The sequence below is a fragment of the Cuculus canorus genome, chromosome 4 (genome assembly GCF_017976375.1).
Source record: "Cuculus canorus isolate bCucCan1 chromosome 4, bCucCan1.pri, whole genome shotgun sequence".
Lineage (NCBI taxonomy): Eukaryota > Metazoa > Chordata > Aves > Cuculiformes > Cuculidae > Cuculus > Cuculus canorus.
The window spans coordinates 54,021,579-54,093,667 of record NC_071404.1 but is presented as its reverse complement, the minus strand read 5'-3'; the positions used below and the strand labels follow the sequence as shown (position 1 = coordinate 54,093,667).

The 72,089-nt window shown below is 36.7% G+C and overlaps 1 protein-coding gene across 2 annotated transcripts; it reads left to right on the top strand.

The window, feature by feature from the left end:
* Window positions 1-32,005: 32,005 nt before the first annotated feature.
* Window positions 32,006-71,794, top strand: TACR3 (tachykinin receptor 3). 2 transcript variants are annotated; one of them, XM_054065414.1, is made up of 6 exons: window positions 32,020-32,113; window positions 32,349-32,805; window positions 48,905-49,093; window positions 50,510-50,660; window positions 66,803-66,999; window positions 69,914-71,794. In XM_054065414.1, the coding sequence occupies exons 1-6, from the start codon at window positions 32,020-32,022 to the stop codon at window positions 70,227-70,229; spliced, it is 1,404 nt and encodes a 467-aa protein (XP_053921389.1). In that variant the 3' UTR covers window positions 70,230-71,794. The 2 variants fall into 2 exon arrangements, with proteins under 2 accessions (XP_009569946.2, XP_053921389.1); XM_009571651.2 differs by having other exon boundaries at window positions 32,006-32,805.
* Window positions 71,795-72,089: the final 295 nt, after the last annotated feature.

Here is a 72,089-nt window from a genome sequence, read left to right as displayed (position 1 = left end):
ATTCTGGGATCGGCAGTTTGGTTTGAGGAATGAGGGGAATCACAGCAGGAAATAAGAATAAATCAGGAAAAATAAAAACTTCCTAAAGAACCAGACAAGACATTTCCAGGGACTACTGATTCCAGCAGATGGATCCATAAGAGACTGGTGAGTTTGGCCTAATGCATCTTGGCCTGCCTAGTCTTTTGAGGAAAAAAGCTGTCTTAAATAAGTGACTGTGATATTGGTTGTGCAAAAAATCATCAGTCTAGGTCTTTTTGCAGGCTTTTCTACTGTGGTTAAGATTAAAGCTCTACTCTGTTGGAAGAAACTTCTGTGTCACTGCAGTCTCAGTTCTTGAAGGAAAGATCTGCTGATGACAAAGTGCAGGATTAAAATCATTGTTATTTAGTGTACTGCACAGTTTCTATGTTGGAGTAGAGGAGAATAACAGCATTCCTGAAAGCACATAAACCCAAAAAACCACAGTACCTGAAAATTGTACATGCAGGAAGATCTAGAAAGGTGAAGGAACATTTGACTCTGTAACAGTGAGAAAACTAAGTTTTAAATTTATCTATCAATCTCTGAACTCAGAGTCTTTGAAACTCCTCAGCTTTGTTACTTTTCTGAAAATAAATTGCTCTGAGGTGTCACATCAATACCATACAAAGAAGAGTTTGCTTTCTTTTGCATGGCAAGTCGACTTTGAATGGGTTCTCTTTGAGGACATACCACAAGCACATCATTTTCTACTGTATTTTGGCTACTCTAGATCTCCTTAATTATAAACACTTTTCATGTGAATCTCTTCCTATTAACATGAGTTTTTATAAAGCATTGCTGATATCCTCCTCAGCTATATAATTTATCTTTTCTCTTTTTTTTTTGCCATTGTTGCTGCCATTATTTACCTTGTTATTTTCTCAGACTGTAACTTTATACTTTCTTAGAATTACCATTGTATTATCTTCTTCAACTAGTGTGAGCATATCTCTCATTACGGTACCATCCTCAGATTTCATTAAATTCTTATAAATACCCTCTCTGAGTGCTCAAACAAGGAAACATTTAATAAAACTACTCCTAATACCAATGTCCAGACAGATTTTTGCTCTTTATTGCCTCTCATATTCACTGTTCTTGGCTAGCTTAAGGTGTATTACTGTAATCCTATTCAAGCTAGTTCACTTTCAACTAAAATTTTATAGGAAATTCAAATTCCAAGCAGTTTATATTTTTGTGTTACAACCTTCTCTCCCCCTTTTGTATTTCTATGAAGAAACAATCAAACTTTGTTTGCCAAGATGTGATTCTATTTATAAAAAGAAGATGCATAGCAGTATTAATTTTCTAGTTCACAGAGGAACTATTAGACATATTCATTAATATTTTTCACATGCTCAAATGCAGTGAAAATCTGTACCACTGAAGTCTTTCAGAATGTGACACATCAATGCTGTCTAGCTTCTGAAAGGTTTTGCCTGACCCTGAAGGTTAGATCAACTTAAATAAAATCAGCCTTAAAGTTGACTTAGTTAAATCAATATATATTAATGACAAGCAGTCTGAAGTATCAACTACAAATAAATCCCAATTTCACATTCATCTTCTAACAAGTAAACTGATACAGAACAGATATGAACCACAGTAGATGTCTCGTATGTCTTTGAACCCATTTCATTGCAACACTTTAAAATCCATTTGGAGTTATAAATAAATTTATCAGCTATTCTTTATTCTTCCGTACTTCTGTGGTACATAACTAAATATCTAGGCCTTCCCTTCCTCATATGCCAGATGTCTTTCTCTTCCAAAACATCTTTTCTTCATTTGTACATCATCATATAAAATCCTCCCCTACCCTCAGAATGGATTTTCCCACAGAGGAATATTATGTACAAGGAATTTTGTAAAAAAGCTACCATTCATTTGTTTCAATACTATAGTAATCAATGGATTGTAGTAATTGCCTGGGTAGCAGTTACTACACTGTGAAATATTTTAATCATTCAGTAGATGAACAACAACCTTTCTTTGTTATTTAATTCCTGTTGTTTTCAACAGATGTGGGACTGGATCACCTTCAGGTATCATTCCAATTGTCATTTCTGTGACTCAGACAAGATGACCTTGGAAACAAAGCACGGAAAATGAAAATACACAATTGAGAAAGATTCATCACAATGATTACCGTGACGCAGGCCTAACCATCCAGCATCACCTTCCTCTTTCCTCTTAAAGAGCAGGTGAAAGAAAGACCTTTCTTCTATGAAAATTTACAACAAATAAATTCAGTATGAGTAACCAGGGTACCGATACAGCTGTCTTTAGGTCAGCATTGCTCAGGTCCCTTCAAAGCAACAAGGTGAGGATTCAGTGTCTGAAAAAAAAGTCATGGGAATTTGAGTCATCACAGTGATGGTGTTGGGACATATTGCAGAAGCTTCGGTTAGGCTTCAACCCTTATCTCCAACCCTTATCTCCAACCTTACACCCTACATTTTACCCTAGTACCTTACTCCAATTCTTTTCACTAGTCCCTAAAGCAAGCCTCTACCTTGAAAACCTCTAAAGCCTTTCTCCTTGTACTAACCTTCTAGCCCTCCCTCCATCCCATAACTCTAACCATAACCTGTTTAGCTGTAGAGAGGCAGAAGTAATGCATGAATTTTGAGGTCACTGTGCAAAGGAGAAATCCCTGCTGCACAAATTAATTCCTAGAAACAGAACATACCATTTTTAAGCAAAATTGCCTCTTTTACTTCGGATGTGTGAAAAAAAAGATGTTGTAGGGTTCAGGCCACATTTTCCCAGTATCAGTGAAAGATCTTTCTTTCATTAGAGTTAAGAGTAGGCTCCCAGCATTTCATTTGTCAAAATGAAGTGAATATGTCCGGTTCCCTTAGCTTTCAATCTGTCGTATGTGATTAAATTATCTCTATTTATTCAACGTCTATGGAAAAGAAGGAATGACTGAGTTCAGTGTTGCTTTAGTGATTACACTGCAGAAAATATGAAAATATTGGGAAATAGCTGCTAATCCCATGGTTATATATGCAGCTTGCAATTACAAATTAATGTGGATGTTGGTAAAGTGATCTGTACAGTAGTTTTATCCATTAAATCTATACAGATTTTTTTAAAATCTGTATTTAGGGTCTATATGATATGACTTTTGATACAAAATGGTTATAAAGCACTAGTTGTTCTTTCCAAACCCACACAACTAGTTCATTGCTGATAATATTCCTTTCCCATTCACAGGGACTGGAACCTCAAGACATTATTTCAAAATACAAATAAATTAATGGTCAATGGTCTTAACGTGGTGAGCTACCTAATTGGAGAAATATCCCAGTCATGAGAGGCCTGCCACCAGAACAGGTCATCAAGAGTTGTTCTAGTGGGACACTGATATTCTTTTAACTTAAAGTACTATGCAAGCTTTTCTTTACTTTGTCTTTAAAAAAGGCTTTGGATCATTAATTCAAGCAAAATTCCTAATACAGCTTTTGTAACTCTAAGCATCTGTTTTTTTTCAGTAGCTGCAACTCTAAAAGTCTGAAGGGACATCTAGGAGGTAGAAGTTTGAGTTGCAAAGAGGCTTAGGGAGGATTTAATTTTTATGAGACCAAGGTAGAAAATCCTGGCTAAAGCTGTAGATTTACTCTCTGACTTCGGATAAGTCAGTAAACAATCAGGTATATGGAAGATCATTTGCAAATGAGAGCTAGCTCATAGAAGTAGTGCAAAAATAACTGTTGTGTAGATAGAATGCTATATAGCACCATAGTCATCAAAATTAAAATTTTTTAAAACACGTACAATTTAGCTGAAAATATGCTTTGTCTCAAGACACAACGGCACAATACAATCGAAAAAGTGACTTGGTCTGTCTAATCAAAAGACTTAGTGCTTTGACATATTGAATTGATAAGTCTTTCTGAAATGTAAAAGACAGCTGATATTCAATAACCACACAGTTTCTATGTATGCTTCAGAAACTGTGTCTTCCTCAGAGTTCGGAAGAATAAGAATAGGAAATTTTACTTAAACTGCAAGAAATCTAATAGAGTGGATATCGTCAGTGTCTGTCTTCTAAAGAAATATCAGACACAGTTATGATAACGACCAAGCTGCTTAATGAATGCAAATTCTACTTTCTATTGACATTCAGTTAGTAAACATAAAGAGAGAACAGCTAGAGAGGATGGAAAGAGAGGAAGAAATTATTTAAGTAATAAATTCAGAAAGAAATCTTGGAATTCTAGGTGAGGCACTATTTATAGATGCAGACCAGATGTAAATTACAAACATGTCATTGATTGTAGTGGACACGCTTTAAGTTAAAAACTTGAGGATCTCATTAAAAAAAAAAAAAGTCACTGATTTCTACATTTCTCCCAGCCACGTCTTACAAAATTCCTTTTTTACTGCGAAGATTAGTCTCAAATTAGGAAAATACTTATGTTAAAGGAGTAATAAGTACAGAGATAAATAAGTCAAATTGAGTCTAAGAAATACTCAAGACACTCTATTCGTGCTGCAAATGCCAAGGGTAAAATTAATAAATAGGGCTGTACAACAAGCGGATGGAGAAAAACTAATCTTTGTAATCTCTAGAGGACTAAGACACCAAATAATTACTTCAATGCATTAGTTAAACTAATGATTCGTAAATGTGCCCTCCTCTCCTATCCTCTGCAGACATTTTTGATATGTACACCATTTCAACCCTACTCAGAAATGCCGCCAAATCCTCCAGATTATAAGGAAAGAGTGCTAAAGAAGAAACTGCAGCAGCACAGCACCATTTCTGCCATAATAACATTTCTATTTCCTACACTCAGTCCCATTCAAAGACTTACACCCCTCCAGAAATACCTTGTATTTTGAATAATTCTCATATTCTAAATTCTAAACTTTGGGACTAATCCCACATTCAGCTATATGTGTCTCCTGTAGCTTCAGTGAGACATGAATAAAAATAGATAATGTATATGCGTATTCACAGAATCATGTCCCCACTATTGAAATTAAGTTATTGCCATTGTATATTGTGATTAGTCCCAACTCCGGATCTTTTGAGAGATTCGGGAGAAGTTTCAGATGTTTCACAGAAGGTGGCTTGAGAAAACATGTTATTTTATCTAAGTTGTTTACAGAAATCTCTAGCATCTCATGTTGCAGAACAAAGTCTTGACTTTTGGCGGCGCTTGTGGCTTGCTACAGTTCTTTAGGGTCCCAGTTCCCAGATAGCCACTAAATACTGGATAGAATTTGACAGCAAATATATCCAAAGATTGTACCACAACCTCAGATAGTACTGGCTGCATCAAGTTACCAAGAGTAATAACAAGGTATGAGAAGAAAGCTCTCATAGAAAACAACCTAATGTAAATGCAGTGGAAATGAGATGTATAAGTATGTTCTCAGTATAAGAAGGATATGGAGCTGCTGGAACGGGTGCAGAGGAGGGCTACAAAGATGATTGAAGGGCTGGAGCACCTCCCATACGAGGACAGGCTGAGATAATTGGGGTTGTTCAGCCTGAAGAAGAGAAGGCTCTGAGGAGACCCTATAGTGACCTTCCAATACATGAAGGGGTCCTACAAGAAAGTTGGGAGGGACTTCTTACAAAGGCTTGTAGTGATAGGATGAAGGGCAATGGGTATAAACTGGAGAGGGGCAGATTTAGACTAGAAATGAGGACCAATTTCTTCACCATGAGAGTGGTGAGGCACTGGCACAAGTTGCCCAGGGAAGCTGTGGCTGCCCCATCCCTGGAGGTGTTCAGTGCCAGGGTGGATGGGGCCTTGGGCAACTTGATTTAGTGGAATATCCCTGCCCATGTCAGGGGGGTTGGAACTAGTTCTTTAAGGTCCCTTCCAACCCAAACTATTCTATGATTCTATGATTCTAAGAGGCGAATGTACAGATGGAAATGAGGCTACAAGTCAGAGAAGAATCCAAGATTTCAGCTTAAACTGGTTTCAAAGGACTAGAAGTCACTAAAACATCATAGAAACTGTGCATAGGCTTGGAGAATAGTAATGAAGGAGATTTGATCAGGCAGGGAACAAAACCAAGGACAGAAGGAGGGACTTTAAGAGAGGTGGTGTGAATTTAACTATCCCACAGCTGGCTATTAGTAGGGAATAATACAGTTTTATGTAATTGCAGCCCCCATTGGAAAACAGGAACAGACATTTTGAAAAGGCACACCTAGGTAACACCAACAGAAATGGTCAAGGGAATAAATATTTGGAGAAAGTTACCAGAGGATGTAGTTGAACTTAGAGTTTTGAACTGAAATGGAGTATTTTTCAAAAAAAAAAAAAGGTGGTTCTATCAATTTTGGAGGGTATTTATCTACTCTTCTGGAGGAATTCCTGGGTAGAACTCAGTGGCTTGAGATACTCAAAGGAAGGACAAACAAACCAATGAGAATTTATCCTTCTCACCTCCCATTTTTTCATAAAAATAAAAAAGATCAATCAGTGCCAGTAAGAACTTAGTTTATTTTCAGAACATTGCCAGGAGCATCAGAAGGTTGAAGCATATTTAGAATGCAAAAAATGTAAATCGCTCATTAGGAAATATCAGTTAATACTACCTTTGAATATGCTTTTGGTTGTATTTATAAAAGCACCATCAATTAGGTAGATTTTAACAGCAATGTGGAGTATTACTGAAACATTAAAATCTAATAAATACTGATCACAGCAGGAAATTTCAATTGCCATAATTACTCAACTAAAGTCCATTAGTGCTAGTTCCTCCCAGCTAAAACATCAAAACATATTTTACTTGATTTCATTTGCTTCAGACAGTAAATATCTGTATCTTAATTCATTTTAATGCATTTATCCTTATCTTTGTCCAATTTTAAATTATTTATTTCCACAAATTAATGCCATATTATCATTACTGCATTTGTTGCTGTTGTTAAATCTCTGAACAGCAATGCATGCAGCTATAGTGTGCTAAAGACAGAAATGTGGGGGAATATTCAAAGAAAGAACAGACATTGAAATTTTATTCATTCACCATATCTCTGGGCCTCCTGCCAGCTACTCTCTGTCATTTCCCCCGCCCCCCTATATCAGGTCAGTTTTAGATCCAAAACAGTTTTTAAATGAAGGTGATCAGAGGGCTGGAGCACATCCCAAATGAGGACAGGCTGAGAGAGTTGGGATTGTTCAGCTTAGTACAGAGAAGGCTCCAAGGAGACCTTAAAGCAACGTTACAGTACTTGAAGGGGCCTCCAGGAAAGCTGGGGAGGGTCTCTTTGTCAGGGAGTGCAGTGATAGGGCAAAGGGTAATAGTTTTAAGCTGAAAGAGAGAACATTTAGATTAGATATTAAGAAGTATCAGGGTGGTGAGGAACAGGAAGAGGTTGCCCGGAGAAGCTGTGGATGTTCCATCCCTGGAGGTGTTCAAAACCAGGCTGAATGAGGCTGTGGGCCATTTGACCTAGGGGAAGGTATGCCTGCATATGGCATATCTTAAAAGCATAAAGATATAGTTAGTTTCATGGACTGATAAACCTGTTTGAATTGAAAGTCTACATTATTTGAACTCCAGGTGAGTTCAAAGTTTTTTTTGTAAAAAGCCTTTTTCTCACTCTGCTGGTGCTGGTGGTGTTAGTTTACTTCAGGAACAAATATGTAAATACATTTTCAGTGCTTCAGCAAGTGACACCTTTAGAGGAAATACTCTTTTTTAGCCTTGAAATGTTTCAGCCTTGACATTTGCTAGGGTTCATTCATATACTTACTTAACAGAAAAAAAAATTCATATTGCTGATGGAGGTGAGGCCAGAAGCAGAAAAAACAGGATTACTGAATGATGGCATTCATTTTTTTTCTTCCCCTTCTAACACTGAGTCATTTCTCCAAAGAATCGTTTTTCTTTCTTTGGTTTCAAATCTAAAGTCAAGCCTCAATAGCAAAGAATGCATGAAATGTCAGATACTGCCTCCCTGTCTTCTGGCTCAGGAGGTTAAGTACCCAGAGAACATCTTACCTTACTATTAAAAACTGAGGCAAAGAAAGGATTGAGTACCTCAGTCTTATCCTCATCCTTTGTCACTATTGTTCCCCTGCATCCAGAAAGGCATGGAAATTCTCCTTGGCCCTCCTTTTGTTGTTAATATATTTGTAGAAACATTCTTTATTATCTTTCACAGAATTGGCCAATTTAAGTTGTAGTTGGGCTTTAGCCCTTCTGATTTTCTCTCTGCACTATCTTGCTTCATCTATCTGATTTAATCAACCTTGAAGGAAAAGAGCGTCATAAGAGCATTCTTCAATTCCTGTTCTATAATTAAGCCAGGAAATTTTGTCAATAATTTATACAGCCATGTAAGGTTGCAATAGTTGGCAGTTCAGGGTGACTTCATTTGCACTTGTTACCAAATAAAAAATATTAATTTTCCTGCTCTGTACATTGACTCATTGCTTTTTTTCACTACCAGCTATTCTTCCCTAATTATGTATCTGTGGAAACGGACACTAGAAATACATCACCCATGTGCTTGTGTTATTCTGTAATTAGCCTGTAATGTATAGCTTTAAATGCAAAACACAAAACCTTTTCTTTAAGTAAGAATAATATCTTCTGAAATCTTGTACCTTGAACATGAAAGGGGCTAAAACCACTGCCAAAGCAATCAATGACTGCTAAAAGTCTAAGGTCCTATTATCTTGACTGGACATATAAACAGATAGGTGCTAAACCAGCAAAGCTATTTTTCCCAGAAATTTTGAAAGATTGTACATTCTAACAGAAGTCGTTTAAAAATCACAATAATTTCTTAGCAACTTTAACAATTTTTCATTCACTGTACGTTTAAAACATTTACACCTAAAAAGGTGGTTTTATTTTAATTTCCTGCCATTTTCAGTAGATTAAATTGGGAACATCTAAAGCCCTACAAATTCGGTGTCAAAGTTTTTATGGTCTAGAAACTAAGGAGGTTTAATTTTCTTATATGGTCTTTGTTTAAAGCAAACTGAAGTAAGAAAAACCTAGACTTTGCTAAGCAGTAGAGAAAGAAATTGATTCAGATGCTGCATAGTTCTCATCCTCAGTATTTTATGCCTTTCATGTCAGTATATGGAGAGGTGGAGAGAGGGCTGAGGAGAGATAAATGATTTGTACAAGAATCAGTTCAAATATATTTACTAACGGCATTGTCACCGGCTCACATTAACCTGGAAAATACCGATCTTTCTATCTAACCTCCCAGCTGTATTCTAACACAAGGCTGTTCCAGGCTGGAATGGCACAGGAAAGATGAGCAGCGGGAAGTCAACTCTTTAAAACTGTTAAAAAAAAAAAAAAGCATCAGCGTGGCTGGTTGAACTAAGTACAAGAGAGATAGAAAATGGCTTCAAAGGTTGTAACAAGAGATGTTTAGAAAATTAAAATTAATGCTCTACACAGAGTATGAATTCAACCTCTAACTCACAGGCAGCAGCTGCCTATATGACAAAGTGTGCCAGGGAAAACAAGTCAGATGAGTAACCTCAGACGTGCATGACAGCTGTTAGCATGCGCATACACAGACTCTTCCCTTTCCGCGCAGTGCCCTGTGTCCTAAACCTCTTATCTTCTGTTCAGTCCTGCAAGCCTAACAACAATGCTCTGGGTGCTCATCGGTACTGTTGTACTTCAGTGAATCACGCAACCAAACATTCTTAATACTCTTCCATGCTAACACCATGAAGGGAAAAGACAGCTAGCGTTCTTGAAACACGACCCTGAATCACAAACATTTTGCACAGTTTTGCCACAGGGCTTGATAAATGCTACATAACATTCCCACTGGAGCTGAGACATCTGATTGCTGATGTGTTTATAAATGAAAATGAATGTGTCTGCTAAGAAAAGAGAAATAAATTACATAGTACAGTGATAGATAGAAAATATTAAATGAAGTTGCTGTACATAATGGACTGGTCAAATCAAAGAAGCACTCTCCTAGCTTCTAGTATGACAAATACAGAAGAGCAGCAGTTTTGCACTTGCTGGTGACATCCATCAGAAAGAAACATATTAAAATAATTTCTTTGAAATACAGAATCATAGGATGGTTTGGATTGGAAGAGACCTTAAAGGTCCTCTAGATCCAACACCCCTACTGTGTCACAGACATCTTCCAATGGTCTCGAACTCTTCCAGGGAAGGGGCATCCACAGCTTCTCTGGGCAACTTGTTCCAGTGCTTCACAACTCTCATAGTGAAGAATTTCTTCCTTATCTCTAATCTAAATCTACCCTCTTTAGTTAAAAAGTGTTACCTCTTGTCCTATTGCCACAGACCCTACTAAAAAGTTTGTCCCGATCTTTCCTCTGGGTGCTTTTAAGTATTGAAAGGCTGCTATAAGGTCTCCCCGGATCTTTCTCTTCTCCAGACTGAACAACCCCAACACTCTCAGCCTGTCTTCACAGGAGAGGTGTTCCATCCCTCTGAGCATTTCTGTGGCCCTCCTCTGGACCTGTTCCAACAGGTCCATGTCTTTCCTGTGCCACAGCCCCAGAGTTGAATGCAGTACTCCAGGAGTAGTCTCACCAGAGCAGAAGAGAAGGGGACAATCACCAACCAGTGGTCACACTTCTTTTGATGCAGCCCAGGATATGGTTTATTGTGTTAAAGGAAGTTCCCAAGGCAGTGAGTATTTCTCACAATGGGAACAGCTGAGAAATGGAATTATACAGCCTCCATATTCTAACCTTGAAATAGAACTGAAAACATAGAAAGCTAAGGAATTGTAAACAGATTTGTTAATCGAGGGGGTTTTATTCACAGTTTCTTCCAAGAAGTGATGGCAGTCAAATCTATTATTATAGTATTCTGAAACAACAACGTGAACTGGTTCAAGAATTTACCTTTGAGTTCAGGGAGAATATGTTGTCACCCCTAAGTTATTTGTCTCTAATAGAAAGACTGGGCTTTCAGATTTATTTCCAAACTGGCATTTTGTGTACCATTTGAGCAAATAATACCAATAGGACCAGCAGTTATACATAAAGAAAAAAAAGGTATAGTTCTCTCATTAGAGTCTCTGTATATAATGTTGGGAAATAATATGTTTTTTTCCTTAAATGACATGTAAAAGTCAACTGCTTTGCCCTACTGATTAGCCTAGAGGAAATCCATCCTATAAAAGCATCAGGAGCTGGATTGGGTCCATAACTGAGACAGATGATTGTTGCTCTTAATACGATGATTCATGTGTGATAATAATAGTGAGTATTTGCACAGTGTTTCTACTTATATCTTCCAAAAAGCTTTATAAATTTTAGTTATTTAATTCAGAAAACAACTATTCAAAGGGAGTGATTATTAGGTAAGTTCCTAAAGAACACAAGCCAGAGATATTTTCTTTAACCTTGTCTCATGCTTTGACTTCCACATACTTCTAATATAAATCTCTGCTGGAAAATCATTTGGGTAATTACAATGAATTATTATTTGCAAGTGTATTTCTCTACTTCAGCTGCAGAAGTGAACCATTTAAAAGACAGTCTGCCTTACCCTATTTGAAAAGCTCTCTCTATGTAAACTAGAGTCTTTGCATTTAAACAGCATCGAATGACAAGAATATGATGACCTCGTGAAAGGTGGCTATTCATTTTGAATGCTGTTGCTGTCCTAGCTGGCCTGTACCTTTCTAAGCTCAGCCAATTAGACACGAGGCTAGACCTTATTAATAGCAAAACAAGCTCATTTGGCTTTATGCTTCTTTCTGCTCTCAGCCAGCTAAATGTCTTCATGTCACGGGGAAAAAGATATTGCCAGTTTTTTTCAAAAGGTAATAACCAGCCTGACTAACATTTAGCAAAAGCTTAGTTTGAATAATATTAATGAGAGCTTGGTCTGGAGGGAGCAGTCCTTCTTTGAAATTACTACTGCTCTAGAGGCTTGCTTTAATGGACCGTAGCTACACAGTGAGCTCTGTCCTTTTTTGCTTCCGCATATCCAGTAGCTGCTTCCTCATCAAGCCAAGTGCCTTTACATATTCCCAGCTCTCCTCCGACTCAAAAGTCTTTCAGGTTTCTGCCGGCTGAAGATGCCTCCCTCAGCACTGTACACAAGTCATTGTAAGAGCAATGATGAACGCGCTCAGGCTGAACAATTTATTCATGGACTTTGTTATCAGAGGGAGTCCAATAGCAGTTGAAAGGAAGGACTGGGGTGTATTTACCCAAGGCATAAAAACAGACTAACAAACCACAAACATTTAATTATCAAAAATACAGCATTCTCTTCCAAGAAGCACAATTCTGTGCCTTGATTTAGATGTTTTTGAGACTATCTGAATGATTGTTTTCAAGTAACTGTTAGTAATTTCTCTTTTCTCCAGGCTCAGATGTGCACACTGGCTCCTCCACAGTTCCCTACACAGTTTTATTAGCTTTCACTGGACTTGCTGGGCTGATAAAGGGTTCACATCAGCCACTCTAAATCAAAATTCAGACTCAAATGCCTAAGATGACTGCCACTATTGAACTGGAAAAACATTCATTCTCCTTAATGTATATGTTCAACTAAAAAAAATTACCAGTAACTCATATTAATGTCCACAAGCATATAATTTCCCTTCTCTGAAGTTTGCCATTGACTCCCGCAACACTTCTTGCAAAATGTCAGCATTCTTCTTCGATGACAGTATACATTTTTTCACAAAGTTTGATGTCTTATTGTCATGCACTTCAATTCACTGCTTCTAAAAAGGGAACTTTATTGACCTTTAAGAATTAGTTATGACAGACAAAAATGTAAACAGCCTCCTGCCCTTCTGAAACAAATGCAAGTTTTCTCTCTCATCATTAAGGCTGCCTTCGGTTTTCTCTTACATTAATATGATTCTTGGATGTTTATCCCAAAAGAATGGCATTCAATTATGCAATCAAGGTGTTTCTGGCTCAGACTTTTTTTTTCCGATACAATGCAGATTAGAAAATCAAATTAATCAACAAGCTTGATTATGTATAATGAAGGATTAAGTATATGATCTATTTCTAATCCATAGTCCTACATGTTTGGAGACTTATTATTTAAAGATGTTGCTTTGTTTTTATATCTCCCTTACTGCATATTCCTTATAGAGAGAATCTATGTATTTTACACATTATGATCATATTCCTCTGGAAACTGTAAACCTACCAACTTTATTCAATAATTCTTTTCTATAATTCTAAAAGGCCCTGCTAAAAAGCCTATAAATAATTCAACTTAAAAATTCAGAATACCATCACAACCAGAAAAATCATACAGGGCTGAGGAGAAATCAACTGATTTTTATATGATGTAAAGAACAAGTAGCATGTAATAAGGAATAGTATTTTTATGCAGGTTTTGACATTCTATTGCTGTTTTAATTTGTATTTTTTAAAAGCCTATAGGAATGCTTTTATTTTCTCTTAATTGTCTTGGGAAATATAAAAAGTAAAGCCATATTACTGCCTCAGATATAAACAATCAACGCCTTGTGCAACAAAAACCTGCCCCTTCATAGCTCGTTAGTTGGCACAATGGTAATTCTAAAAGGAGTTCATTGACAGAAGCCCCAGCTTTCTTCCATCAGAGCAATTTTCATATCTCATTTGTTTTAATCTATACCTTCCCCTAAGGGGTGGCTTCCTCAAGGATTTTTACAGCCAACCTCTCCTGTCTTCTCTCTCAGACGGGAAGTTACCTGTCACTTCCAATTCTCTAACACAAGAACTATCCTCTCAAGGATCTAAAAATTAGGATTCTTATCTTAAAAGGCAAAGTGGTCCCCTGAAAATCCTCAGCTTGGGAGAGGAAGGTTGAGAATCTTCAGAGCCTCCTCGTTTGCCTTCTGGTTTCTCAGGGTATGAAATTTTTCAAATTCACTTCTGCAGCTAAGGGTAATAGTTTTTTTTATTAAAAAAACTTAAAATCCTGTAATAACAACACTGCATGTATATAAAGATCTTTTACAACCAAATGAGTCAGTATTGACTCTCCCGGTATAAATAACTTTCACTATATACCTTTGTGGCTATGGGTCCACCCTGTTAGACTTCGGCTGTCTGTCTTAACTCAAAGAAAAGATGGCAGAGTCAATGTAAATATACTTAGGAAGCATTGACTCAGTAGAAGTCAACATTCAAATAGGATGTTATGAAGTGTTAGAAAGGTTATAAAGAACAAAACACAATTTTACCACCGTATGAATCTATAATGCAACTACAATCATTCACATAATGATATAGGAAACTAGATGATTTGCAGAGAAAGTCAACAATATTTAACAGAAATGAGAGCTATGGTGTAGTTTACACATGAGAGGGTTTAAAAATCCTCTGCTTGCAAAAGAAACACGTCTAATAAATCATATCTGATTCAGAGAAAATGAATAGAGAACGGTTATTTCCCGAGTTTTAGAAGCAAAAATATCAGAGAATATCCAAAGAAATTATCAGGCTACAAATTCAAGAGACAAGCCTAAATACTTTTTGGCATTGGATATTATTTATTTGTAGATCTCACAACTAGATGATGTGTATAGCAAAAATATAAAGTACTTTTACTAGTTCTCAGCTGGCTATTAAATATGACACCCTAAATCTCATCTCCTTAGCAAGTTTCAAGGACACCGCATAGAAAAATGTTGGATGGTACACCAGGGGAAAGACAATATTCTACTTCTCCATTTATTATGTTTCTGTCATAGAAAGCTGTAGCTGATAATAGTCATATAGAGGATTCAGCTCTATCTGTCTTTGTACTAGATAAGACCTGGTACCTAGGCCTTTACCTAGAAGCTCACCTTTTCAGAGTCATCTTAGTCTCATCCTATACTTAGCTGGAAATACTGGGGCCTCTTTTATTAGACAGAAAAAATAGCAAGGGCATCATTCTTTTGTGAAACTCTCTGGCTTTTGGAAAACATTTTCGTTGCAGCAGGAATTCAGGAGAGTAATTCGCATCACTGATATTCCTTTCTCTTAAAAACTTAAGATTTTTATCTCTAAATCTATTTTCACAGATTCTGTGCTAACCAAGAAATACTCTATATAGACCTTAGAGTTAGAGCTTTTGGATCCGTGTGCTTTTCAAGACTTAACATCATGGAGCTAAAGGAGGGGCTTCTTCTGGACTCATTGCAAATTAAAGTTAGTGGTAAAGATAGATAAGCTAAAAAAAAATGTGTGTATATTGTGATACCTTTCCATGGGATTTGGAGCTAGTGCTGGCAATGATTTATAATGATAAAATACTTTCTAGATCTATCTAACAGTATATGATTCCACTATAGAAAAAAGATACAGAGTACATACAGCAGAAGAGATTATTTCAGTTTTCTGTGATGGGAGATGATTCCTGAGTTAGATGATTAATTGCATTAGCAGAGAGTCTTGCAAAACAAAGCTGTGGGATGCAGAAAGTTCTGAGAGGAATGAAAGAGCTCAGCACAAAGGTGACAATATGAGTTGATTAGCATATCAATATGAAATTGTCAGTCAAGTAAACCTAGAATGCCAGGCTGCTCTTCACTTTAAAAAAAGAACAGTTTGCTCTTCCCAAATAAGAAATGACAGCTGTGAAAAACACAGTTGATTGCTGCAGATTAATGTCAGTTGGGGTAAGGGAGATGCTACAGGATAATCTTTAAGTGGCACATACTGTTTTTTGTCCACAGTATCAAACCACAACTTTCTGAATTTAAGGCTTTGGGATGCTTGTAAAGAGATGACAGGAGCTGGATAGTGTGCAAAAAAACGCAGCCTTCAGCATACAGCTACGAGAAATTTCCATACATAGATTGATCCTGAATCAAGACAAAAAAATCAACGTAGAGTTGAGATTATTTTTTTTCCCAAGTGAAAATTCTCAAAAGTTTAGATTTAAAAAAAATAAAATACCCAACAAAATACTTGGCTGTATTTCACAAAAGAAACCATTTCAACAGTCCACGAGCCAAATGCTTTCATTTAAGATTTGGAAATATGAGCAGCATCTACTCTGTGGTGATGGAGACAGGATGAAGCCCTGACAGTGAAAGACAGAGGTGTAAACAAAGCTGTGTGTTGACAGATAAAACTGAAATTTTTTAGGTCTTACAATGGCCACCTGACAAAATATGTCATTAAACAAGCATTAATAAAACTGTAGTCACAAACAGTGTGTTTTTCAGCTCTTCCTCCTTCCCACCCACCAAACAAATTGGTTCAACTCCAAGTATCTTCAGTGCTCTCTTTCAAATGTCTTCTTTCCCTACTTATTGTTTTGCGTTTTTTTCACTTTTGTCCTTCCATTGGGTCTCTTCTCTTCAGTTTTCTGGTTTTTCATTCTGAATGCAAGTTGGGTTTAGCGATTGTTGTAGTCCACTGCCACAGCTACAGACTCCAATTACGCTTTGCTTTGCCTCATCGAGCTTCTGACATGCTACCTCAGTAAGCAAGAAACATTAGTTCATCTTTCTGGAACTGAATGATGCTTCATTAGGGCAATGCTAGAATTCACTCCAAGTACAAAAGCCAGTCCAGGATTTCCCTGATAGAGACAGGAAAATATCATCCATTTTCTTATGTGTGCTGAAGGGCCCTTTCTCTGTCAGATTAATCTGGGAAAAAATCCATTAGGTAACACTCTGAACACATAAAGTCAGGCACAAGAAATTAGTTTCTTCAGCCTCCAAATACTGCCTGTAACACATTGCTACCACTACAAATCCTACTTGGCAAAATTATGTTATGTGAACAATCTAGTGAGACAGCAAATATTTTATCAACACTCACCATCTGTGACATTTTTAGAAGAGCAAAAGATTTCTCAACAGCTTCAATCTCAAGTGCTTGCTATGTGTATGAGAACAAATTATTTTCAGACAATAGCCCAAAGGGTATATGGGAAATTTAATCAAAAGATTTTTTTTTCCTGCCTGCCTCAGGAAAGCTATGGAAGGCTCACCCTTCGATTTTAAAAATCCCAGATCTTTGAACCCTTTTTATAGTCCTTTTTGTAGCTACTCTCTTATAAAAGCCATGATATTGGGGAAGGGTAGTTGCCTCTGTGTTTTTTAATAGTAAGTCCTAGTTTGTAAGTTCATAATACTATAGAACTCATATTTGTCACTTGTTGGAGCATCTACAAGGTGCAAAAACTGACTTTAGGACACCCATGTTTGTATCTGTTTATGTCTTTGAACTCATGTGTGTAAGTGTGTGGAAAAAATAAGTCTGTGAGCCATTTCCTTTGTTGTTTATATAGGCAGGAAAGGGTTTTCATCTTTATTTTTAGAAAATCCAGTGAAACTAGAAGACATTTTTAGCATGAGATCACTACCTGGTGGCAATCCTACGTCAATATTTAAAAAGAACAATGTTTTTGACAGATTAATATGGTTAGAGAAAACTGCCAGATGATCAACTGTCGTCATAGTGGACACAATAGCACATTACAGTGTCCATCCACCTTTCTTAAATATGTGATTAGGAAAGTAGCAGCAGTGCCATCTTCTTCATAATTTCGACATAAAAGTTGTTTTCTCATTCCAAACACTGCAAAAAGAGTCAGAATTGATTTATTAACTGCAAATCATGGAGCTGTCATAGACCCTTTGTTATTAAACTTGAAATGGTGTTTCAGTTTTTCTTCTGACTACCCTCTCTCCTGTTGGACCTGCGCAACAAATAGATTGATCATAAAGCAAATTTAGGACTACAAACGTGGAAGTCAGTTAGTTAAGTGAACTTAAATTATTGCAATCTGCAACTGAGTCAAAACATCCCACATTGTGACAGGGAAAAAAATTACATCAATTTATTGGTTACTAAACTTGCTAACTGCCTTTTAACCCTAAATTCCTTAAAATGACTGGGTTTTTAGCACAGATTTCTGTTCTCAACATCAGTCTTAGAGCAAAATAGCCCTCACATGAATAAAAATCTCTTCCCTGACATCTTTTTTCCTTGGCAAGAGAATATTAGGCCATATTAAAAACTATTTTTGTAGGGTTTTGGTGTTCAAAAACCAGACCCTTTATTTATGAATTATTTGTACTATACAAAATGGGAATACTTCACCTATTTACTTGAAAACCTGCTTACTGGATAAGAGTTTCTTTTCAGAAAGCGGATTACATATACTTTTTCTTTATAAAGACAAAAAAACCTTTTCATGGTCATACTTGAAACATTGAAGAAAAAGCACAGTGACGTTACTTTTCACAACCTATTTTCTTGGGGAATGGCGTTACACAAGAAGCCAGATACACACACACATATGTGTTAGAAGGGAGAGATTGACAGTTAATCTACTTTTTGGTAACTCACAATTACTTGTGGTCAAGAAAGTAGCAGCAGGCTTCTTTTCTTTCCAAGAACAAGGTTTTTACGGTCACTACCCTCATTGTCATCACAGAATGAAAGGACATATAATTTTCTCCTCAAGCATTTTATTTTAAAAGAAAGACAATCCCCTTTCCCTCTTTCTCAAAATGTATCATCTACTTTTCTAGTCTTTTTAACACAGACAGCTATTGCCAGTGGTAAGAATATCTTCTTGATATAGCTGCCAAGGAGGCATACTACTCCTGCTATGATACTAGACATTAAAGTGAACAGTTCACAGAAAGAGTGAAAGTAATATCTTTGAGTGCCCAAGATGCTTTTACGGAAACCAGAATGCCCTTACTAAAAACTGGATCTCTTTATTAAAAATTAAATTTCTCTGCATGCATTCAAAGCATATAAACCCCAGATCACTGCTGAATTATTTGTAACTTCTTTCAGCAAAGCAGGAATGAGAGGTTTGTCACAGCAGCCAGAAACAAAAACCTCATATCGTAAAGTGTAATGAGGAAATTCTCCGAGTTTGGGTCTCCCACTTCGTTGGTTGTCTAGAGCTTGCCTATTCTTCTGCTTGATTAGTTTAAAGAATCAGAGACAAAAACAACAATCAATAATTGAATTACTTTTTCAGAAAATATTTCATGAACACATAGAAATGCAACAATGAATATTTTTATGGTCTTGATATTTATATTCTACCCAGCTGCCCTGATTTCTTGCTAACCAACTTTTTCTAAGCTGTCTGGAAAAGAAATAAGATAAAAAAATCAGACACTGTAGAGAAGCTTGTATCTTTATATCACAGCCTTATGTGGATGCTATGATCTCTAAAATCTTATTTGCATCTTGAGAAACAGAAGATATAGTGGAGATATTTCCAAAACTACCCAAGAGTATTATGCCAAACTGGTTTTGATTGTCTGACTCCCATGGTCATTATTTTGAACTCTTGATTTCTGTTATAAGAATTGTTCAATTGCTTATCTCTTGAAGATCTATGTGTCCTTTCTTCATCTGAGGATGCAGAGAAGAAACATCTCAAATAAAAAATTCCTCATCTGCGACTGAGGTAAAAGGATATACAAGAAGTTGTGATCAGACACAGCTGATACAGCTAACCCCGATATCCTAAAATGGTATTTCATACCATATGATGCAATGTTCATCAATAAAAGATAGTGGAAGAAGAAGGAAAGAAGGGACATGCAGAGTTATGGCATTTGTTTTCCCAAGTAACCATTACCATGGGGGAGCCATTTTCCTGGAGGTGGGTGAACACCTGTCTGCCAATCAGAAATAGTCAATCAATTCCTTATTTTGTTTTGCTTACAAATGCAGTTTTTGCTTTACCTATTAAACTGTCTTTATTTCAACTCATAAGTTTTCTCACTTTTTTCCTTCCAATTAATTCTCTGATTCATCACACCAGTGGTGAAGGTGGGGAGTGACCAAGCAGGTGTGTGGTATTCAACCGCCTGTGTGGGTTAAACCACAGCACGCTCATAATGGGGTCCTTATAAGGATCAGTTAGCCTAGAGGAAAGAATAAACGCCAAGCATCCTCATGAAAAATTGCCATTCATCTTTTCCAAGTTTCATGTAAAAAAAAAAAGAAAAGGCACGTATGAAAATCTCTTTTAGCTGAGGGACAACAAACAAATAAGACACAAATGAGAGAACTGAGACATTGCAACTCAAGTAGTACACAAGAAGTGGTAGGGCACAGGCAGCTCTACAGACTGGAATGTGAGATTCTACCGGAGCTGCATTAGTAGCCAATCACTACAGTCCCTCCTCAGATTTACTCTATTACACACGTACATGAACACACAAGATTTATGGCAGAATGTTTTCTGTTCTGCCCCAAAGATGGGCACTACAGAAGTCAGAAAGTAGGAACAAGTTAGAGCTGACCATATATTTTTTAATCCTCGTAGGGAGTTGTAAACTGAAACAAAAGAGCAAACAAATATTGTAAGGCATCTTACCACCCTATACTGTCCCAAGAGCAACTGAGAAGCTGTTCTGATGGGATCCAGCTTAGTATTTGAGAGTCCTTCCTTGAATTCTTGCTAATAGTCTAAAGCAAGTGAAACCTTCAAAGTAAGAATTTCTGGGTCCTGGCTTGGTACATTATTGAATTGTCAGCAGCTTCTTAGTTGAGCTAATCCAACATCCATGAGCATAACTATTCGAGTTCCTTAAAGATTTAAGAATAGAAACCTGTTTTGACAGGAGAGTAGATCAGAGTCCACCTATGAAATGTGTAAGCCCACTCATTGAAAAACATACACAAATTGTTAAAAAAAAATGCACTTCAAAACCCTAGCTGAATTAATAAATATATTACTATCAGAAATCAGTCAAAACATTAGTTTGAGACCATTTTTGCCAGAAGTAGACATTCTAAGTGGAAAATTTACACAGAAGATTTCAACTTTTGCTGGAAAAAAAAAATTCAGGGTTTTTAGAAAAAGAAAACAAAAAAAAATAAAGAAAACCTGTATAAAGGCAAGTTTTCAACAGCAAAAAAAATGGCTTACTACAGAAAATAACAAAAGCTGTCTGATCAAATCATGCTCACACTCATGAAAATGATACAAGAAAGAATTTGCCATGCACAGTTTCTACTTTGCATTGTAATGTATGACTACAAGCCCAGTCACTGAACATCAGTCAGTAAGCCAGACAGGGTAAACGGTGAAATCAACCAGTGACCAAGCAATATGGTAATTATATCTCTCAGAAATGAATGATCATCCCTTTAGAAATAGTGCACAAGGAAAGTAGTTTTACCATCAGCTCATGTCGGTATTAGCTATAGCACAATACTGTGTAGTACAGCATAGTTTAGTACACTACAGCAGAGCACAACACAACTAACGAGCGTGTGAGATCTGTCTTCACATAAAAAGAGGTTGAGGGTAAATCTGAAAAAAAAAATTATGCCATCTTGTTACTTGAGAATTAATGAAAAAAAAGCAACATGATGATAAAAATCTGAATACCTTGCCAGAAGTTCCAAAGTAATTAGTCACCAAATGTGAATGCTACTTCTTGGAGCTTGTCTAAATAAATAAGATGCATTCTTTACAAATTTTATTTAGTTACTACCTTTTGCTTTTGTGCCTCTTCATCTTTCTGTGCTACTGCTTGTTCAAAACTCATCTGGTAATATACGTTGTATCCACAAAAAAAATAAATTAGTCTAAATTATTTCACCTCAGAAACTGAATTGCTTTCCTCTCTGTTGTCTTCACAATGCCCCTGGAACATGTCGAATTATTGAGAAAGGTCAGCTCATTTGCAACAAGATTCTTTTTATGCCAAATGAGCTTGTCTGGCACTAGCAATAGGAGAAAGGTTTTATGGTTTGAATTAATTTTTTGCAGGCAGTGGGACACACAGAAAAGGTGGGGGGACAATTACAGACACTTGGTTTCCAACTTTAACAGCAACGCTGTGTTGATGTAACTGGTAATCTCAGAACACTTTATGAGTGTTTTACAAGGAAATTAGGGGGATGGAAATTCTAAAGTCAAGAGAACAACTGATTTCTCCAAGGTGCATTATGCTACAAACTAGAATGCAGCTCTTCACAAACGCAGTTCAATGCTCTTAACCCTCAGCAACTGATCATCTTCTGCCTGTCACTACTCTAGGAGAAAGCATAAAATTAGCTAAGAATATACTCTTTCATACTTACTTTTTCAAGTAAATAAATATAGCACATTCCACATGTTCAATACCAAAAACTGATGGGTTTAAGCACTGTCAAGAATACTGAATGGGGTTGATGGAGCACAAAAATGTGTAACAGCCAAATGGTTTAGTAGGGCAGCTCAATTGAGAGAAGAGGTGATAGGAACACTCTCTCATGCTAAGAAGAAACTAGTACAACTAGTACAACTTTTCTATAATTTACAGAATATGCCACCTAATGAATCTTTGGCACTGCAGATTAGCCACGGAACAAGAAGTGCCCACTTACTTGAAATATCATGTACTAAAAGAAACAAAATGTGAAAAATACCTCACTTACTGCTACCCTTCTACCTCCTCCCCTCCACAGAACAATCAAGGCTTATATGAAGCTGAAAAATTTTATATTTGTACCAAAAGCCCAAACCAAACAAACTCAGGAAAGAGTTTTGAAAATAATATCTAATTAGAAGTAAGTGTTAGTCAATTTTTTCCTTATTAACTAGCAAGAAAATGCTTGTTTGAATTCTACTAATTCTCTAACAATACTTAGTAAAAAAAGAGAAAAACGTAGCCCAGAGAAGACTTTTCTCTACCATATAGGCAGAAAAATCGCTGAGAATAGGTGTTTGATGGACTAGATCCTGTAAGAGAGTAAGCACGTAGTATTACACAGGTTGATCAAAGCAAGGAAAACATATTCAGCACTGCATATTATTCCTGAAATTCTGATGAACACAGAAATCATGGCCTGATTCTCACATAAACTATATTGGCTCTTCCTGGATTATCTCCACTTGTACTGGTTTTGACTGGGGTAGAACTAAGTTTCTCCACAGAAGCTAGCATGGGGCTATGTTTTGGATCTGTGCAGGAAATGGCTTTGATAAAAGAGGGATGTTTTAGTTACTGCAGACTTACATAGTCAAAGTCTTTTCTGCTCCTTACATCATTCCATCAGTGAGTAGGGCTGGCAGTATACAAATATATGGAAGCAGAGGCAATCAAGACTGCCGGCTGCAGCTGATCCAAGGGATATTCCATACCACGTGATATCATATTCAGCACTGATACTAGTTGGCCAGAGGGCTGCCACTCAGGGATTGGTCAGGCATTGGTCGGTTAGTGGTGAGCAATTGTTTTCATTTGCATCATTTGTCTTTCTTGAGTTTCATTTCTCTCTGTTATATTCCTCTCCATTACAATTTTTTATTATTATGATTTTATTTTAGTACATCTCAATTATTAAACTGTCATCATCTCTACCCACAAGTTTTCTCATTTTTACCGTGCTAATTATTTTCCTCCTCCCCATCCTGCAGCACGGCAGAGAGGGGAGGAGGAGGTGAACAAATAGCTGTGTGATTCTTAGTTGCTGACTGGGGTTAAACTACTACGTGACTGCAACTGATTTTTGGTGGGGAACTTTTAAGTGTTTTAAATGGTGGATAAGATAAAAAGACAAACTGAAACCTTACTTTTGGATGAAGAGCTAAAACCTAAATTCACTCTTTAGTTATAAAGGCAGTAGTTTAGAGCAAATCCCCTGATATCAGAGAAATTCTGGATCAAAGTCCATGTAAATGAGATCAGAACCTGTCACGAATATCTAAAGTAGCAACAACTTGTCCTTTCATTCTTTCTTACACTGGCTTCTGTGAAGAGTTTAGACTGTAACTCTTTTTAAAGTAAATGTATTTTCTGTAATACTCTGCTGTGTTTCAATACTTTTCGGTTTTATTATTACTATCACTTGCAATGTTCAATTCTTCCTGATTCCTTAATCTCCTCTGGTTCATCTGTTTGTTTTATAGAGATTATGGATATTACATATGATGATTTACTTTTTCTAAAAGCTTCAAAATGCAGTTATTCTGGTTTTCTTCAAATTCTAAGCAATAGAGAAAATAGGAATGTAGCAGAAAAGTTCATTTGGTCTTGTCAATAAAGGTAGAATATTCTAAAATAACGTTTCACTGAGCAGGCAGAAACAGTAGCAATTTACAGAACCATTTGCAGCAAAAGTGGGGGGGAAATATTAGTTTCTGGAAGGCTTGGAGGCAGGAAATTGTACTAAGCTTATCTATAGAAAAACTTTCATTAGAAAAAAAACTAACAAAATTCCCCTCTTCATTACTCATCCTCTTTTTTTGTTTTTACTATCACAGCTTTTTAGGGGTCATAATGACCCAAAAACCTTCAAGCTGATTTGTTATCTGTCATAATTCCTCTAATGTCTTTGTACTGTAATGCAACTTGTTGTATATTATCCAAGTATGGGATCTTCAGCAGTAAATAAACAATTGACCCAACAACTTTAGATTGTCATTATTTGGGCTGGCTGCAGGAACTCTCCTCTCATGCTGAAAAATTCTAATTCTGAATGACGAATGGCAACTGGCAAGTATTCTTGTTCTTATATAAAAAATAAATCTTCTTTCAACAAGAATATAGGAAATCAAATTAAGAAGGACTCTTTTGTAAATATATATCATAGCAGAAATAAGATGGTCCAATGGTTTGCAGAAGAGGTGCAAGAGATTGACTGACTTCTTGAAACCACAAATTGAATTGATATGGTCATAGTTATTTTCCTTTTCATTCCAGTTCCAAAGGATGGAGAAAGATCACACAAGGGAGAAACAGAAGCTGAGCATTAGGGATAAGAGACGGGAAAAGAAAAATGCTCCATTTGGCAACAGTGATTAACTTTCATTGAAAAATTATAGTTCTTAAGACATGATTACTTCAGTACTGGGTTCCATAAAACTCTACTAAGGCAGATAATATTGTATTTTGGAAAAAGAAATTAAATTATTATTTCCACTGCAAACCAACCAACTAGCAGACCTTTAGGCTTAAGAAATTCTGTAGTTTAGAAATAGAATGTTTGTGACAAAATGTCATAAGAATGCCATGACCCTTAGGCACCAGTTTTGACAGCTGCTTCTCTTCCAGTGACAGTCACACAGGCAAATGTACAAAACATGACGAGACATTGTCAACGTGTAGGCCACAACAGTGGTTTAGGATCAAGTTCAGATCCCCTCCTCACTTGCACCTACAGCATCTCAGATGAAAAACTGGATTCTGAACAGGCAGGGAATAGATTCTGGAATCATAGATTCACAGAACAGGAGAAAGCAAATGCTCTCTCACATTTGAGAGAGCAGCAGAGGATGTTTCTTTTCACCGTTTACTTCCAAGGCAAAAAGATGTATTCCAATACACAAAATTTCCTATGTTGCCAAAAGGCTCCCTCCTATATTTGCTAAACAATTTTCAGGCACAGCTTTTGTACCAAGCTATTATATGCTTATCACACAACCCATTACAAAACTCACTTGACTACAATCCTGCTCTGGCACTCAGAATTTAAACTATTTTGGGAGCAAAAATCATAGGGATGTAGTAATATCATGTCTAAATTTATAGCTTTCTACCTTCTATTTTTATGCTGCCAGAATATTGTCTCATATAAGCATTTAAATTACAAAGTCTTCTAAAGTCTATAAGGTTATACTGGGCTTTTTTGAGAAATAGTCTGTAATTGTATTCTAAACATGTAAATTGCCTGCAATGCTTTATGAAGAGCAATCCATAAACACTCTGTTTTAATAAAGGAAGCAAGTAACATTGAATATTCTACAAAAGTGATAGCAAGATTAGGAAACTGCTAGTCAGATCAAGTCTCAAATTTTCAGTCATTCTTTAAAATGAACACCAGTAATAGCTGTTAAAGGCAATCTGATTCAGTCAGAGGACTTTCTGACATTGGCATTATATAACTAAGTAGCTGTATCTAAGTCTTATGAAATTTCTATTTATCTCTTAGGGGTTTTTTTCCAAAATATTGTTTTATGTTGTAATTGATTTATGGTTTACCAAAATTTAAGAATGAAAAGGCAACTTTAGAGACCTCTATATACATACATCCCTGTTACAAGTGTGCTCCTGATAAATGAAATTAAAATAACACTTGATGTCAAATATTCTATGACGCAGCAGTTTGATGTGATTTCATGGTTTACATATAGAAATGATCCTTATCCTTTCTGATGTCATAGTGAATTTCTAGATTTTTTCTCCTCTTGGTGTGAATACCTCTATGGACCTTATAATAACAGCTCAGAAGCATCTCCTGTTTTATAAAGCAAAGTCAAGAAGCCTCCTTGTTTTACTTTTTAATTAAGAGCGAAACACAGATGAGTCACCAATACTCTATGAATAACATGGATAAATAAATAAATCTTATTTCCTGATTTCACTTAGCACTGAGTTACTATGATTCTGTTCACACCTCCTCATCTTGCTCAAGACCTTAAAATATGCATTTTATTATGTATTAATATGGCTGCACATTTTATTGTATATAACATATATTCAGTAACTCCAGGAGGCAGAAAAGTCAACAATAAAATCCTCTTTAATTTGGATGTTTAGAAGGAAACAAATCACTGGAAAGAACCCTGTAGGAGACAGAGGAAATTGTGTTGCCAGTAGGTGTCTTTTCTATTGACTTTGGTGGCTTACAAACAGGCTAGTAGGAATTTCCGCTGGCAACAGCAGCCGACCATTTGTTTCAAGACTGTAGGTTCAAAACCTGCAAGATCAAATAAAATGCATTCTTTTAATCTCTGATGTGTGGCCTTATAATTCTACTGTTAAATGTAACTTAAAAAAAATACTAAAGCAATTTAAAAGAAAAGAGGAATATGGGGAAATGTACAAATACACACACATATAGAAGTTGCTGGTTCATCTCACCTATGATATTAGGCAGGCACTTGAGCAGCTGCAGAAAGATGAAAAGGCAGAGGTGTCTGGAATTATATTTGCAAAAAATTTATCTTGCACTGGAAAAAAATAAAGAATACACAGAGGTTAGAAGAAACACATTTTAATTCAGTGACGATTTCACACTAATTTGTGCCGGGGACTGTAACAAAGAATGCAGAAAGGAAAAGAACAACAGCAGGAAGAAGACTAACCACAACAGCCTAAGAAAATTTTTATTATATCACGTCCCGTTCCACTCTGCCTTTCCCTCCTCTCCAGATATATTGCTGTCAAGTTGAAGAACCACTTGAAACAATCCACTTAATTTTTTCAAAAAAATTGCTAGTATCTCACTTTGCAGAACGTTTTCCCTCAAAAAGCCGTAGCTGCCCAGGAAAGCAAATGAATAAGAATTTTTTTTCACAGAACTGTGCCCTGCAAATTGCATTTTGACACAGACACCTCACTGTACCGACTGTTCAACCCTTCTGTCGTGTCCTGTGTGCAGCCACTAAAAAACAGAGGGATAAGCTATGGCAGTGACAATGGAAAACATGTGTATTCAGCCCTTCAGGAGGACCAGAAGGTCAGACTCTCAACGGCTGTAGAACCATTGAAGAAGAAAAGCTTTCTAAAATGAAATAATTTGAGAATATGATCTATAATTCAGAATAGTCTTCATTTCTATTTAATGTTAGCTAATTTCCCATAACATATTCCTATACTTGCCTTATTCTAAAAGTCATTTCAGTGAAGTTGTACCTCTACATCATACTCCAGAAGAAAACTTGTCTCTAATGAATTCATTGGTTCTGACAGTCCCTACCTTTCTGGCCCACTCTAGCTATGATGAAGAGCCATGAAGAACACTTCTAGTTTTGACCTACCCCTTTCCTGCATCATCCTTACTCACAGGTTTGTGAAGTTGTCTGACATCCTACTGTGTAGTTTTCAGTCGGTGCCAGGAAGAATACTTTTGCATTCATAAAAACTAATCAGAAGCCAAGTTTGGATTGAGTTTTCCAGCTGTGTTTTAAGGTACACAAATAAAAGCAAACTATTCAAAACCCAGGTTGGTTGACATTGTCATGACAGCAGCACAATGCTAACAGGCAGCCACAATAAAGAAGACAATATTGAGCGCCCTTAAATTGCCAAAATTCTCCTTAAATCTAAAGTTTGGCAAGACTCATATATAGGAGATATTAAAGCTGAAAAAAAAAAAATGTGGACTGCCAAAGCTGCTGCTGAAGGTTCATTTCTTCCAGCTCAGGGCTGGAGGAAGGGGGCAGTGAATGAGGTCATTAGGCTACAGCCAATCAAGGAAGCAAATCCAAAAACAAAAGGAAACTTAGCAGTGCCCTCAGTGCTATATACAAAAGAAAGAAACAACAGAGGACAGGTCTTGTGAAACAGAACTGGTGTAATTAACAACAATTCAGTTAGGATTTATGCCAAATGGAAATGCTCTACAGGCTGCTATTTTGCTACACTACCCTACTTGTTCACTACTGCTGATATCCTCTGGCTCTTTTTCTCATAGTGCACAGCTGAATGCAGTCAAAGAGTGACTTTGGGTGAAAACTTCAAGTACACCAGAAGACCTGTAGAAGATTAAATCGTAGTCAGATAAATAGCAAACAATAAACTAACCGCTATGTCTATCTTGTAGTCAAAATCTTATCTTTTACTCTGGGCTCAAAGGAAAGTCTTTGCTGGAACTGCGAAAAAAGCTTCGAGCTGTATAACACAAAGGAAGAACTACAGATAACCGTAGCTACTTTCCTGATCATGCTTTGGATATTTCTTTCATATTTCTAAGTATTTCTGCAAAGCCAGGAATGGGGAACTCCTAATAGCCACAAGTTTAACCACAGCTGACTGTACAAGCAAGACAGTGGAAAGACAAAAGAGAACAGCAAATAACAGATGACCAGAAAGCAGTCACTCTGAAATTGAATACAATCTTACCTAGAGTGAAATGAAACATTACCACTGTGAATATGCATAAGCCAGAATGGACAAAATACAACATAAGAAATTTTCTAACAGTTTTAGAAGAAAAAAACAAGAATGGTTTTGCTCTACAACAACCTTGTTTTTCTACAAGAGACTGAAAAAAAAAAGGCAGATCTTTGTCCTTTTTACTGCTCCCTTGCATAATTTTCACTACAGTCAAGCAGGTTTTGCTACACAGAAGTTATTAATACAGAAGTTTTCTCCAAAGCTGCTGTGGAACTTAATTGAGAAACTGGATGCTGATGAACTTCAGATGATGAAACTTCAATCAATACATGGTATAATCAACACAAATTTTGTTGGGGAAGCACAGTTGACTTCACTGTCCAAGTAAATTTCCTTTCCAGGCAAAAGCCAATTACTGGCCACCTAACCTCTTTCCTTAATTAGCTGAATAAAATGCTAGCACGACAGATGATAGAGGGCAGGTCAACCTATTTCTTTGCTGTGGTCTTTTGGATGTAGGAGGACTGGGTTTGCTCCAGTTGGTTGTACCAGACTGCTCCTCTAAGGTTTCAATAAGAACAAAAGCTAGAGCACAGAGGCATATATTCTAGCAATTTTTTACAGTCATCTCCAAAAGGAATCATAAATGTTTCCCATGGGAAGCTCATTCTGTTGCTCAGCATTTGTCTTGTGCTGTTCAGTGTTCATTTTTTCAAAACAAGCCAGCTCCATATATTCAAGCACTTCTGCCAAATTTGGACAGTTGCTGCAATACAACTTCCAGTTTACTGAGCAAGTGATTAACGATAATTCTAGGGTGCCTATTATGAAACTACACCAGTGGTACCCCCCCAGTTTCTCTTCTCATGCATGGAGGAGAGAGGATGGGGAGGAGAACAGTATACAAAAAGTTGCCTACAGGAGTGGAGTGTTTCCTCAGGGTACCCCTGAAGAGGAAGACAGGAATCAATGATACTTTCATTTCCACACTTTAAAGATGATGCTTTTGTTCACATAGAGTCTTGGTGATCTGACTGACATTTCACAAACACAGAATACAAAAAGCTTCCTGGTTGTTGTGGTTTTTTGTTTAAAGTAGATCTCAAGGATTCAATTTACTAATAGCTTTGTCTGCAAAATGAAGTCTTGACTTGCACTGACTTCTCACACTGTGACTAGCAATGTATTGAGAAGGACAATTTGCCTTGGGGGCACTGTAGAATATTAGGGAAATACATATGGGAACGTCTCTCCAGAACACTCTGCAATTGCAAGCAATTTTCCAAGACAAAGGGCTAGAACAAGCTTCATTCCTGTGAGAAAAGAGGAACAAAAGATTAGAGTCCTGCTCTCAAAGTCAAAATATATCCCCTAGTTTACAGCATTGATGCAGAACTACTGCATATTGCATATTTTTTAGGAGAGTTCACCACTGAGACAGAATTTGCACAAGACCAGAATGTGATTCTGTCTATCCCACTGGCCTATTTTGGACTATATGGTGCAACAAGAATCGCTAGCTACCAGGCCAGCACCTCACTGATTTTACCAGAAGAAGGCACCTGAATTACTCAGCTGCTTATTCTTCACTAGCTTCCCAAAGTGTCCTCTATAAATGCCCAAAAGACAGAGAAATATGTCCTACAGTTCTTTGTAGTTTAAGTGAACTTAAAGAGTGGCCCAACCCACTTAGTGCTACTGCAGTCTCTGCTGAGTCAGGGCTTCTTACTATGGAATCTCTTCAGAAAAACACAACACAAAGCCTGTTGAGGAAACAGCATGTGAAGTACTATTCCCTTCTTCAGACTCACCTCCAGGAAGAGGATGAAAGACATGCGGATGGAAACCGTGGGACTCAAAATGGAACTGTGGGATTAACTCCAGTGGTTTTCTTGTGAAGAGGACCTGAAATATATAGGTAGGTTCTAGGCATGCTGTAGCAAAGGGTTGTTTTCAGCAGAGCTTCTAAGCCTGGAGTGTACTGCTGCTTGGAATCGTGTCAGCCGGTAAGGTCTGAGAAGCATATAGAAATGGCCACAATTGCAGTTATTCAAATTAAAACTGCAGTAAAGACCTGACAAAGTGCAGACACTACTTCCACTGGGTAAATACATGAGGGAGGAATGATATACAGGCATATGTGATTTATTTTTATGAAGCTTTTGTTAAAACAAATGTAAATAGTGTCATTGCTGATAGGGGTATTGAATTGCTCCTACTGCCGTGACACTGTTGACATCTCTACTGATGACAAGTAGTAGCTCTAAATTGTTGAAACATGGAGCAGATCAGCACCAAAATACATTTCCTCCCTAAAGACTGCAGACTATTGAATAACAAAGATTTGCCGGGTGAAGTCCCTTGCAATCAACCCTTGCACAAAGCCTGCATCTGCAATGCCAGCAGTTGTTAACATATCAACAAGAAAACCGATTTCTTGTATGTGAAAATATCAGGTATTACATTTTCTCATTTACCCTTTTCTACCAGTACAGAAATCACTGCATATAAAATATGTTTTTTTCAAAATAATAATAGTACTAAGTATGGAATAAATTCAAGTAAGTAAAGAGAACTAAAAATTATATATTTTTTCCAGATATACAAAGAAAACAAACCCCTTCTGTTTCAGGACATCTGTGTTTAGTGTTTCAACAAAAATCAGTGTCTGCCGAACATGCAAATGGCTTCAGAGGCACCAAAGTTAGTGCTGTAAGGAAAAGATAGCCACATTTTAATGTTATATATATTTCCTGATGTCAATTGCATATTACAGATCGAAAAGTAAAATTAGGGAACAGCAGAATATCTTTCTTTATCTGAAGGAGGTCAGTATTCCAAATCTGTAGGTAACAGACGGTTAAAAGGAAAGCATGTACTAAATGAAAAGATTGCAGTGAAAAGGCAGAACTGAATTCATCTGGAATAAATTTATAAATTCGTCTAGAAATAGCTTTAGTAGAAAGCAGTCTCAGGCATGGGATGTTCAAGTAAGGCAGCTAATTAACTCTGCAAAGACAGGACAAAAAGACTATTTAAAAAAGAAGCACAATGATGAAACTTAAATAAAGGCAATATAAAACAAATCTCTCAACAAAAACGAGGCGAAAATTCATTTTCCCTCTGGCACTCTCCACAGCTCCTGAAAGTGCCTGCTGCTAGCAATGAATGAAATAAAAGGGGAGGAGGGAGAACAGAGAGAAAGAGGTGTTATCTTACCAGCCCTTCATGACGCCAGGAATTCACAAGCCTATAAAATGTGCCTTGGCTCCCAGTTCCCTTCTCCTTCAGCACAACTAAAATCAAGAGGCTGCCGTACAGAGGGGGAATGGGATGCTGTTCTACCCAGAGGTAGATCTCCTGCTTCAGCTGGTACAGCATTTCTAACAGTTCGAACAGCGTTGCCAAAGGTTTCCCTGACAGATCTCTCCTTCCCAGTACCTGCTGTGCTGCCTTTCTTCCTGTTTTCTTTCTTTCCTCTTCTCTTTTGGTGGGGATTTTGGAGGACTGAGAGAGGGGGGTGGGAGTGGCACATCATTCCTGGAAGAGAGGAGAGGAATATCCAAGATGACTTCTGTCCTCACAGACAACTGGAACATGAGCGGGAGCAGCAGGTGGAATGTAAGCCTCGCTGCAGGAGGCGATCCCTGGGGACAGATGCTAGGAATGGCAGCTGGAAATGCTTCTCCCCCTGTAGCATCCTCAGCATCCAACTTCTCCAATCAGTTTGTGCAACCCACTTGGCGCATTGCCCTCTGGTCTCTGGCTTATGGTGGTGTGGTGGCAGTGGCCGTTTTTGGCAATCTTGTCGTCATCTGGATTATCCTGGCTCACAAGCGCATGAGGACAGTGACCAATTACTTCCTGGTGAACCTGGCCTTCTCTGATGCCTCCATGGCCGCTTTCAATACCCTCATCAACTTCATCTACGCGCTGCACAGTGAATGGTACTTTGGAGAGGCTTATTGCCGCTTCCACAACTTCTTCCCGATCACAGCTGTTTTCGCCAGCATCTACTCCATGACAGCGATAGCTGTGGACAGGTGAGGAAAGAGAGGAGAAGTTTAGGGGTGAGAAACTGAGATCAGATTCTCTGCTGACATAAAAATACAGAGATAACAGTCATTAAGTGACGAGATGCAGAGCCTTGAACACCAGTTGTACTCCTCTGAACTTTAAGACCTCTCCCTAACATGCTGGTTTTCTACCTGTCTTTGGTCTTTCTCCTTCAGCCTTTCATTGGTTTTACTCTCTTGCTTTCTTTTACAAAAAAAAACTTCCTCTCTCTGTTTGAATTCAGTTTTTCTCTGCACTCCATCTTTTAATACTAATGTTGCAATAGCAGCCATTACTCAAAGTTTCACTTCCCCACCTGTGAAAACAGTATCTGTCTCGCTATCTGTCAATGTCATCTCATTCATACCGATCAGGAGTTGTAGAAATTGTGTGTGAAGGGTGAGGATTTCAAATTTCCCTCCTCTTTGTATTTCTGCAGCTGGTAGAGACATTTATCTCCTCCTCAAAAATCACTTTAGACATTATTTTTAATAACTCTTCTAACAGACAGCTCCAAGCTGCTCAGTTCCTCCTAATTTTAACTAATAAGACTATTTACGTTGCCATCTGTGCATACCCAGGGGTCTGGGAAGAACGTGGTTTCTAAGTGTTTGACTTTTTGTCATTACTTGCAGCAAAGCAAACCTTTCTGACTGTGAAAGAAAATAGGACAAGGAAAAACTTTACCTTTGGGCTTTTGATAATAGTGGTAGGACAGCTGTAGTCTCCACAAAGAAAAGGGGAGATACAGCTGTCAGATTTCCAGTAGAGGTGCTTTGATGGACTATCTTTCTCAGAAGGTATTGTTACTCTCCTCTAGGAAATGTTCCTTTCTTTATGATCATTTTCATATTTCTTGTACTGGAGAGATAACTTACCATGTGCTTTAGGAATCAAATAAATTCCTGAATTTTCATCCAGAAAAATAGATTGCTTTGTACTTCAGATCTTTTATTCTTTTTAGCAGTGCACTGTAATTACTTACAAAACTCCTTTCAATGTATTTAAAATTACATTATGCATCTTTCCTGAATTGACTTGGCAGAAATGCAGCATTTCCAGGTGATAGTAGTTAAGATTTTACAAGGTTCAGTACACTTTCTGAAACATTATGTCTTGTTTCCAGGTGCAAATATTGGGAAGCAAGTTGCTGTACATTTGTCTGTGCTGTGGACAAGTTAATAATTGCAAATTTTATGTGGTATTCTCAGCCAGGTGCATTTCTGTTCCATCAAGATAAAAAATGAAAGAGGAATTAGATTCTTAACAACTTTCCTACCTCTCTACTCCAAGGATGGGTGAAGACAGTAAGAAATCACTACACATTCCTCCTGCCAGTGGTGTATCTTGTTCCCAAATGTTTCTTCCTATTAATAATGGAGGAGGTAGCATAAAGCCAGTGATACTATCTTTAACTAGGCACAGATTTGTTCTGTTGTCAGTTTGGGTTTAGCTTAACAGTCTCTCCTAGCTTGAGGTTTTCAGAAGGATAAGAGAGTTTTGATTGATGCTGAGGATTTAACTGTTGTTCAGCTGCCCATGCCATTAGCTGAGCACTTACTAGCACCATCTGAGCAAGGCTTTTTCATTGTTCTGACAAAAAATCCACAAGAGATGTAGTACCTGCCACCTTGAAAGTCCATAAATTTATGCCAGGAAGCAGGAAATGAAGATGAATACAATTCCTTGGGAATCCAAATGGTGCATTTCTGGAGTGAGTAAAGAATAGCTCTGCTCCACACTGACTGAAGTGCAATGGTCAGATACAAATATATTGGAAATGTTTTTGTTGATTTAGCAATTTGAGACACTGTTTCTCAGAAGTGAGTCAATTACTACTGTTATTCACACTGATCTCTTTGTTGTCTGAAAATCCCCTGAAGAAATCACAATTTTCACCCCAACACATCTTCCAAGCTCACCTGCCACCCAAAGACAAAACAAAATCTTCCCTTAAGAAGAGCACAATGAATTGCGTTTAGGTGAGTGCTCTGTAATATCAAGGGGTACTGTGTAAAACAAACAGAAGGGCAGTCTATTCATTCTTCCTTATTCACACTTCTATTCCTTTTCTTTTTATACCAAATCACATCTGATGTGTTCAGTGCCTTTAACCACTACCTGGCTACTTTTGCAGAGGCAACAGGAAAACTGAGGGTCAAAATAAATCCCGAGGAATGTCCCTGGATGTACAGAGTGCCATATTCCAGGACACAGATCTGCCACGTGGACATTTTTTAAAACTTTGGTTTGTTTACCTTCCGTAAAAGTTCAGCCACTGCTTCAAACAGGATGCTCTGCTTTAAATTGGACCCAGCAAACTCACCCTTGCATATTCATGCTCCTTAACAAATTTAAAAGAAAAATAAAAAAGAAAGGTAATAAAATGCCAAATTAAGATAAAGCTACTGAGGGAACTGATATCAGATGATTTTGCAGTAGAAATTGTTAGCATCCCAAAATGCTGAAGCATCAAGGGTTGCAATTCACTGAAAGAAATGTCATTGTGTCCTCCACTGATTGTTTTAGAACATCCAGATATTCACAGAGTGTGAAAGAGTCACTGTGTTCCTAGTCATCACTGGGCAGGGGTCAGGGACTTTACATGTTTCTTTTCACATCTGATTCTGTAGGCCGTGTTGTTGAAGCTGCGGGCACTGTGAAATTATTGAACTGACACAAACTTCTGCAGAGTGGGCAGTTCCTGCAGTGCTGTGTCTGGAGCTGAGGATGAAAGCATCCGAGACTACTCTATGACCACCTGGCCATTCAATGCAGACTTAAATTTATGTGGGTTTATTCATACTTCCGACCATCCCTTCCTCGTGGTCTTTTCCCCCTGCCTTCTGTTTCTTCTCCAATAGGCTGTTTGCAGACTACTGCAGAGATGCCACAGGTAGCTTTAACCAAGCCAGCTCGATTATTAGAAGCATCACAGATTTCACTCTGTACTGCTTCATGGGTAGTTCTTCTGTAACTTATGCTGCACAGCACCACGTTGCTCGCAGTGCAATAGTTTCTTTAGCTACTTTATGGGGGTAAACTTTTATAATACCCTAAGATAAACTGAATAGGGGTTAGTCCTGGAGCCAATGTGCCCTCGCCATTGGTCACTGCATTATCCTAAATCTATCTGTGACTACTGGCTGTGATACAGTTCTTGGACAGCTTAAAGACAGAAACTTAAACCACCTGGCCCTGGCCATTGGAAGACCCATTGTCTCTTCCTAGCAGTTCTTAGCATGCAAAAGAGGTGGTTTGTGTACACTAGAAATAAACTTGCAATACCAAGATTGCCTCATTATACAACCAGTTATGTGTATAGGCCTAGAAATTATCTGCAGATACCTGATGGTTAAAGTGAAGGATTGGAAATGTGGCAAATATAGCATAAAATAACATGCCTTCAGTAGAGCATTTCTTATTTTATTTTTTATGCATTCTTTCCTGTTCTTGGCACATCCACACTATGACATTCTCAGTTATTGTTCTCTCAGCAACTCCTTAAAGATTTGTTTATTTCAACAAGTTTAACTCTTTGCAAAAGCAACTGCTCTGGAATTAAGCAAGGTATTCTAACAGTAGTGGTCAGTAGTTGTTGATCCTATTTACACCTTATCATTTATTTTCTTCCTAGTAAGCAAGCAAACTTCTTCTTTGAAGAGCTATTACATATATATTAGATTTCTTTATATGCAATAGTAATTGCAAAACATCCAATCTGTTTTCCAGTTCAGCTACTTGCAGAGTCAAAGGTATTGCAAAGAAGAATGTCAAAATAAAGGTCAATGTTAAAGAGAATTCCACTTTCATGCACTTTTTTAATCACAAAACTTTCCTCACATGTTGCATTGATACAAACTCTGGAGTTTTTATAATGTGCTATCTCAGTGAGCCATTAATAATGAAAGTCCAATAATTGATTTCATATCAGGAGATTATCAAAGTAAATCACCATTTCTAAAACTTCAAATTTAATCATGTCTCAAAGTCTCATTACAATTTCAATAATAACTTCATCTTTTTTGGTACTTCCTAAAGAATGATATGCTGGGGTTTTTTTACATACAGTCAGCTACAGAAATTTATTCTATATTTGTATAGTCCAACAGAGCCGTTATGAGACTTCTTATTTGTATTTATTCCACAGAACTGTGTCTGCTACTCTATTTTTAGAAGGAATAAGTCTATCGCAGTCACAGCTAAAAGACAGGTATAGTAGCACTGTTATGTCTGCTACTCCAGACAGCTTATTTAAGTATAACCACACAGCATCATATTGTTGACATGGATAACACTGACATTAAGATAGATTTTTATATAAATTTGATTGAAAAATCAAATAATCAAACAATTTGCAGAAGAGTGAGAATCAGTATTGAAGAGGTGTGGGTCTAATTTCTCTTTCCCAAAACCCTTACACTCACTTGGCTGAACACCAGATTCAAAATCAACTTAATCTTCCCTAATAAAACACAAGATAATTAGGGAATCTCCATGTTTCAGAATATGACTGATACTTGTTATTCATAGCCTCTATATTTTCTTGGTCGGTCCTCTCATTTCTTTTTAATAAGGTTCGGTAAGTTTTCTTAGTTCCCTCTTTTTAAAAGAAACACTACTGTAGCAGCTTTGGGGAGGCTTCTATTGTTTCTGTAGAGGTGTTAAAACCAAACATATCTACACACTATTAAAAAAAAAATAATACTTAAGCCTGTCCATACAAACTGTTCAGGACCAGCTCAAGAGCTCTTTGTTTCCGTTGGGCTTCTCCAAGTAGAACCTCCATAGAGCAGTTCTTAATGCTGACCAAGAATATATTTTATGTCTGCACAGAAGTCACTGATATCTTTTATTATTACTATTATTATCATTATCAGTATTATTATTATTATCATTATTATCATTATTGCATTACCTTCTATCATAGCCTTTCTAATCTCTTTTGGTCTATCACCATTATCACTATGAATCAGCTGAGTGCATAATCCTAAAGTTTATTTTCTCAAAGATATGCTTGGAGCTCCAAACCATAAATTTCTACATTATTCATGAATACATTTGTTTTACCTGGCTTGATTTTGAACTATACTGAAAATTCAGTTTTATTCTCCCTCTTGCACAATGTCCTCTCTTTTTATGAAGAATAGTATTATGCCGCTACATTCCTCCTACCTATTTTCTAGTATGCCTATTACATCAACATCCTTATTCAAAACTTGTCATTATAATTTCCCTCTTCATTTCTTGGATTTCTAATATATCTTTAGAAGCACACATATATTGGGTCAAATTTCTATTTTTCTGTGATACTCTTCAGTTACTGGTGGCTGTTGATAGTCCCTTTATATACTCAATAGACTCCAGCACAAGTAATATGATATCAGCTTGTAACAGAAGACAGTTATGAGGCATAAAACCTGATTCAATTTACAAAACGGAACCTAAATTTATCATGCGTACACACTCAGGTCCTCAAAATATCATTTAGGCTCTTCATTCTCTTCAAGTGTATGCTTGTCTGTAAAATAATCTACTACCAAAATTCTGAAGTAGGCAGTTGGCCCACTGAATAATGTCTTATCTTTCCAGTATAGTGCATTTTGTATCTATCTTTTCATGAGTTTCTCTTCCTGGGACAAATTGCTCAAGGCTGTCATATGTCTTAAACATTTTAAACTGATACTCCTGCCAAACTACACATGGCCATCTTTGATGTTGAATAATGTTAACTGAACTGGAAATTAAGTGCCTGTTACTGTCCTATGTGCTCAGAAACACTGAAGTATGCGGTAATGTGTATGTGAAAAAATGATCTCAAATATGTCTAATAGGTTAGGGTATGGAATGCGTAGGGAGTGACCCTCCATCATAGTCATATGGTAGTGGCATCAGCAAAAGATGAATACCAAGAAGATATACACCGGTAGCTGTGTTCTTGTACATATGCTTGGTACCAAGTGTTTTGTGCTTGACACATCAGTGAGAAGAGGAGGTGGAAGTAATGGCAGGCAGGAAACTTGCATCTCCTGGCCAGCTGCCGTCGTCTGCATAGAGCTCAGCCCAAACAGAACTGCAACCTTTGGCCCCTCTCTCATTCCCCTTCCCTCATGCTGTTGTCTCAAAGTAAATGGTTTCTATGTAAGAGAAGAGAGAGTTTGCACTGAAGACAGGGGAGAGAGAAAGGAACAAAAGAATGACAAAAACCCAAAAAGCTAAATGGATTCTTTTTCACATTTCTTGTGCTTTAGAGGCTGTTTTCCCCAGAGAGATTTCTCCCCCTATACCTGAGAACATTGTCACCCAAAGAAATGGACAAAGGGTGTTTCTATAAACTGACTGTGCTCTTTTTTGCATGAGACGCCATTTTATTGTTACTTAGCTTTACATGCCTCTGATGTCACATAACTACACAAAACTCGACCTGCCTACCCCCAAACTAAATTTCAATCCAGCTTTTTTTACAAAGTAACCATGACTTCACGAATCAACCTTAATCACTGCATATCATGAAGAGAAAAATGCAAAGATATGAACTTAAAATTATCACTGTTCTTCTTATTACTATTACTTTCCCAATCAAACTATAGAATTCAAATAGGAAATCCCTTCCCCATTTCTCAGTGTTTTCCAAATTTGTATTTTAAGATGAAGCACATCATATTTCCGGATTCCAGTCTCTAGACTGCCCTCTGAAAAACACCAGTAGTCAAAACTGGAGAGAAAAAGGTGAAGAGGAGAGCATTAAGGATTCAGAACTCAAGAGGTGAAACACAAAGTACTCTTTGCCTAAAATTATTTTTGAGGTTTGACAATTCTTTCTATCTGAGAAAAGAGATGAAACACCTTCTGCAGAGCGTCCTAATGCAATGGCTGCAAGATTCAGACTATCAGAGACATAGGAAAATTTACCCATTTCTTGCTGTGGTCCAAACTCATCGTAATCAGGCAAAAGGGGGTGGGTGTGGTCAGAATTCAAGTCAAAGTTATGCTATTGATAACACACTGAGGCAGTTTGGGAATAAATGTAGGCCTAACAATTACCTTTTCCTCTTTATATTATATTGAGTAAATATGCTATTTAAGAAGCTGCTTTCAAAAGATGCAGTGAAACAAGTGAGGTTGATAAGCCAATATCTTGAGTAGTATAAGCACCATTCAAAACAGTGACTAGCCCCAAGTCTTCTTGTTCCAGCCAGGAAACAACACCTGACAACTTCAAAGCACATGTTTAAATGAGAAGTTCATTTTAGACAGAACCTTGGCCTTATATACATTTTCTCAGTGCCCTTATTTATAGCATAATGAAAACTATTAGAAGATGTATCTGTGGTTTACTATCTAACGCAACCTGCAATACTTTTTCGAAGTCAAGGGTTGGTTTGGAATTTGTTTTTTGGTTTTTTTTTTCCTTGAATATTATTGCCTGTATGCATATATTTCTGACATTTACAAACTAGGAGACAAAATTCTATCATCCACACATTTGAGTTTACCTAAAATAAAATCTTTTCAAAATAACTGCACGAACAGGAAGGAAGCCGTTCAGATGACAGTGTCAGAAATGTCAGCAGCAACACAGTGGGTTGTAGTCTGTGCAGATGGTTCAATTTTTACAGGTTTTGCATTGGTATTGGTCCTTGTTAGCCCAAGGAAATTGTATTTAAAGAATAGGAGAAACAGAAGCTTTTCTGTCAGGCAAAGTCAGTTAGTCCATCATTTTATGAGACAGATCAAAGAAAAGTGTTAAAACTTTTCTATCAACATATGTGGTCATAGCATATATTGTGTGAAATCAATTACATACTTACAAAAACCTAGACCATTGCAAATTACTAAAGTTTTCAAGTAGAAAGCATTGCATCGTTTGTGAGAACTCAGCTATTCTGAAGAATTTCAATATTGCTGTTTTCAGGTTTCTGATAAGAGGTATCCAAAAGCAAGCTGTTGAACGCTAGCCCCGATTTCAGACAAACTGCAGCATTACTCCCTGCTCCAAGCATGACAGACATTCACCAAGAGCAGTATGTGTCTCTGGGTAAATCAAGGCCAAGTTATCCCTCTGGGATATAGCCCACAGTTTCTTCAAAAGTACAATGTGCTTGTTTATCACGTTGTCATACACTCTTTCGTTGTGCTATTAGCTTTAACGTGATCACTGCGTAACAGTAACGTTCACTGTAGATCCTTCTGGATATAAAAACTAGTCTTATTCAACAATCAGAGACAGTCCTCCTGCAGAGAAAGCCAATCTGAATGAATGAATGCAGACCAATCTCACAAGAAAAGATGGAGCCCTCCACTAGTAGGTAGAAGATAAAGATTAAAGAATGCAAAAGTTAAAGATTCTGTTTTCATCATACAAAAAAATAGTATTAAAATGTCACAGTTCACTCCACTCCCTTTAGTCTACTATATCTACTTTACAGAGATCCTTTGTAGGACTTTCCACAACGTTTTAAATAAGAATAGAGAATCATAGCAATTTCCCCACCTAAGTTTCTTAATTAGCTGTTTATTCTAAATACAGTGGTCAGAGCCCAAGTTTCAAAATCATCTTCTGTTTTGAGGGAATAACAGCATCTGTGCATTTGTGAAGAAAGTGCACTCTGCTGTTTGTTGTTGACAAACCACTTGCATGCAAGCACTGTTATTTTCTCTCAGTCTCTTCCTTTGCCAAGTCACAATTGCCTGTCACAATCTTGGGCTGAATTGATTAGTTTTTTCCCCATTTGAGTTTATAAACACAACATAAACAGGTGAAACAAATAACTTAGAATGATTAAAGCGTTCCAACTGTGTCTCCAGATGGGCATTTGTAGGATCCAATTTTGAACAACATTTTGGTTTAAAAATGCCTTATGTATTTTTGCTACAATTTTCTAAGTAATCTGTTAAAGAGGGAAGATTTCCTGCCTACATTTGTCAGTAAATGCTGTTTCACACACACAAAAAAGATAAGTTAGGATTTTTTTTCGTATTTCCTACTGTCAGGACCATAGTACATAAATTTCAGAAGCTTTTGTAGTATTTACCAGCTATTTGTCTGTTATGTTATTTGCAAACTGTAACAATCAGAGCTACATTATTATACTGTCACTATGACCACTGTCTTGAAGAGGTTGTTAAAGTTATTCAAATGAGGACTTATAATTTAGGAGAAAACATACTTTCTTGATTTAATGAATCCAAGAAACAAGTAACAAAGAATAACCGTACACTCCAGCTAAACTGGGCAGTTCTGAAGGATGCTAGATCTATTCTGGCCCCAGCAGACAAGAAAACAGTCTTGAAAGAAAAGAGTGCTGCAGCAAGCACACCATGATGCACCAGCCATTATATCTTGCAGACTGGTTGATTTTTCATTAAGTTCGATGGAAAGGCTCTTGTTGACTTCAATAGTAATTAGCTAGAGACAAAGACTAACACAACCCGAAGATGGAAGAAAAGCGATGACAGCAAGATATACTGTGATCACGGCAGACAAAATCATGTGCCAATCACTACAGTGATGAAACTAAACTGCTGTCTAAAAACACATTAGAGTAATGCATAGAACATGATGCAAAAGTTGAATAATCCACATTCTTGCAAGTGCTGGCTTGAGTATCTACCTGCATATATTTACATCCCTAAATTTCTAAATGGGCATATTCCATCTTATAATTATCTTCCAAGTGTTAACATCTATGTGAGATGGGGTAATAATGGTTTCTGCTTGTTGTGATATATGAGCTTAATGAGTTAATCCATTTCCCATAGTATGTACTTTAGATTCTGTATGCCTGCTTTATTGTGTGGAACAAGCTATCTGTACCATTACCAGCAGCTCCCACTGGAGTGAGAAGGCATTGAGTCTGATCCTGAAATCAAACTTGGTGACAGTTCAGAGCCCTTTATTTGGCAGGGTGTCCCGTTGTTCCAGCCTGGTGACTGACTGAACAGTAAATGCCCAAAGACCGCAAACAAAATTGAAGTGAATTGGCACAGCACCCCACTGAATAATGCTTATGTGGCTACAGAATGCTTTTCAGTGCTATAACAAGTCTTCAGTTGCTTATAGCCATTATAAATACTTCTTCAGCTCAAACGCCCACTGTTTTTTAGTGTCCTTAGAGAAAAAGGTGTGGGGAGGTCCAAGTTCTGCGTATAAATGTCACAGAACACAGTGGATCTACAAGAGCCTCAGCACTCACTGACTTCCGAAGGACTGCATAAATTCCCCCGCTGGAGAAGCAGAACAGGTGTTAAGTCAGATGACATTGGAGCATCAGAAAAGTCCATCTGTTCCTCTTGCACACAGTTTATGGTTGGCTGTAGAGGCAAAAGAGCTGCCACCAGGATACCTTCACAGGGTCTTGCTGTCAAAACATTGTGTTTTCTACCAGTTCTACTTAACTTGGAATCTCTGGTCCACTAAGGCTGACTTTTCCCGTATGTCTTCTGCCTTTATATCACCCCAGTTTCCTTTCTTATTCTCTGCTTTCTCAATCCAATATTTATCTGCTATTATTCTGCTATTATTCTACATTTCTCCTTTCTTTGCTTCTCCTATTTGTTTTCCATTATTCTTGTTTCACTTCTATTCCTGTTTTTGCATTCAGCAAACTGTTTCCCAGTCTCAGTTCTTTTGCTTTTGCACCAGATCCTGCATATCATCGTTCTCCCTTTCATTCCTGGCCTACTACTGAACTTTTCTACACGAAGCCCAGCACTATTCAGTGCACAATTCAGACAGCTGTCTGCTGCTCCCCCTTGTGACTGGCACTTCGCCATACAATATATGTGAGGATATTAAACACAGTACGGAAATGAGCCCTAATGACAGAGCTACTTGGAATATACTGGGAAAACATCCTCCAGTATACATATGTGTTATCCCATACTTGGCCTCTTCACCTCACTAATTTTCTGAGCGACACCCAAGCATGGAAACTCCAACCTGTGCAAGCAGAAGCTTTCATCCATTATGGAAAGCCCTGGCCAAAACGGACAGAGATCAAAGGCAAGGGCCAACTGAAACACTAGCTACTGCTCCTTCATGTTGAGGCTAAAGAAACAGACAAACAGCTAACCTGTGTTAAGCACCCGTGATGTCAAGATACTTGCAGCAAACAAAATTGTAGGCAGGAGTAGCAAACCTCCTTTGTAAAGGCCAGCTAACAGTGCAGGAAGGACTCAATTCTCCTCTCCCAGATTCGGAGGTTAGCATCCAGAGACGGCTCAACTACGGAGGTCTTTCCTAACCTGCAGCGGAGAGCCATCTCACAATTTCCACTATCCTTAATTATGGGAATGATGGCTTCTCTGGGAAAATGCTACCAAACATAAACTGCAAATTTAAGTGAGGGTAAGAATTGTGGCTTTAAAACAGTAACTCACTATGTTAATTAAGCAATTTTAGTTCTAAGCCACTAAAGAACAAGTTAGATGCTTTATTTTAATTGTTGGTGGACTAGCTAATTAGAATAAATTAGATTTGTTATCAAAGACTTAGTAGTAGAGAGCTGTTAATACCTTCTTGACAGCTAAGTCTCTCCTGCACAAAGGCATTATTTTCCAAAAAGATTTGTCACCCGGCATGCAAATAGCCTATCTCACATTCCAAGTTGCGAAACTGGTGTTATTTCAGCATTGCACAGGGCTGGGTGCTCAGTGGCTTTCCACAAACCAAGCACACCCAGATGGAGCCCCTGCACCCAGTTTATTACAAAAGTTGCAAAGTGAATATGCAAGTACTTCCCTCTATAAATAACTGGTTGGTGGTTTATGTATCATTGTAATAAATTTACCTGTGATTGCATCATACAAGTTTTCTGCTGCACATATTCAGAAAGTAGGGTTCTGCTTCTAGAGGTGGGTAACCTTTTACTTGGAGATGTGGTTTTGTAGGTAGATGAGTGTATAATGAGGTGGTTTTTCTAAGGACCCTTTACTGCTAGGTTTTCCTGCCAAACTGGCAATCTCAGTGACGAGGCCTGATCAATATGAACTCTGTTGGTTCAGATATCCTGGATGTTCTGTACATTAGATTGTGAGTCTTTTGATCTTTTAATCAGTACAAGTTCGTTCTACTATTCTACTGAATGTAAGCAAATGTTAGTCCTTTACTGATTGCTATCGAGATGTTCAGAACAGTGCATACTCTTTTGCAATAGCTTTATTGAGGGAATGGTTAAGGCTTCTCTGCCTTCTGCCCATCTTGTTTACTAGAACGACTACCTGCTCCATTTTTTAAATCTATCTTGTACAAAAGCTAGGCTGTTAGCTTATGACTCAACTTTCAACAACAAAGACAAGTGGTCTGCTTTTCATCTGATCCTCGCCCTTTGACTTACCTCACTCAGATAGCCAATAGTTAAAATTTCCATCAATACAGCTGTATGAATCATTTCACGAAAACAATCCACATCTTCAAAGGTCAGTCAACAGACAGGGAGATATAACAACAGAATTTTATCTTAGCCAAAGAGAATTACTGCTGGTAGCTGTTGGGAATAGGAATAATATAACTAGGAATAAGAATAAAATGAATGTAGTAGAAATCTGACAATAGCACCTAAAATAATGTTAATGTGCAATCTGAAGAAAACTAGCAATTGAAAGGAATGATTCTAGGCTAGGAGGAGATGCCTTAAGAGTCCCACTAGTATGCAAAATTGTTGACTTGTGGGTCATTTCCTACTACAGGTAAAGATCATCAAGCACTTTGGACTGTATCTGACAGGCCATGCTCAAGCTAGCTCAAGTTGAAAGACAGGACACATGACTACGAACTCATCTTCACTATCAAGTTGTACTTACCCTTTGGAGAAAAGGGGAGCCTGAAGGTAGAGGGCTACAATCCAACTGATGTATATTTTCATGAGATCTGCTTCTCTCTAAGAACAAGACGTCCAGCACTTAAATAAAGCTATTTCACAGTTAGTATGTAATAACAAAACCACCAGTTTAGCAATAAGAAAAAAAAATGAAAAAGCATGTAAAGCATAGGGAGACTAATTACCCTGTGGAGGGAAAAATATATAAGCACAGAAAAAAACAATGCAAGATGAATAGGCTTGAAATTCTACATATGGAAATTGGTGATTCAAAACTGAAGTTGTTTTAGATGGCTTTCAGTTTCTGACAGCATTTAGATGTTTTAGGGTATTAGGATAGTTATCATGCCTTCTAGGGCCAGAGTACCAATATGATGGCAGATGTTGTATTTGTTACATATTTTATGGTTAAGCATGAACAGAGTTATTTTTGCTGAAGCAAATATCTACTCTAAAATTACTCATCTCTCAAGTACGAAATTGCCAAAATTAGAAATGTCTTGAAAGAAATTAATTTGCTGTAGCAGGTCAAAAGGGATGCAGAAGGTTACTTGCACAAATTCTTATCAGGAGCATTATCTTATGAATATCATTACTAATGTCTTGTACCTAATGTCTGTACCTAAGAGTCTTGGGCAAGCCTGCTTAGAACCTGCATAACTGTGACAGTTAAAATGTGTTGCACCTTGTTTCATTTTAAATGAGGGCTACTCCTCTAATTGCAGCAGAAATTATTAATCAAAAAAAGTGTTGATTAAAATCAGCGGCAGCTTATCCATTTATTTCAATGGATTTCAATTCAAATCCTGCCTAAAAATCTAGCAAACTATGTGGATTTGGAAGCACAGACCTTAACAGTCACCTAACAGTACAAGAAGGGTTCTCATGATCTAAAGCCAATACAGAAGATGAGAGCAAAAAAAGTAAACATCATAATGGGTTTTATGTATTTTTTTAATCTATGAATATCCAAAAGACAAACACAGACAAGAAAAAGCAATTTTTTTCCAACAGTCCTTCAATACAATGCCTATTACTTTTCTATAGAGGAAATAGTCTCTGAATCTATCCCAATCCAACTTTATGAGAGACAGAAATGTAGAGAAAGAGTAGATGAACCATCATACATCTTTATCTTACTGCATTTCCATTAGAAATTACAACAGACACAAGGAGGGAAGCAATATTGCAAAGTTAGGACAATATTTTCTCTACACATGTAGGCTGGAACAGGTGTGGTTTGTCTTTATAACTGTATTTAGAACCTCAAACAAACAGGGACAAGGGCAGTTACCAGGCATGAAGACTAGAGACCTACAATGGAAACAAATTCAGAAATAAATGGATCTTTAAGAAAATGTTGATAAACCTCAATAATCTTGTCAAAGATGATCAGATGGACATGTGTACTGTGAAAGAGAGTGTAAGTATGAGACATAATTATTTTTTGGCAATGTGTTTTCTTCTTCCAGAATTAGTATTAATCCTTGTCACTGATATAATCTGTTGAAAATGATCCAGACATTCCCCTAGAAATTTGGAAAACTCTTATTTTGTGTTGGAAGAGACCTTAAAGACTTTAGTAAAACATTCAAACTCGTTTTCATATTCATCACCATTTCTAATCTGTTTCAAGTGCTTTCATATAATATAAAAAACAGAGAAACACAGCCAAGAATACTTAAATTCTGTTCTTTTCCTTTTGACTTTTCTTGGTTATTCCTGAGGAGCTTCTTACAAGATTGCTATTTCAAGTCTGATTTCAGAAAAGCAGTGATTTGGGAACCACAGTCTCGAATGTCAATGCTAGTAATGACTGCAGAAGGGCAGAGCTTTGGTTTTCTGAATAAGCACTGACACCTTGAATGCTTCCATGGAAATTTCTTGATTTAAATTGCTGATTCATTAACTTCTACATTAATTCACAAATGTTGTGTTCCAACAATGAATAAAAGGATTTTTTAATATGCTTTGGGAACCATCTGGATCTGAAGCAAAATATTAATGTAAAAAACATTTCCTTTTATTGTTTTGGAAAACATTAGGATGTCAGACTAAAGAACATGTTGTTAGTTATACAGTATGTTATATCAGTAACATAATATGGACAGAAATATAGGCAGATTCTCCTTGGTTTTACAGAAGTACAAAAATTTCTTTCAATTCTGGCTAATAGTTATCAACATTCCCCCCTAATAGTGGAATAAATTTTGAATAATGTTCTTATTTTATTAATATGATTAATGATTTTGCAAGTCATTATTTGACCATTGTTAAATGAAACAAAATACAGTGATTAGGGAAGTTGGTGGAAAATAAGTTAATTCAAGGTTTAGCACAGAGATTGAAGCAGTATTCATGCTACAAAAAATGTGACAATCATGAGGTATGAGTTATAGTGTATATAAAATACAAAATTTCTATCCCCCTTTTTTCTTGCATCTATAACAGAGATCAAAAGACAGAAAACAAGACTTGTTTTTTTCTTTTTCTCTGTCTCTATGCCTTTCTGTTGCTCTTTTTTCCTAAGATTTTAAATAGTAATTAGAGTAAACTTTTCAATAATTTTTTTCACATCCCTCTAAAGTCATCAGTGTACATGGACTGCCAATACAATTATAGGGCAGAAAGAAGGCTGTTAACCTACATGAGAACAGAAGAACTGAGAAGGCAAATGAGATGGTTTTGTGCTTTATTCATATATTTCTCTTGGTGCTTTTACCATTCCTACATTGCCCGAGGAAAATCTCGTATGGCTCCTCTCTCAGTTTCTGTACCAATCAGTTGCAGTCTGGGGCTCTTTGGCAGATGAACTGAAGCCAGACTATGTTTACTGACATAAAAGCATGCAGACTTATCAGGTTCCTATAGCTTCTGGACAGATGACTGATAATCTGGACAGCTTGGCTGTTCATATTTTAATTAAAGATAAATCCTGTGCGAAGGATCCAGCTGTGCTGCTGCTTTTCAGTCAGAGTGTGCTGTAACAGGATTAACTAACTCTCTCAGTTGCTCTACTGGTACATTTATGGTTAACCATATGTCCCGCAGCTTTAAAATAATATCCAATGAACCCTGTTTTTCTTCCAGCAAAAGAAGAGGGTTCCTTGGGGGTTGAGCCACCCAAAGACCACAATGCCATCAGAACTCCAGGAAGACAAATGTCTTTGCTTTTATTTTTCACCATACCCTAAGCTTTGGTTGATTTAAATACATCCTGATCTCTGAAGGTTTCTAATGCACAGTTTTTTGCTTTCTTTTACAGGTATATGGCCATTATCGATCCCTTGAAACCTAGACTCTCTGCAACTGCAACCAAGGTGGTCATTGGGAGCATATGGATATTGGCTTTCTTGTTGGCCTTTCCCCAGTGCCTATACTCCATAACCAAGGTGATGCCTGGGAGAACTCTTTGCTATGTAGCATGGCCAGGTGGTCCAAAACAGCATTTTACGTAAGATTTTTTTCTTTTATACTTGTGCATGGTGTTGTCTACACTTGGAATGGATTTGGCAACAGCTGTTGAGTGTCATGCAGACACTACATGCAGAATAACTAAAGTCATTGATCACTGAGAAACATAAAACAAGTTTTCTAAGCTAGGTAGATATTTTAAATGATAAATAGAAATAATTTATTCTTTCCCATTTCTATGAGTGTTCTCAATCCCATGTTGCACGTTTATCATCATTGTTTCAGTTCAGATGGATACTACTTCTCTACCGGCAGAGATGGGAAGAGAACACGAAATTCAAAGAAAGCTTCCTTTTATCCTAAGCAGGAAAACAAGTATTTCCAACCTCTCGTTAATAATAAGATTTTTTTTTCTCTAACTCTCTCCAAGAGAGTATTGGATTTTCTTATTTCATTCTGTTACACTACCACAATTATTATCTCTTATATCTGTTCAAATAATTAAACTGTAAAACCTACAGTTGGTTCCAGTTTCTGAAAGCGTAGAATGTCAGTTAAATGAAATATTTGGCCCTCTCGAAGAATTAGGAATATGTGTTTAACTATTCATAGAAACATTCCTTTCATGTCTTCATTGGCATTTAAGATGAACTCCGTGCTCAAGGCTGAAAGCCTGTGTAACCATCCAGCATCAAATCTGACCATTTGCTCTCTTTCAGGCAAGTCAAAGAGGCCCCAGTCATACACAATTTTAAATTTTTTTAGCAGCCATGCACAGTTATTTCTTTTTAGGGCAGTAAGGTCACTTTCAGTAATGGCTGTGAATTCTTCATTGATTGTTCACAGGGATTTTATCTGAAGATGGCATTTAACCAGGGACTAACAGGAAGCTAAAGAAGTTATCTTTTTTTTTTCCCAGTTCTTACATCAGCAGTGATGACTATGTTGCACATGGGCAACAGAATCATGTTGCCAGCGTGCAACAGATCTGCCATATGAAGTACATTGGGTAACACACGACACTTATCAGGGCCCTTGTATAAGTATACCATTTAAATACTTATTTTCCTATTTTGTTTGTGGTCCACACTAGAATTCAAAATACCTAGCTTGCCCTTAAGGTACATGGCTGTATAATAATTAAATCAATTCAACTAGTTATGGACAAACACACCTTATTCTGCACCCACTAATCAAGATAACTAGAGTCAACTACTACTCATGCTAGTGCAAGTTCAGAATCAGAACTAGAAATGCAATAAAACACTTGCATTAAAATGTAAATGAATTTGTAATGCAATTAAAGCCTTTCAAAAAGACAGTGAAAACAACAAGGAATAGCCAGTCAATCTAAAACACACTTTGTGCTACAGTAGCGCTCTTGACTTCTAGGAGCCCGTTCCATTGGTATAGCTCCTCTCAAAGCATTTATCAGCTTAATGCTTTTTCATTGCAGGTATCACGTCATTGTGATTGTGCTGGTCTACTGCTTTCCACTGATTGTCATGGGCATCACTTATTCCATAGTGGGAATTACCCTCTGGGGTGGAGAAATACCAGGTGACACATCCAACAAATATCACGAGCAGCTCAAAGCTAAGAGAAAGGTACTGTTTCATCAAACCTCACTAAGTAAATCTTCATAACATCACCTGCAATTGTGTTGCAAAGTATCATGGTATATTCTTTCAGAAACACCAAGTCACTTGAAATAACAGTAATGAGAGATCTACTTCAATAAAGATTTGATAAGTTTGAGACACTATCTTCTATGTTCACTAGCTGTTCTTTTTCTAATTTTACTTTTTATTATTAAATAAAAATAACATTTAGAGTTTAACTTCCTATTCTAGATGTGGTGGCATATAGTGTATCTTACATGTAGAAACTAAACCAAAACATTTATCATTTACAGAGCTAAAATACTAGTCCAAACAAAGGCCTAGCAAACCATTAGTTCCTCTTAGTCCAGATTCTCATCCTACTGAAATAAAAGTGAATCCTGCTGCAATTTTCAATAGATTCATTCGCACACAGCTTTGAGATGAGTGCTGATCAGCCTGTTATATTGAAAAGTTTAGGTTTTAAATCAGCACCTTTTGATGAGAAATACAAACTATTTTTTCCAGGTTTTTTTCAATATTTTTCACTGTAATTATTGTCTAATCTAACAAGACTGTGGATTGTTTATGAGCAGCTTATTCAGATGTTTCCAGTTCAGTTTTCATGACATTTCAGTGCCATGAAGGCTTCTTTCCTGTAAATCCTTTTTCTCAACCTAACTTTTCCTCTTTGATAATACAACTCATCTGCTTCTTATTTCTGACAATTTTTATGTACTAAAACACATTTCACCTTTTGTGTTTGTAAAAATGGCACCCAAACATGGAGTTGTAACTTACAATGAGGAGTATATTTTCCATTGCTCAGTTTGCTTCCTGTCCTGTGTATGTATTTGAACAGTGGTATACACTACTGCACTGTAGCAATAGCAGATTGCAGCATACTGGGTCCCAAGACAACAGGAGATTTGCAAATATTGGAGAACACAGATGTTGTCATTTCTTTTAGGACACTGCCAGGAATTTGAAAGTGGATTTTCCCCACATACCACACAGAAAAAGTTGTTATGGCAAATGATATGTGAATGGAAAGATTAGGATCATTTTCTCATTCATAAATCTCCAGACTCGTAAGAAACAAGTGCAAAATTTCCTGTGGCAAATTTTGGTTGTCAGAATGGCACACGCCTAGACAGCTTTACAGTATGATGTGCCTCACACGAAGATGAAGGTGTTATTTATTTTTCTTTTATATACTTTTTTTAAGAGGGCAAAACACTAATCTCTTTTAACTAAGCAAACCACAGATTGACTAGTATTATCGCAACCATTGCCTTGTAACAGTTCAAAGACAATTTGGAATGTGAAAGGAGAGCAAATTATGAAAAATCCCTATGGAAAACTAACCAGTATGCTTTGCATATTTTCTCCAAGGTGAAATTATTGGACTATTTTCCAGAAATGCTGAAATCATTTTAATTTTTAACATTATCTATAGAAGTCCAATATTACCATTACAGTCTTTGTCACATAAGTTGTCATTTACCCAAAAGTGTATTTTCAAAATTACAAAATTACCTTTCCTACAGAGCATAAGCAGAAAACTATTTCACTGATCAATTAACTGTGCTATTACCAATGCTGCCTGTTCAGACAATGAAGAAAAAAGAAGCAAATACTCAGTGGAGGATGCCCAGGGTCTGACTGTAAAAAAACCTTAAGGAATCAATATCTGTAACAGACAGTTTGCAAACACAAGCGTGGAAAGAAAATTACTAGAAGCTATCTTGGAGAACCAGGAGACCACAGAACTCGAGCACCTTTTATCTTAATGACTAAGTCAAATAAACATGTCATTAAAAACTAAAGGTCTTTAAAAAAACAAAACCCTTTCTCTTACTATATGCTACGAAGAGTCCAATTAAATCCCTCAAATACTTTTGAAACAGCAGCTCTTTTGAACTCTATATGCAGCAGACAAGGAATAGCATCCTTAATTAAATTATTTTAAATGTGAGGGTACTGGAACGGATGCTTTCAACTCATGAAACATGGGGATTAAATTACAGGCAAATATATTGTAACTGCATCGGCGACTTTATTGGCAGAGCTCCATGACATGTCTTCAGTTCCCCTGCTGTGCTTTCCAGAAAGATTTATGAAATAACTGGTATTTGGAAAGATGAATCATAATTGGTCATTCATGGAGAAGAACTAATAGACTGGAATCCAAATAAAGCTATCACTCAGCCTACCTCTGACAACAGAACTGTGGTTTTTCTTTTATTCAAACAAAGAAATCATCTGTTTTTCTTGCTATTTAGCATGCAGATATCTAGACATACAGGAAGCCTGAGATGGCTGCACCTATAATGAAGGAGAAATACAAAATAGCTGGCTATACATTTCATTTCGTGCAATGCTACAGTGCAAAGGATGTTTGCTTAGGATTGTTTGAAATGCTGTGCAGTGTTAAGAAGGTGGTGAACACTTCATGTAAAACCTTTTAAAGAAAACATGTTTGCTAAGAAAAGATTTGAAGCTTAAGAAATTTGTTAATAGTTTGATAGATACTCTCATCACTTAATATGCGTGACTGTGCAAAGCACCCTAAATCCTTCTGAAAGCAACATCAAAGGATAAAGAATTCAAAGAATTTAATAGTTTGCACTAGAGGCTGGGCAACAAAGTCATACTTCATATCTTGAATGGCCAAAGACTCAAAATATTTAGGAAGTAGCCTCATGCAGTTTTGAATACTACTACTTTTTCTACTTTTCTTTGGCAGATCAAATGCCTGAGGGACCGAACCATTTAAATTTGCCTGACATCAGTCTTTTGAACTTCTAAACATCCCCTACATGCAGAAAATTTGCAGCCATTACCCTTTCTTAAATTTCCTGGCATGAAACTGACAGATGTTTATTTGAACATAATTTATTGTCCTACAATTCCCATTTTCACAAGATGGAATTATAGTTTGAATGCTGCCATTCATAACTGAAGTTTATATAGGTAGCTCATAATGTTACTATCAGTTTTATTATGCCAAAATTTTCTTTATATTCAATTGCAAATGATTAGAGACTTGGTCTCAGATGTTGTCTCCACACTTTTTTTTCCCCCCTATCTAACTTTCTGTTCCAAACCCTCTTACAATTTTACTTAAGCTGTGAGAAGTGATAATCATGTACTGTAAATCAGTTACTATTGTCTTTCTCAAGAGATGCAGTTCTGATACAATTTTCTTCTGAAAAAATAGTGTTTCTCTCAACAGCAGATGCCATCGCCTTGTCCCAACAGGCAGAATATAGAAAACAGAAAAATCTCCCCTTAACTTTTGTTTCTTATCTTTACAACTCCCCTTACCTCTATTATGATAATATGTCACTGTGCATCAACATCACAATTTTCATAATTCCTCCACTTTTATGTCTCTGCCTATATTCTTTGCTTCTCCTAACATAGTTTGAGGTGTCATCTCAACTGCAATGAAGATCAATTAAAAGCCAATATGAATTTTTTTTTGCAAGTTTGCATGTAGAAACAGAAAGAAACCTTGTGTTTACTCATTATTCACAGTGTTACAGGAAGCGCTGGAGAGATGATTACGTTCACCACCACAACTGATAAGGAAATTTTCAAAGTTTTCTTTATATAATTTGACAGGAAAAGTAGACATCTCGTATCCATTTACAGCCAAATGCATCTATTTAATCAGTTGATATAGTAAATGAAATACAGTGGAGGAGAAAATGCAAAAGCAGAAAAGTCAAGACTTCCACTTGAAAAGAAAATAATATTCAAGATGGTGTGGAAGTGTAAGAGTAATGATGTCACAAGAATGACTTTTTAATATGAATTTGAAATATTACATAGCTTGAGAAGCCTAAACAAGTAAGACAGAAGGACACACTTTTCCAGGTTAGGGTCAGAACAGTTTTATGTAAATTCAAGAATCACTCAAAATTACTCCCTGGAAAGTTTTTGCCAGGTAAATAAACATATCCAGGTGAAGTCTTCAAGTACTACAAGTAAGTATTACAATAATACATCCCCAAAATTTTGAATAATTTTCTGAGATACTTACATGAACTATTTCCCTGCTTTCACAAATGACAGAAGTAAACAAGAGGACAGAATCTAAGCAAATGTTCTCTATAAGAACTGCTGCATGAACACTTCACACATAACCAATTAAACATATTTCTCTGGCTTGCTCTCTTCAATTGTTTTGTTGTTTGTTTGTTTGTTTGTTTGTTTGTTTTTTCTTTTATGGACTTAGAGAAAGCCCAAAGCAACTAAAATGATAAAAAATAGAGAAAAAATGTCCTGGACTCATCATTTTGGGCAGAAAGGGTCCAAGAAATGAGATGATCAAGGTTTACAGAATCACAAAGGTGGTAAATAAAGTGACTGAAGAACTCTTGGTCCTCAAATCTCAAAATACAAGAACTAATAGGAGAACAGTTTAAGGCAGGTAGAAGAGAGAGCACTTTAAGAAAGGGGAATTTAAGATATTCTGAGACTCTCTCCTGCCAGATGCTATAATCTCAGAAGGTTCAGAAAGGGATTAGGCAAACTAACAACATAAATAGACACTGAAAGGATGAAGGCACAATGCACCCTTCTCTAATATAATTCTGGATGCTGAGGAAGTATTATTAAAAGAAAGGATGGGAAATGGCCAAGTTCATGGGATGTCCCTAAACAGCACCTCCTATTGCTGCTGCCAGAGACAGACTAGTAGGCTAGATAGATAACTGATCTGGGAGGACTTGTCTTATGAATTTATGTGCCTTTTTTATATAGAAGTACAGCTACAAAAATATAGTTCAGCACATTACTCATGACTACTCACTGACTTTCAGTGCAAATAAAAGGCAGATTTTCCTTTTTTCTTTTTTTTTTACCAAATATGAATACATTGTTAATGTATTCATGTAATTATGCAAGTAATTATGTTATTTTAATATGTTATTTATGTTTATTTTATTATGAATTGTTAATGAATTAATGTTAATATACATTTTATACTACATGGCACAAAATAAGAAAAGCACTAGTTAGAAATAATGATACTTTTGCTGGTATTAAGTGGTAGCTGAACAGGTCAGGATGAAAGAGAGAAGCTGAATTGTTTCACTATAGAGTAGTTTATTAACGGATACATTTAGTTAAATCGAAAAAAAAAAAACACAAGTGAGTCAAAGCTTTTACATCAAAATTATTGGAACACTGAATTTGTTATGAGCACCCACAAAGGCTGACACAGATTTGGAAAACCAAGACCATACTGATAATATAAACCTTTTTAATCATAAAACAGTCGATGAGAAGAGTACACTATGAACTCACACGTCACATAGCAAGTAATTCTGAAATCAAAGATCCTTGTTGCTAACAAACAACCACCAAGTCCAAATAGACAGAATAGTTAGACAGTGCCCCAATTGTAAAACCTCTCAGCCATAAGAAACAAAATGTTTTGACACTCCAGGTCCAAGGATTTGTCCTGCATGTGACTTCCTACTTTCAGTCAATATCATCTTGAAACACCACTTTTATACTAGAAATTTGTTCAAACTTCTTGAGGGTTGGAAAATAATTGTCCCATACTCGTAGAGACAAATAGTCTGTCAGACTCGGTGGGTTGCTATTAATGCAATAGTAATAGTCACTGCTTGCAAGTATTTGCTATTACAGTTAAAAGCTTGCAAAAGAGGGATTTTTTAATCTTATTTTCTCATATGCTTTACAAAAGCTTCCAAAGAGTAATTAGGGCTAGAATATCATGTGGATATCTGTCTGGCAAAAATAATAGAAAAAGATATCTTTTGCTATTTTGATCAGTAATATAATTCCATAGATACTAAGAATCTCAGAAAGAATCCAAGCAGAGTATTGGCAGAAAAATTTGATTTGGGCATTTTCATTCACCATTAAGTTCTTAAGTTCTTGCACAGTCAACATGTATAATGACAATATATGCCCCACTACCTAAACACATACGCACAGAAAGGCTTTCTTCCAGCAGTACTAGGCAGCATGGTCAATACTGTGAGAAAACTTTTTTTAAAGTTTTAAAAAGTTCTGTTAAATCCTTTCCATTACTGAGTGGATAGATTAATATCTACTGAAAATGTAGGAAATTAGCAAAATAATTCTTAGTGTTGTGTACTGCAATTTTTGTTTTATAGTCTCACTCTTCACATGCTTAACAATTGCCTGAGACATGAGTTACTGTGGAATTGTTTTCCTTCCATGTTAAAAAAGGCTAAAATAAACTATGCATAACCAAAATATTTTTTACAGAGCTATTTTATGCACTTTGGACTCTGTGAAAATAGAACTCATCCTTTTTCTCTTTCAGGAATTTTTTCTGGGAATTTCTTTTCCTTTTAATAATTTGCCCGTACTATCAACAAGTTTTCCTGTTGTAGTAAAAATACAGTCAGACCTCCCGATAATTTTCTGAACATCATTAAAACAGCAAAATAGAATGAAATTATTGATTGATGGTTCTGGAAGCTGCTGTCTATCTACCAAATAGCTACAACACACTCAGCAGCAGTACTAGCTTCCACTCATTGTCTCAAGGTTTCCTAAAATTCAGCTATGACCTGTGAAGGCATCACTCCACACTCATCCTCCATGCCTGAAGCAGCAACCAAGGCAGAGTAAGAGAGCAGTAAACTCTAAAAATGTCTTTATGTTTTGCATAAACCTTGCTCAAGTACAAGTATTTACTGATAGACTGATGCAAGCTTTCTGGTTAAACTTTCTTACACAACAGCAGGCAGCAACTGCAGGACAGAAGCTGGGTTAGCAGACTGTGTGGTCAGTGTGTAGGCTCAGGACTGTGCGTGTAGAATTTCTGTGATGTATCTCTTCTATATTTCTATACATCATACTTACAGCAGAAAATTCACGTGAAAAATTAGGTGTAGTCACAATCCTAGGGCAAAAATTTCTGTTTAGTAGTGCCTCACAATCTCAAGAATGAAACTACACTAAATTAAACAGCCCAAAAATTTCAACAAACCACTCCAATATTAGTGAACTCATTATGCTTTTAAATGCATTGCTGAATTGAAACATACACATTCCTTAATATTAAATCAAGACAGCTACGGGAAAGACAAATTAAAACCAAATCAGATTTTCTTTTGTAGTTTAAATTTTAAGCATGTTTTTTTGGTTGGTTGTTTTTTTCCAAGACAGCCCTCCTTTCCTCTCTCTGGATCCCCAGAGTTTCAAGTTCGGGATGTGACCCTCCAAAGAGATAACCTTAACATCCCACCTTCAGGACACAGTATGTTCTTTAAGTTCTAAGGAAATTCTTTGATCAGTATACAAATAAACCTTGAAAAACTCAAAAGGTCTGTTATTGTCTCTGAATATATCGCATCTAATCTGCAGTTAAAGTTATCTCATTACATATACTAAGCCACAATGCTTATAGCTTTGCGTAAATATATACGAATTAGAGAGAGCTCATAGGAAACTTCTTCTGCATTGACTTCTTGTAGAAAAGTCATGAACAAATTAATTTTAACATGACTTTTGAGTCTGTTAAGTTTTCTGGAATAGTTCCCAGCACTTGTGTGTGAAAAGTCCAAGATCAGTACTTCTGAAGGACTATGGTGCCACGAGCTGTATATCCATCAGAGCAGAACTACAGTTCCAGTATTACACTTACACACTTTTACATTCGTTACATGTTTATATTCAGGTACAAACAAAACATAATTTCAGCACGTCTTTTCTCAATTAAAGCAGAAGACTATGTGACTACTTCCTTAAGACTAGGTGTGCGAGACCTCACTAAACACCTGCTATAGTAAAAACTTACAAAGGGAAAACCAGATGAAACAGCCCAGAGATATCAAACATGGGGGCAGGAGCTGAACTACAAAGATCCTGCAATATTCTATATCTACTTTTTAGAAACTGGTGAAAACTATTACCTGCACACAGAGGTAGTCCTCTGCCATGTCTATTGATACATTTACCTAACAAATTTAATCCTTTAACTCAAGTACTTGATGCTTTAGAAGTTTCTGTACTGCAACATTGTAAACAAACTATTCAAAGCACCTTTATGCCATTACTCATTTTCTGGGGTAAGTAGAAAGAGCTTCTTTGATTTCTACAGGCTTTGGATCAGGTTTCCTAGAAAACAGTTTCAGCCACCCTGGCATGGGTCAGGAGTGTCAAACGAGTGTGCAGTAATGGTTGTTGTCTTGACCATTATGGCCAAGTAGTGTGGGTACTTTAACACTTGAAGTAATGCCAAAACGTCTGCATGAAAGCAGAAATAGCAGATGTTGTCAGGAAAATGACACTCCTAATACTTCTTAGCAAGAATAATTGACCAGAGCAGATACCACCTTTTTACTGACCAAATATCATCAAAATGTTCCATGTGTGAGTTACAAGCCTCACTCTCTAAATAAGTTCATAACCTTATACAGTCATTCATGGAGTAACAAAAATTAAGTGAAGTGCATCAAATGCAAAACATAAACCTCAAGAATCACTGACATTAACATTTTCCTTCCAACTCAATTTAAATTAAAATAAACCAGGGGATATTATTAATCTTGTCTTCTTAGATGCCAATAAATACTTTTGCTTCAGCCAAGGGAACAAGGGAAGACGTTACTACCATTGCAAATGCAAAATTATGATGGCAATAAAAAAAAAGGATTTATTTGTGGGTTTTTTTTCTGAACAGGATTTTACAATGCATTTTAAATAAGTCCAGTCCAGGAATAATTCAGTTCATCTTCAGGTAACATAATCTTATTCCCATCAACAGAAAAGAATTTTTTCAAACTATGTATTAAATACTCTGTACTCTCTCCCATGATGTTCTTGTGCCAAAATTATAGAGAAATATGGTAAAAATTAAAATGGTTTATAATTATTTAAATCACTTATTTAATTGCCCTAAGTGATTAAGATAAAAATAAAACAGTCCAGAAGACTGGATGCTTTCTGTATGAAACAGTGAAGCGTGCCCCATTTCTCATCCCTGGTCAGGAAGGAAACTATTGTAAAATAAGTGATAGTGTGAATTTTAAGTACAAAAGCACTAGATCAGCTTTTTCACTTTTTTTTCAGAACTTTTATCTCTGTTGGATAACCATATCCAGTAATGTCAATCCTACAGCAGCCACTCAGAGTAATCACTTCTGATGCCACTCCAGGATGAGGACTAAGGCAATGATACAAGGCTATTTACCTTTACTTGTCATCTAGGTTACAGGAAAAAAAATAATTTAAGCAGCAGACATTAGCATGTTGTCTAATATCTAAATCACTCCTGAGAAGTTGAGATATCTCTTTTAAAGAAAATAACATAATTACTTGCAGCATCTTTTCTTCCCCGCCCTCGATGAAATGCTAGTAAAGTCATGTCTTCTCAAGGTAAAGGGCCTGAGCAAAAGATTTACCCCTTTTCTTCAATGAAACAGATACTTCTTGACATATTGAAAGAAACTTTAAGTCACTGTCAAAGCTGTGTTCAGTGCAATGTTAGAAAAAGCATGATTTAAAAATGGCAGTAGCTACGACCATTCATTAAAGATGTCGGACTTGCTTCGACATAGTGGGGCGAACCCACATTTCACCATTTTTAAGACACTAATCTGATTCAACTCTATTTATTAATACAACTGAGTATCTTTTTTCAACTCTACAGCTTAAGTAACAAAGTGATTGTGAATTCTGCCTGCAGCAAGGGATTATGTAAAATGAAATGAAAAGCAGTTTCTTTATTTCAAGCAACTGAGAAGAAATGCATAGAGAGTATAAGCCAGAAGAATTGAATGATTTGTCAGGCACTGGAATTGACAAGCTCCTGCCTGAAAGACTTCCAAGCTTCTAAATGTGTATCTCCTCCAGCAATTAAGAATCTATCCTTTCTGTTGGCTAAAGGAGCACAGAAAATCCCTGAGCTTGTCAAAACTATATGAAGAAAGCCACAGTAACTGGTATCTCAGAAATCAGTCCTATCTCTGTATTAATACCAGCAGATCCTAGCTTTGATCCTAATTTTCTGAATAAAAGATAGATAGTTTACTCCAATTAAGCATTGTGGAGAAGCAAAAAGGCATAGTGGTGTTCCTCTCTCTCTAGTTCTTAGTGAACAAGGGCCATGTATGTCCTCAGGACGGGGAGGTGGATTTTCTGACTGTATTCTCACATGTTGGGAGAAATCCTTTTGTGCACATGCTGCTTTGGTATTTAACTTATTAAAAGAACACAGAGTGGAAAGATAAACACATTACAACACCCAAGACTATCTGTGAGTTGTGTTTAAGTCATATTCTTGACAAATTATCCATGAGTGGGTAAACAAAGTTATTCTTATACTGTATAAGTTCCTAAAGTGTTTTCTATGCTTCTCATTTACATCTGCGTAACACCTATGAGTAAAATTTCTGAGTCTAATGAAGTGTGTGATATTGGTGCAAATGGAAATCAAAGGCCAAATTCCTGACCTTGTGGAAGCAGCAATATCGAAGGTATCTGGCCTAAATCTTAGGTAGTGATGGCAAATCAATGCCTTGTAATGATGAATTGCTATAACCCTCTAGCAGCAACTTAATCCCTCAGAAAAGTATATTTTACTCCTAATCTTCAAGGAGAATGCTACATCTAAAACCAGACTAATTTTTCTAATATTTTCATGCAAAATAAATACAGGAGGACACAAACCACATTTTCTACTCTTTCTGAGAAGAGCAGAATCTTAGCTCCTTGTTCATTTTTACTGCTACAAATGTTTCACAACAGAGGTAAACTTGTATACTACAATTCCAATGAACTTATATCTGTTTCCTTCTTTTAAATATATTTTTTCCTATTAAATACACAGTTCAGAAGACTACCAAGTACATAAATTAACTTATTTTAATAGACAGTTTTTATTAACCATAGGCAGAAGTGTTAGGCTGGGGCAAAAATAATTGCTGCTTTTAATCATCAACTTTAAAGCAGTATATCTCAGCTCAGAATGAAATTTATTAATCAAAACAAGAACCACTAAAATCTAATTATTTTTGCCGACAAGAAACAAGTGTATTTATTCTGGTAGAATTGAATTCTGGAGTCCTGAAACTGATAGAGTCTTTGAACATGCTTTGAGCTGCTTCTTGGTTGTGGAAAACATATTGCAGGAAGCGTCAAGATGCTTGAAAGTGCAAAAATCTGTGGGAAAGAAGTCTGGCAAGTAAGCTGGGTAAGGTAGAGTTTCATAGCTCAGTTTGTGTATCTTCTGCAGACTCACTTCTGAGATATACGGTCGGGCATCATGAAGATTTGTTCTTTTCTGATTGACCAGAGTTGGACGTAAACATCGCAGTTCTTGGTGCATTTTGTTAATAATGTCCTGGTAATACTACTCTGCTCTGATGCCAGGATTCAAGAAGCTGTGGTGGATAATTCCATTTGCCAACCATCATACAGTGATTGTAACTTTCCCTTGATGCAGCCTCAGTTTGAGGAACTGTTTCAATATTTGCCTCCGTCCAGACACTGCACAGAGTACCATCAACTGCCGTGTAGAATCCATCTTCTGTCACATAATACAAAGCAATGAGAAAAAGGAACATTTTTGTTGTGAAAAGGAGAACAGAGCAGACTTTGTAATGGCAATTTTTTTAATTGTTGCTCAGCTCATATGGCACTCATTTATTGAGATTTTTTGATTTTCCAGTTTGGTGCAAATGTGGAACAACTGTTGAATGGTCAATGTTCAGTTCTTCTGCAACCTCTCAAGTGGTTTTGCTTGGGTACACTTCAATATTGGCCTTCAATTGTTTGTTATCAATCACAGAGGGACATCTGAAACCCTCTTCACCCTTAAGTCTCTCATTTCCACTACAAATTTTTTTGAACCAGTCTTGAACTGTACATTCAGTGACCGTCCCCTGGCTAAATGCTTGGTTAATATTGCTAGCAGTTTCTGCTTCTTTACAGCCCCTTTTGAACTCATACAATGAATCACGAGAACAATATTAAATAAACATTTAATCCAAAATAAGCTTTACTGTTTACAATGGTAAAAATGACAATTATTTTTGCACCAACCTAATAATTCAGTATCAGCAGAACATGTTGATGAAAGTCAAAATATAAAATACCTTGAGTTTACATCATACTACAAATCTAGCCTCAAAACCTGCATGAAGGTTGCACAACTGAAACACTCAGGAACACTCATTATAGCAAAAGTCCGGGGACAGAAGCACATGCCTTTTCCTGCCATGATGCCCACAATAAACAAACAGAAATTGAGCAGAGTGCCAGGGGAACACAGTGCCACTGGGACACATGTTGGTGATGTTTACTGCAACCACACATTTTGGAAAGTTCTATGGTAGCAGGAGTAGAGTTAGACAACAAGCACAGCTGAATTAGTATTTTTCTGGTTTATGTGCTTCAGAAATGTTTCCTAACGCACAAGAGGAAACCCTTATTAATGAATCCTATGCAACACAACAGAGGATAAAACAAATATCAATATCTAATATCTAGTGAAGCATCACGGTGTGCTGGGAAAAGACAATCAGGCTTTTAGCGGCAGATTCATACTTGGGCTGTTTCACTTTTGTTTCCTGTATCTTCCGTTGAGCTAAACAGTTTACTGGCACTCATTCGTCGGAGTTTGTATCAAGTAAACTCAAGGAACCCATAGTCAATATCATCAAGAAATGAAGCTTACCACTGGAAAGAACAAGGCTAGGGACAAGAACCACAGCTCTAAACAAAGGTATGGCCTTGCACACTGCATGTGGCTGTCTCTGAAAGAGGAAAGGGAATTGGAAACAATCTCCCTGCTTTTCACTTTTCTCTCATTCTTCCTTCCCTCCATTTCTGCCAACACATTCTCATTCTTGGCTGATGAAAGGAGCACAGACTAGTGCTTTTTGATTCCTCTCATAACTTCTGTCATCGACTTCAAATTCACCTGTAACTGCCCTGTGTTTCAAAAAATTTTAAGCTACACGGACTTGCAGTATTTCGTTTATCTTCTCTTTAGGTAATATGTCAGTGAGTGCATTGTACTGCATAAAGACTCAAATGAATGACAACTTAACCTTGACTTTTCTTAAACATTGCTTTTTGCCACAAAAAATAGTGCTCTCTTTTTTCCAGGAAAAAAAGAAACACTTTACACATTAATAAGGAAATCTCATTTCATGCCTCCCCCTAAGCATACACCTACCAGTATTATTGCCATTCACTTTAGTGAAACTCAGACTGATACAACCTCATCTGAGGGAAAAAATACACTTTAAATTTATGTAATTTTGGTTATTTGTGAAAAACAGCAGCAAACCTGAACAATTAAGAATGTAGTTTGCTTCACTGTCTATCATTCCAGTGACTTGTTACTTCACTAATTAAATCAAACACTAATGGCCATCTAAAAATCATCTTTTGGTTGTTACCTAGCTTAACTATCTGCTTCAGAAATTTCTGCTTTCAGCATCGTGACAACTTAATATTTAATTATGAATTTCCAGACAGAAGCAGGAGAATTTTATGGTGATTCAACTGTTTTAGAGAGGAAAGTTTCATCTTAAACAAAAGAGTAACCTTGCAGACAAAGATTTCGTTTTCTGGGAGTAAATTGGCATTACTCATTTCAAAGCTTAACAAAAAAAACAAACCAAGAAAACACAACAACAACACACCAAACAAAAAAACCCCAAAGTTAAATTTGCTTGAATTTGCAAAAAAATAAATTTTAGTTGACTATTTTCCTTGTGTCATAAACAGTTATTTGGAGATTTCTGTTACCCTGAAGAAAAACTGAAATACTATATTTATAAATATATAGAATAAATATGTACAAACCTTAATAAATTTTGTGTTAATTTTTGGGTGCAGCAGTTAAAATAAAAAAGCTATTATTTGTACAGCCTATGAAGGTTTATTAGCTTTAGAAGACCTTTAGTAGACTACCAGAGCATTACTTCCCTTCCCTAACACAGAAAACTAGCCTGCAAGAATTTGGATGCTAGCGAAAAAGACAAACAACTTTCTTTTGCAAATGTTGTTAGCAAAATTCAGTATGCCAGACTGGCAACCAGCACTCTTACAGTAATTTCTAGAAGCTCTGGGGCATGAGTGACAATGTTCAAGTAGATTAAGCTACATGGAAAGCTCCACTGTTTCAGTTCAAGCACTGCACAAATGAAATGTTCAGTATAAGTATGGATTTGCCTGATTACACTTTGAAATCTTGGAGACAAAAAAAAAAAATCCTTCCATTTAGTATCTATGATATTCCAACGAGAAATAATTCTAGGAATAATTTCATATGTACAGCTGGTACTGCAAGATATGCTAATTAAATATCATGGCAAGCAATTAGACTCTCAAGCGTTCTGAAATTACACAAATCCTGAACAGTGTTGAAGTAATATTTATCATCCTTAGCAGGTATAAAAGCACAGCAACAAGCAAAGTGTACCTGTGAATCTATGGACAGAGAGGTTAAAGCATTGTGGTGAAACAGTGGAATTTAGTCTTCTACCTTTACAATGTGTCCACATAGGTGTAAAAACTCAGCAGAGGAATAGTGGAAGTTATGCAAAAAGGAGTAGAAAAGGCATCCTATCTAATGCGAGACTCTGAATTGACAACATATTTTCATGGTATCATTTCAGACACATAATTTAGTCCAGAAGCGCCTATTCATTTGCAGTCAAAACCTGGTTACTCTCTCCAAAACCATCTCATACACAGCCCCATATACATCTACACATGCCTAAATACAGCATACAAATGTACACTCCCCAAAAGTGAAAGTAATACTAAGTTTTAGTGTGTTGCCTTCCTTTCGATAATACTGATCTTCTTTCTCCAATGATTTACAATTAACTGATGAAAAGTGCTTTAGAAGAATCAATTGCTAATAACGTTGTTTTATGTGTGGGCAATTGCCCATTTAGTATCTCTAAGTGATGAACAGTACGTGTAATAGTACTAGTAAGAAATCTCATAAACAAAGTCTAGTACAGTACAGTCCTAGCCAGCAGGAAAGCTTGTAAACTGGTGCCAGATATTAAAAGAAAAATTGCTTTGTTTCCCACAGGAAGATGTAATGTGAGTTAAGGGTGATATCATCATCATCACCATAACAATAATTGTAATTGTAATAATGCAAAATTATTTAATTATATTAGCTGAACTTTTATAAAAATATCAGCCTAAGAAATATAGATATGGGAAATTTCAGCTCTTTTTTTTTGTTTCCCCCTGCCCTGGCAAAACCACAAACAGTAGGAAATGTCGCCTTGTGAGGAGAAATGAAAGAACTGTCAACAGCAATCCCTATTATTCCTCAGTATTCACAGTATAAATGAATAAGAGAACCTCCAACACAGATCTATAGTATCTAGTTTCATTTTACCCACAAAACCAAAATCTGTTGTGTAAACATGTGAAAATGGAAGCTGAGCTAGTATTTTGCATAGCTGAACAGGGAAAGAAAGGAGTGAAAATTTCACATGACTCAACTTTTCTTCACGTGCTTCAGGCACGAAACAAAGCTCCTTGTCATTTGTGTTTTATGGAAACTACAGTAGCTAACAGGTGTTATGATGCCTGCGGGAAACAACAATAATGATCACTAGCCAAGGAAAAATTTAGCTTCTGAAACTGAAGAGGATACTGCAGCTGATCATTTCCTACAACCTAGTGTTTACTCAAGTCACATCTAATAAATGGGGACAAGGAATATACTTGCAGACCACAACAGAAAAACTCGCTAAGGCCAAGGTCAATTAAGGCCAAAATGAGGTGTCCAAATAAAACACCCTGTAACTTAACTGCATGGTTAGGTTTACAGAAAAAGTAATATTTTAGATAGAAAAATATAAGTAAGAAAATTTATTACTTGGAAGAATCGAAACAAAAAGTTAGAGAAGACTGTCATGTTATTTTTCTTAAGAAAAAGAGGATCTCCAGTCAAGGCGGGGGCGGGGGGGGGCGTTGTGGGTGGGTCAGATTAAAAGGAAAATTATATAAAAGCATATACGTCTTTGCTTTGACTAACTTCAACAGTCAAATGCAAGAAAATCGTTAGTGGATATTGAAATGCCAGCTCAAATAAAAAAGGCTAATGTATATTATTAAATAGTGTTATTACTTCCTTCTTTCAGGTGGTAAAAATGATGATTGTGGTTGTGCTGACATTTGCCATCTGCTGGCTGCCCTACCACATTTACTTCATAGTTACTGGGGTCTATCAACAATTAAATCGGTGGAAATATATTCAGCAAATCTATTTGGCCAGCTTCTGGCTTGCCATGAGCTCTACAATGTACAATCCTATTATCTACTGCTGTCTTAATAAAAGGTAAGAGCTGGTTATGAAACAGTTGATGTGCATAACTTCAATGAGAATATAAATGGCTTAAAGAGGATAAAAGACAAAGAATTTTCACTTGAACAGTTTTCAGTCAGTGGGAAAGAAAACAAAACAAAAAACCTTCGTTAATTTTGTACTTGAAATGAACCCAAAAAAACCAAACATGCACTTCCAGTAAATACTTCAGTCTACTTAGAATTTCAGAGTAAAATTCATTATTCAGAAACCAACTCTTCCCGTTTCTGTATGCAAAATTTAAAACGTATAGCAGGTCAACATTTTTGGATTTCAAAACATTAAAATAAAGAAGTAAAGACAGTCATTAGTGAAATAGAGTGTAATCTGTATGTTCACTAAATGATTGTAGCTACAGACTTGTTTGGCAGTGCTGGAAGGATATAATATAAAATGTCATTTATTGTGTATTTTATACCTCATCATTAAAATTCTACTGAGCCTAAGATCTGCAACAGGTTGATAAAACAAATATTTATATTCTCATTGCTCAATACTAATTTACAGCATAGCTGCACATTACATTCCGAATTTCAAAGGGATTTCTCTTGTTGAGTTTGGGGAGATTTTACAGATATTTGGCAGTTTGACGCTACCAGATTGCAGAATAAACTCATGTTTTTCATTTCAGCTTACAGGATCAGCATCTAAACAAACATCACCCTGGCCATCCTCTTTGTTAGTATTTCTTCTCGTATTACTGGTTAAAAAACACTAAGAACAATGAATTAGTTCACAAAACCAGTCAGCATGAATCAATACTCAACAAGTAATCTTAAATATTATTTGAAATCTCTATTGAATGAGCAGCCAGTGTCAATTTTAAATACTGACAAGATTTGTACCAATGTTGTTAAATATTTGCAAAACCCCACTAAATAGGATGCAGTACCTGTCAAAAGGAGTCTAATCGAAAATGAAGGGACCAATTCTGATGAGTTTATAATGGTGCGAACACACTGGAACCTGCCTCCTTGATGAGAATAGCTTATGATGTTTAACATTCATAGTCTTTAAAATGTCAAGTTAATGTCTGATTACCTACAGTCTTCTGCCCCTTTTGATCATCTACAACTGTTTAAAGAAGAGGTAAAGTTTTAGCATGCCAGATGGAAATCCTAACTCAAATGGGGAACATCCCATTAATTTCAACAGAAACCAGACTTCCCTGGGTGTCCAGTGTCTGCAAAATCAAAGGCGAGGAAGAACCAGGCCTCATATTTTCTCAATTACTACCATAAAACCTCTACATTATTGGCTTTTATTTAAAACCTTTTTCTGGCAGAGTTATAAAAGACATTACTCATAAAAAAATTAATATCATTGATGTGGCTTATGTGGACACCCGAACACTGCAAAATCAAATGTCTGGATTAAAGAATACAAATCAATAAAAAAATTCATCATTTTGAGACATACTAAAGGTCATCTTGTTCAGATTTTAATGCAAGAACGAAATACTGGTGAAAGTTTTGTTATAATTAAGTTCCATATTGAAATCAAGAAGCCGGGACATCTGCTTCCTTTTCATGCACTAGGGAAATACAGCCTGTTGCTAGGAGGCAGTATTGTTAACTCTGCAGAATCCAGTATCAGAGAGTCATAAAACCATCTCCAGCCTCATCTTCTGGGCCAATTAAGATATTACTCACGTATTTAGATAAAGAGTATTATTTCAAGGTGAAGAAAAACCATGCACTGAATGGGAAAGAGGATAAAAGGTGAGGTGAAAAATAATATAGCCTAAAGATGTTAAGGTTTTACAGCTTCCTTCACTAAATCCATTTCCATCAGAGGTTCTTTCAATACTTTTTCATAATGTGGACTGTATCTAAACAAAGGAATGCTGAATAGCAAGCTATCTGCTCATTTGCCATCATGTGACAGCTCTGTGCCATAAAAAAACTCAAGGAAGCAGGTTATTTCTGTGAGAGCACACAACTCACTGAAAACTCAACCAAATTTTTACCTGTTGCCATCACCGTAGTAGTTGAACCATTGCTCTAAAAAGCTTATAAACACGATAAGCAACACAGATGACTGTTGATACAAAAGAAGAGAAGCAAGACAAGTGAGAAAGTCTGAAAAGTTTTAGGAACGGGTGAAAAGGTGTTCTTTTTCAGGTTACACATAAACATGCAGCGAATTGTTTTTCTGATGTATTTAACTTCTATTCTGGAAGTACATTTACAAAAAATAAGAATAATCTTCATAGTAAATCTCTGCCTCTGAATGGAAATAAAATAGCACTGTATGAATATTGCAAGCACTAATGTGGTAAAGCCTCAAAATTCCCATTCATACATTGTTCACATTCACAACTTCCCAGGATCTTCTTTATTATTAGAAATTATTTTCCAAATATTTTAACTGAACAATTACTAGTCATGACATCATTCCCACTTACGCATCTCTGCTAGAGAGGGAAACACGAAAGGGATATTGGAATCTGGAAGCTGGGATGATATTTTAGAGAAAAGAACGGTACAAAGTTTCCTGCTGAAAGAAGATGAAAATATACATGCAAATTCCTTCGTGGGTCAAATCAAAACATTTCAGTGAAGACTGAAGCTGGCATATGAAAGCTGGCATTTGGTTTTTTATTTAGGCACAGGCAAAGGAAAGGAACTTGAGTATGAGGAACATCTCAATGTTAAAAGGCAGGGAAAGCATACAAAAAAAAAATCAGAAAGAGAAATGAGCAGTTATTACTATCTTTTTTACCCTATTCAGACTTTAGTCAAGCAAACTCCCATTGACTTCACTACAAACAGGATCAGGGGCAAGATAATTAGCCAAGTCCATGTCCTGTGAGTATGATATATGTTTTCAGATAAAAACCTGTGGCTGGCTCTCTCAAACTTTCACCAAGCATCTTTCCTCCCAGGTTCCGAGCTGGCTTCAAACGAGCTTTCCGCTGGTGTCCCTTCATTGAGGTGTCCAGCTATGATGAGCTAGAGCTCAAGGCAGCCAGGTTTCATCCCACTCGGCAAAGTAGCCTGTACACTGTATCCAGAATGGATTCCAGCATAACAGTGGTGTTTGAAACCAATGATGGAGACAACACTCAGGCCAGCCGTAAGAAAAGGGCAGCTCCAAGGAACACAAGTTTCAATAGCTGTTCGCAGAGGAATTCCAAGACCATCTCAACAGCCCCAAGTCTCATCACTTCACTGCACACCTCATCAGATGATTATTCCTAAACATTTCATGGTGACAGTTGCTAGAAGGGCAGCACTGGACAATGCTCTCCTACTCTGGGACTAGACATTCACACCACCGGAAAGCATACAAGATTCCACTGGTGTACACTAGCTATAAATGTCATGAGCCTTTGGGGCATCTCTTACTTTTCTGCTTTGGAGAGAAGGAAGAACTTGAAGACACACATATGCGTCAGTCTAAAAGCAGACTCACACCTTATAGAGAGCAAAATTTGTAGGGATTATCTAAAATAAGCCAACAGCATAAAAAACATTTTTTCAATTGTATCTGACCTGTGGCATTCATGTTTCAGTAACTGAAATGTAACAGGATCCTTTACTTATTGAAGCTCAATTGCATGATGTTTTCTATTATGAGAGTATTAATTCTACAATAAAAAAATTCCATGAGATGTGAAACTAAATTTCTTTACAAAGACCTAATGATCCACAAGCCTATTCAATTGTTTTAGAATTTAGACCTGGTCCCAGGCAAACAAACAAAATGACATTCACATGAATGGAGTTCAGCTCTGTCTGCAACAATAGTTTTTCAAATTTATATGATTTTTTTTTCAAAAGAGAGAATCTCTAACAGACTAAATTTAAATCTACCAAGGTTTCTGTGTTGGTGAATGGTAAACTCCAATGGAATGCTTACCTCCAGGAGGATGTATTGCCTACATGAATGTCCTATAGCTTTGTATCTTAGTATTAAGTGTAGGATCTTCCTCAACTGACCCTAACAGCATCTTTGTGATTGACTTTAGAAAGGTCAAAAGATTTTAAACTGGAGATTCGCATATAAGAAAAACACCACTGTTGCAATGAACCCTTCTCTGCAGAATATGCAGTAACATATTTCTCCCTGAAACACCTTCACCAGCAAAACAAATATTTTGGCTGTTCTCTCAAGATTTGCATAGCTAGATATATGCAAGAATACTCTTCTGTCTGCATCTGAAAACATTAGGCATTATTACAGACACTTTCCCACCCAATTCAGTCAAAATCCACTCACTATCACTGTTGCAAAGAAAGCTGAGCTTAATCCAAAAGGGACTAGAGGGTAGCCTTTATTTTATATGAATGGCTATATCAGTTGTGTGGATCAACTGGTTATGTTAATATTTGTTCTTAAGCAGCTAATCAAAACTCAAGCAAAAAAGTGTGAATGTCTTGCTCATTTAGCCAGAGAAGCACACAGGAGCCTATAGTGGCTCAACCCAACACGAAACTGAGCAACTAACAAAGAGAAATTTGAAGACAGAAAGGCTTGAGCTGGCTTTAGCTTACATTTCATCCCAGCAACTGGGGATTCCCAGCATTTTACCCGTCAGCTTATCATAAGAGAGATCATGAGAACCACCTTTGTATTGTGATTCGTCTGTACAGTCAATTGTTATACTCTGCTTAGTGTAATTTGTATTCGTATTGTGATATCAATGCATTGCTGTATCACTCTGCTAAATCAAAATCCTGTGAATTATTATTAAGTGAAATATGCTCAAATAAGTAAATTTGGAATTTAACCCTAGACCTTCAACATGTGGAATAACTGAAGAGCCTGGCCATAGAGTATTGTATTCTAATAAAAATGTGGCACAATTTCACACTTACCCTATTCAAGGCCTGATCTTAAATCCACTGAAGCAAATATCTCTGTTCACTAACAGCTTCCCTTTTAAATGCCAGCAAGTGTCATGCAATGCCTGTAAAAATATATCTTTTTTTTTCCCCCTCCCTGAAATACTGTTTTAAGAATTAAAAATCTTCCCAATGTGTTTAACAACGGCTGAGAAGATTCAGGAGGGCCACACACACAAAAGAAATTAACATAAGCATACGGTGATGTGTTAC

Excerpts from the sequence above, each read along its gene's own strand:
- TACR3 (XM_054065414.1), top strand. The coding sequence starts at position 32,020 with ATGTGCCTTGGCTCCCAGTTCCCTTCTCCTTCAGCACAACTAAAATCA. Across the intron at positions 32,114-32,348 it reads GGATGCTGTTCTACCCAGAG|ACAACTGGAACATGAGCGGG; the intron begins GTAGATCTCCTG and ends CTGTCCTCACAG. Across the intron at positions 49,094-50,509 it reads GGTCCAAAACAGCATTTTAC|GTATCACGTCATTGTGATTG; the intron begins GTAAGATTTTTT and ends TTTTCATTGCAG.